Here is a 72,089-nt window from a genome sequence, read left to right as displayed (position 1 = left end):
TATAAAACCGACACAGGTAGATGTAATTAAGATACAGACTACCTAAGATTTAACTGAATGATAGAACAAGTTTAAAGGGGTGAATGGCTTACTCCTATTCCTGTGTTTTTAGCAAAATATTTTGCCTCAGTATACTAGGATTGAAGAATATCAATGAGTATGAATTAGGAAATATTTAGCTATATTAAATGTTAATGATAATTTCCAGAGGCATTACCTCATAAGACATCCTCCTCATGTGTCTAAACAGATTTGCATTTTTAAAATCAGCCTGTTCAGTCACATGAAGACCCCCAGCAGAAACTCAAGATTCTGAGTTATCACCCTTATTGAATCAAGGGACAGCCAACAATGATGAGAAGTATCAGCAAGGTATTCCTGAGCTGAAGGTTGATGCTTTCTTGCTCAAATATCAAATTGCTTGACATTTTGTTACCGAAAGGACAGGAAATTTTTTAACACTCCTGCCATCTATGGAGAAACAGCATAACCCCGAATTTCGCCCCCATTGCCTTATGCTTATTAATCTTACTGTCCTGTTATCATTACGCAGGGTCTAACAGAGATGCCCGAGGCAAAATAGAACAGGTTCAATGGTGATTAGGAGAGAATTGGGTGAGAGGTTAGAATTGGATATAAGTATCTGTCTACATATGTATCTTCTTTAAATTCACTTGTGGGATGTGGGCGTCACTGGCTGGCCAGCGTTTATTGCCCATCCCTAGTTGCCTTTGAGAAGATGGTGGTGAGCTGCCTTCTTGAACTGCTGCAGTCCAAATACTGTAGGTTGATCCACAATGCCGTTAGGGAGGGAAATTTAGGATTTTGACCCAGTGATACTGAAGGAGCAGTGATACATTTCCAAGTCAGGATGGTGAGTGGCTTGGAGGGGAACTTGCAGGTGGTGGTGATGTTCCCATGTATCTGCTGCTCTTGTCCTTCTACATGGAAGTGGTCATGGGTTTGGAAGGTGTTGTCTAAGAGTCTTCGTTGAATTTCTGCAGTGCATCTTGTAGACAGTACACGCTGCTGCTACTGAGCGTCAGAGGTAGAGGGAGTGGATGTTTGTGGATGTGGTGCCAATCAAGTGCGCTGCTTTGTCCTGGAAGGTATTAAGCTTCTTGATTTTATTGTAGCTATATCCATCCAGACAAGTGGGGAGTATTCCATCACACACTTGACTTGTGCCCTGTAGATTGTGGACAGACTTTGGGGAGTCAGGAGGTGAGTTACTCACTGCAGTATTCCTAGCCTTCATAAAGGAGGACTCAAATAACATACCATAAATAATGAGGAATACAATGTTCATTGAAATGGAGGAACTGAAGCAAATCTGTATTAGTACAGAAATGGTGTTGGAGAAATTGATGAGATTCAAATCTAACTGATCCACAAAGCCTGATAATCTACATCAGAGGGCACTTAAGGAAATGCCCCTATAATTAATGGTTGTATTGGTGGCCATGTTCCAATATTTTTTAGACTCTAAAACAGTTCCTACAGAATGGAGGGCATCTAATGTAGTGCCATGATTTAAAAAAGGAGGTTGAGTGAAAATGGGATTATAAATTAATAAGTCTGACTTTGGTAGTGGGGAAGACGCTAGAGTCCATTATGAAAGATTTTATAGCAGAGCACTTAGAAACAGTGGGAGAATCTGATACAGTCAACATGGATTTACAAAAGGGAAATTGTGCTTGACAGTTCTAATGGAATTCTTTGAGGATGTAACTAGTAGAGTTGATCATGGGAGTCAGTGGATGTGGTTTATTTGGACTTTCAGAAGGTTTTCAACAAAGTCCCACAAGAGATTAATGTGTAAAATTAAAGCACATGAGATTGGGGGTAATGTATTGCGATGGATAGAACAGGAATAAGTGGATCTTTTTCTGAACAGCAGGCAGTGACTGGGATGTACTGCAGGGATCAGTACTAAGATCCCTGCTATTCAGAACATTTGTTAATGATTTAAATAAAGGAGCTAAATGTAATATCTCAAAATTTGCACATAAGCCAGGTGGAAGAATGAGCTGTAAAGAGAATGCAGAGATGTTGCAGTGTGAATCAGACAAGCTGAGAGAATGGGCAAATGCGTGGCAGATGCAGTATAACGTGGATAAATGTGAGGTTATCCATTTTGGTAGCAAAAATAGGAAGGTAGCCTATTACTTGAATTGCTATAATTTGTGAGGGGGCAATGTTCAATGGGACCTGGGTGATATTGTGGCATCAGTTGCTGAAAGTAAATGGGCAGGTGCAGCAAGCATGGAAGAAGACCAACTGTATGTTGGCCTTCATAGTGAGATGATTTGAGTACAGGAACAAGGATGCCTTACTGCAATTATACACGGCTTGGTGAGGCCATAGCTGGAATATTGTGTGCAGTTTTGGTCTCCTTAAGTGAGAAAGGATGCTCTTGCTACAGAGGGAGTGCAGTAAAGTTTCAGGAATCAAAGGCAGGACTGACAAATGAGGAGAGACTGCATCAGATAGGATCATATTCACTGCAGCTTAGGAGAATGAGGGGTGTCTCGTAGAAACCTATATAATTCTCACAAGACTAGACAGATTAGATTTAGGAAGGTTGTTCCTGATAGTGGGGAGTCCAGTACTGGGGTCATGGTTTAAAGATAATGACTAAACCTTTTAGGACTGAGATGAGGAGACATTTCTTCACCCAGAAAATGGTGAGCTTGTGAAATTCACTACACCAGAAAGTGGTTGAGGCCAAATATTAATTTTTTCAAAATGGAGGTAGATAGAGATCTTGTGGCTAAAGAAATCAAGGAATGGGGGGCAGGATGGGATTAAAGTATTGAGCTCAATGATCAACCATGATCTTAATGAATATTGGATCAGGCTCAAGAGGTCAATTGGCCTACTCCTACTCCTATCTTCTCTGTTTCTAGCCTCTGACCTTCTCTTGTACCATTGTGTTTACGTGGTGAATCCAGTTTAGTTTTTGGTCAAGGATAACCCTCATGATGCAGATAGTGGGGCATTCAGTGATGTTAACACAATTGAACGTCAGGGGGTGGTGGTTAGATTGTCGCTTATTGGAGATGGTCCTTGCCTGGCATTTGTGTGGCATGAATGTTATTTGCCAGCATACAGCCCAAAGCTGGATATTGTCCATGTCTTCCTGCATTTGGACATGGACTGCTTCAGTGTCTGAGGAGCCACAAATAGTACTGAATATTGTACAATCATTGGCAAACAACCCCACTTATGACGGAGGGAAGGTCATTGAAGAAGCAAATGAAGATGCTTGGGCCTAGGAGACTACCCCGAAGAACTCCTGCAAAGATGTCCTGGAGCTGAGATGACTGACCTCCAACAACCTGAACCATCTTCCTATGTTCCAGGTATGATTCCAACCAGCAGAGGGCTTTCCCCTGATTCTCAGTGATTCTAATTTTGCTGGGGTTAATGCCACACTCTGTCAAATACTGCCTTGATGTCAAGGGCTGTTGCTCTCATTCCTCCTCTGGAATTCAACTCTTTTGTCCATGTTTGAACTAAGGCTGTAATGAAGTCAGGAGCTGAGTGGTTCTGGCAGAACCCAAACTGGGCGTCACTGAGCAGGTTATTGCTGAGCAGGTGCTGCTTGATAGCACTGTTGATGACAGCTTCTATCAATTTATTGAATATCTGTGTGTATATGGGACAGATAATCGATGTGTTGGATTTTTCTGATGTGCAATTTAATGAGAAAAATATATACCTGGATATTATTCACCTTATGTTTAACATACTTCACTCAATGAACACTCTTTGATTCACTAACTATTTCTTTCTGAAATTGCAGCTGCAGCCAAAATTTCTGTTATAGTTTTGGACTTTGATGTTTGTGACAATCCTATTGATGCACTCCCCTAAGAAGCTCTACCCATTAGTATTAGTTAACACAGAATTATAGGCAATCCGTTGTGTGGATTCTGAACTGTTGGGAATTGGGCTGGGAGACCGCCCAGATTCATTCAGAAAGTGGAGATTTTCATCTTATCAGTTTGGATTAGATTCAGAAGGTCCAACAAACACAGAAAAGAGTTTCAATTAATGGTTGCACCCAGTCCCCAGATTCTGATTCTCAGGATGTCACTGGAAATAGTTCATGATTCAATCAAACAAATATTTATACATTTCAAAGATTCAGACTGAAAGATGAAGAGACAAGAGTCCTCTTCACAAGAATAAGTCAGTGCACAAACCTGAATATCAAGCTAAATCACGAGCTGGGATTGTAAATAATGCTCAACAATGTAAGATGGTTAGATGGTTAGACGGTTAAATGGAATTGTCTAGATTTCAGGACTGCTTTTAAAATATTTAATCTCTATATTTTACTATATTTTCCACTTCTCCATGTTTCTCTGCTCCTTTCCTGAAAGTGCACATTCGATAACTGCAGTAGAGTTCCAAAAATGTCTGTAAACCTACTTCTAACCCAATCAAGTGGCCATACCTCATGTACAAACCAGAACCAAAACATCTCAAGCCTACTCTACTACATAACCAAGTGGAATAGGAATACTAATTTGTGAGTAAACTGCACTCTTGACCCTGTTGAAATATTCAGGGTAAGTGTGGGACGCCACGTGTAAATAAATCCAGGAGTTGCACAACTCTCAGTATCAATGCTGCTGAAGTAGGGTGAGGACAAAAGAATTTGGATAGATCCTGTCAGGGCAAGCAGCTGAATGGCCAGGCTTTCAATGGTGCTCATTCTTACACTAAGACCTCCCCACTTTGAGAGTATTCGAACCACTATTCTGGCCTTTTAAAACCCTGTGATCTGACTCGTGTCCATCCAATGAGCTGGTTATCAGCACCTTGACAGTGTCTTGGTGCAAGACAAACTCAATCGGTAAACGTCTGAGCAGGTGATATTCTATCAGACCTACCTTTTTCACATTTCAGGCTATCAGAGGTGAATATGGAATTTCCACACATTCCTGTTTGCAGCAGGGTTCCTTTAATGGAATGCCTCTAAGGATTTATATTTTCTTGACCTTGCTAACAGTCACATTTATTGCCTCTTATCTGATTACACTGCAAAGGCTGTGATGAGCTTTAAGATTGAACTGTTCCAGTCCTTCAGGGGATGGTGCAGCCACAATGGTACCTAATAGGGAATTCTCCAGTGAAGGAACTGCACACATGCAATTCAGGATCATGTGAGACTTGACTGTTCTGATCTTGCCCTTCTCAGTGGTAATGAGCTGGGAGTATTGAAAGATAACATTTACTGCAGTTACTGCAATCCTAGGATAATGCTAAATCCTGTGCTTTTAATAGTTATGCCTTGAACAGCACTCTATAGATCTGCACCAAGTAGTGCAACTAGAATCACACTATTTTCATATTTTTAACAAGATTTCGTGACAAGGCTGTGCACATGAGCACATTATTAGCACAGCTGCAGAGTGCCAAACAGTACATGTATCACATGAATTTGGGTCTTGGCATTTAAAATGAACAGAGGACTCAGAGAAAGAGGATTGAGTTATTAACAGGCAACTCACCTCTTTTCCAAAGGCCACAACAAAGACAAAAAATTTCAGATATAAGAACAAAAATGGAGCATCTCCTACCACTTTTCTGGTAAAGGAGTTTGGTGGCGCTGATATCACTAATGTACATCTGAAACAGTAAGTTAGCGTCCACCAGATGGTCAAATTTGAATTCAGCAAAAGTCTGGAAATGAAAACATGTGTAATGATCACTGCTGATTGTCGTAAAAACCAACCCGGTTCACTAGTGAGCCTTAGGGAGGGAAATGTGCCATCCTTACCTGTTCTGGCCTACGTGCAACCCCAGGCCCACTGCAATATGGTTGATTCTTAACTGCTCTCCAGGCAAATATGGATGGGCAATAAATGCTGGCCTAGTCAGTAAAGCCCGTATCCTATGAATGAAGAAAAAAGAATACTTCCTGGTTCCTGACACTTGGCTCACCGTTCCCCTCTGATACTCAGATCACTGTACCCCTCCAGCACTCGGTTCACTGTCTCACTCCAGCACTGAGTTCACCACTCTGCACCAGTATTTTAGTCACCGCCTGCTCTATCATTTGGCTGAAATCCTTACTTTTTGTGTCCCTACTTGAGTGCTGGCCTCACTGCCCAGCTGAATATCTCGGGCTTTTGACTCATTGCTACTTCGCTCACTCACAGCTCTGTTCTGGTTTTGGACTCAGTGCTCGACTTGGTTCTGTAAACATTGCAATGAGATTTGAAACTAGAGAATTGTTTAAAAACACAACCACACTTTATTGGTTCAGAGATAGTAGGAACTGCAGATGCTGGAGAATCCGAGACAACAAGGTGCAGGGCTGGATGAACACAGCAGGCCATGCAGCATCTCTGCTCCTATGATGCTGCTTGGCCTGCTGTGTTCATCCAGCCCTGTACCTTGTTGTCTCACACTTTATTGGTTCTGCATTTGTTAAAATAACCTTGAATTACTGAATGATCCTAAACTTTGAAGCAGCCAGCTAGCTGCAGCACCTCTGGCACTGGTATTACAGGCACTGTGACTGCCTGGGTGGTAAGGAACATACCTTCTGCTGTTGTGGGATAGGAAACACAACCATGCACAGACAAAATGCTAGGAAACCTCAGCAGGTCTGCCAGCAACTGTGGAGAGAAACATTAATATTTCAGGTCAATGACCTTTTATCAGGCCTTTTCTTCGGAAGGGAGATCAGTAGAGATGCTGTGGTAGATATTTATATAGCTATTTTTGAATACGCAGAATACATACATTCCTACCATAAATAAAAATTCTGAAGAGTGAACCCATTGTGCATGGTGAACTAAAGAACATTAAACTTCAAGAGGAAACATATAGTGCACAAAAGTGAGTGGCAGGTCAAAATACAAAGAATGGCAGAGAATAATTAAAAGGCTAATCAGGAGGAATAAATTAAAGCCTAAATAGGATTAGAAATTAATTAGAAATGTTAAAACAGATAGCAAGAGTTTCTGTAAGTGTCAATAAAAGAAGAAAGTAAAGTGACTGTTGGTCCTCCAGAGGGTGAGAATGGTAGAGGTAATAGTAGATAAGAAAGGAATGATGGTGGCAATGAATAAAATTTTGCTTCTGTCTTCACTGTACAGAATGTATTGCTGACACTTGGGAAACCTCAAAGTAATCTGGATGATTCAGCATGGTTTTTTGAAAGTGAAATCACTGTGACGACTTAATTAGTATCTTTGTATTGTAACAAATGGATAAAGAGGATCCAGTAACATACTGAATTTTGATATCTATGTTGTCGGTAAAATATTACCAAGCACAACTCTACAGTGAGTCAGACACAGTTTATTAACAAAAGCTTTTGGGAGAAGCAGGGACCTCAAAGGGGCCTCACCAAACTTCTCAGCTATTACAGACGATTTCAAAGGTTATATACATTTGCTGTCACGCGCCAACCCCCCCACCCCACCAAGTCATGTACACAGTTCTTTAATCTGTTCCCGGCGTCTTGCAAAGCGGGTGACGGTTAGCGCTTCTATTGTTGTCGGGACAAGGTTTGTTGTTTCAGCGGATGTTTCATCTTGATTGTGTAAAGTTCGATCTAAAGGTCCTTTGTGTTGTTGATCTCTTTACTTCCTCCTTCAGTAAGTTAATGTCTTTAAAAGTTAATGTCTTTACTTCTTCCTTCGGTAAATCACTTTACTTACTCCTTCAGTCCCCTCTTGTGGTCAGAATCACGAGTACTCATGGCCTCTAGAGAACTTACAGCCATTGTTCGAATGTCCCTGAGCCACCCATCAAAGGGCGCACAACAGTCTCGTCGGCATGCACACTTGCACCGGGCATAATTCTGGCAGTCAATGTTTTACAGCATGAATTAAAGACAGCCATAACAACACAGCAAGCAGCAATGATGACAATCAATATAATTAAGGCATGTAGAAGGTACACTCCCCAAGAGCCACCTAGGAACCACTCGAGCCAACCGTCCCCTTTCCCGGGGCCTTGCCTGAAGGCGTCAAGCTGTTTACGGATATCGTTAATGGCCTGGGTGATGTCATAGGACTCATCCGTAACATGTGTTATACACTTGTCTCCTACTATCGTGCACACCCTGGCCTGCTGGGCTAACTGGTAATCGACGGCATACTGGGTCTGCTGCGCATAGAGTCGTAACTCGGCAAGCTCTCGGTTTATAGCATCCAACCCCCTTGCTGTGCTACTTCCCAGGATGGTCAGCCCACAGACGAGGTAGTTCCTATTTTTGGCACTAATGACTCCCGCTGCGCGCCCCCCCCACCCCACGCCAGAGACAGGGCCCCGAGGAACCTGTAGCCAAGTGAGGACCCCAGTGTTCCCGAGTCCTCCCAGTCTGCACAGAATTTCTCGCTAATGGCTCGGGTCACTATCTTCCTACGGGTGTGTCCTCTCTGGGGGCACGGGATGGTAAGTGGTCCTATTGTCCCTACTGCAGAGAGGACTGGGAGGGTTGGTGTGGCTGTTGTGAAGGTCCCATTGAGGAGGAACACAAAGCCTTTCTTGGCTCGATGGCATTTGATCTCCTGATTATTTTCCTGCATGAACTGTTTGTACCACAAGTTCCCTGGCTGGCTGGAGTTTCCGCCTGACCCCCCCAGTTGGTAGGTATCAAATGGATACGTCCATGTGGCTGAACTAACATGGGTCCCGCTGCACTGTCCACAAATAAACTGTCTACCTGCAGTTACGTTTAGAGATCGTTGCTCATCACAAGTGCACGTAAACAGGCCTCTGTGCATTTGGCAATGCCGGCGGGAGCACTGCGTCTGCGCACAGGAGGCGTTCCTGGAGACTAGAGCGTACGTGCACCCCCATCCCTGTCCTGGGAAGCAAAGCGGGTAACTTAGCGGGTTTGAACATATTGTGCCATTCTTTCCCCAAGCTCCTGCACAATTGGGGGACTTTGAGTTTATCAGCTCTACACATCTCCCTTGTATACCTTGTCGATATGTACCGATTCGGCCCACACAGTGTGCGTCTAATGTATCTGCTGTGTATAGGTCAAAGGGGGTCCACCCAGGGGTGGCTACAAACAACACTTCAACTGACTGGGCAAGTGGGTAGCACACGGTCCGATTACCGTGTAGATATATGTGGGTCTTGTAAAACAAGTTATCCTCTAATCCCGACACCCCTGCAACCATGACAATACGGAACACCGCGACCATATACATCATCTTAAACATGTTTAAACTCTATGTTAACAATGTTCCAAAGGCTATATCGCCCGCGCGCAACTTCCCGCGCTCCTGATCAACTTGCTTGGAGGTCTAGTAGAGGGTCGTTCTGTGAATCAAACATATCATTCAGGGTCTTAATTGGTGTCCGCATATTCTTTAAGTTGGGACCAGTGTTTCCAGACGCCCTTCCCTCGCATATCTATGCAAGCGCAAGTGTCTCCACTGATGACAACTTCATAGGAGCCATTCCATTTGGGGGCGAACCCAGGTAGGGTCTTTACCATAACCTTGCTACCTGCCGATGGGACCTCGGGACAATCCTCTAATTCCCTCTGTTCACCTTGTCCTTCCTGTCTGTCTCTCACAGTTTTGCGCCACACCTTCAACTGGACGCTCAGTTCCAGCACATAGCGTCATATTCTATCTCGGAGTGGGCCGATGTCGGAACCCCCATTATGATAGACACGGGCAGTTGCATTGCTCTGCCGGTCATCACTTCGTATGGAGTTAATCTGGTTGTGCGGCTCGTGGTAGCCCTTAGTCTCATCAGTATCACAGGCAGGACCTCTGTCCATCGTTTACCAGAGTCTTGCATAGCTTTCGCCAGGGAAGTTTTAAGGGTTCTGTTCATACGCTCCACCATGCCCGAACTTTGGGGATGGTAGGGAATGTGGAACTTCTGTTTGATGCCCATCAGCTGGCTTATGGTTTTTAACCACTCTTCCAGTGAAATGGGTCCTCTGGTCAGAGTCAATCTGGAGCGGCACCCCCCACCTGGGGATGACTTCTTCAGCCAGGATCCTAGCTATTGTGCTAGCTGAGCAATTCCGAGTCGGATACGCCTCTATCCATCTGGTAAATTGGTCAATAATTACCAGGCAATATGTCTTCCCATGGGATTGGGGAAGTGGTCCCGTAAAATCTATCTGTATATGTTCCCAGGGCCCCTTCGGGCGTGGCTGGTGTCCCATTCTGATCTTGACGGGCCTGCCTGGGTTGTGCTGGGCACACGTCACACAACGGTGACAGTATCGCGCTATGTCCCTGCCCGTGCCTTTCCACCACCATTCTTTTCCGATACTGGTGATCATGGCGTCTCGCCCCACGTGGGACACCCCATGGTGTAATTGCATGAGGGTCTGTTGGACGCACTTGGGGGCCATGACCTTGTCGTTCAGTCTCCAGACACCCTTTTCGTCCGGTGTGGCCCCTTGTGCCTTCCACCTAGCGTGTTCTCCTTCAGGGGTGTCTGCGTGTAGCTGGGTAATACTAATGGTGGGGCCATCCTCAGCAAATGTGGCTGATAAGGGTTGGATATCCTCTGTCTCCTGGGCCGACTGAGCTGCTTTATCAGCCGCCTGGTTCCCTTTAAAAATGTGCCACTTGGGATTTTGTTTGTCTGGCTCCCTCTGGTGGGCCTTGACGCTTCAGCACCGCAGCCTCCGATGGAAGCTCACTGGCCTCTAGTAAGGTCTCTATAATTTGTCCATGTTTAATAGGGGTGCCTCCCGTGGTAACAAATCCCCTTCTTCCCCAAACAGTAATGTAATCATGTACAATTCCAAACGCATATCTACTGTCAGTGTAAATGTTAAGCCTTCTTCCCGCCGCCTCCGTGAAGGCCTGGGTCAGGGCAACTAGCTCTGCTACCTGGGCCGATAGGCCTCCTTCTATCCTCCCCGCTCGGACTACTCGTAGGTCCGCGTTAACTACCGCTCATCCTGTTCGTGGCGACCCATGTACATATTTCCGAGAGTCGTCCACAAACAGGATTTCGTCTGGTGCCTCCAGGGGCACATCTTTAATCCTACTTTCTTCTACCTCATCGTCTACATTCCCACATTCGTGTGGCTCTCCATCCCCTAATATGCCTTCTGCTGCGTTCTCCCAAGTGTCCTGCAAAATGGTTATGGATTTGGTAGGTGGCAGGAGGACCGCTTCCCACTTTGCCCTTCTCATGTTAGAGACAGACCGTAATCTCCCCGTATTCAACATTCCTACCAGGGTGTGTTTGGTATGTAAAATAATATTCCCTGTCATTACTATTGGCTCACTAACCCTCACGGCCCATGCGGCACAGTCCAAGGCGGCTATACACCTGGGTAGACTGTTCGCCACGGGTCCTTCTGTGGTAGAGTAGTACCCTATGGGTCGTTGTTTGTCTCCATGGGCCAGGGTCACCACCGCTGAGTAGAATCCTCCCTCATTATTACAATAAATGTGGAAGTCTTTACTAGCGTCAGGCAGTCCCAGTCCTGGGGCTGACATTAATTCCGCTTTTAGTTTTGTATAAGTTTCATCTTGTTCAGGCCCCCAGTCCATGGGGTCCATGGCTGGTTTCTCCCCTTTTACCAGTCGTTGTATTGGTTCTACCAATTTGGCAAACTCAGGGATAAAATTCCTGCAGTAATTAAACAAACTTCCTCACAATTTTCCTCACACCACGAACTGTTATGGGTCGTGGCATTTGTTGTATAGCAGTTTTCCTATCTACAGGCATTTCTTTTGTGCCTTGGGAGATCAGATGTCCCAGGTACAGGACATTAGTTTTCCCTATCTGGGCTTTCTTCAGACTTGCTTTAAGACCCTTGTCCTCAAATGTTTCAGGACTAGGTATAGGGTCTCTTGGTGGCCAGGTTCGGACTCCGAGGCCAGTAAGATGTCATCTACATATTGGAGTACCGTTTTGCCGTGGGGCAGTTCGATTTCCCTGAGTATATCACTCATTGCTGGTGAAAGATGGCCAGGCTGTTATGGAATCCCTGGGGGAGTCGGGTCCACGTATACTGCTTGTCCTCGACGGTAAATGCGAACTTATCTTGGGAGTCACGATGGAATGGGATAGACCAGAATCCATTGGCAATGTCCAGTACAGTAAAGATTTTGTGGGCCGGGGAGAGCCCGTTCAAGATTGTGGATGGGCTAGCCACGATGGGGTGCAACTTCGGTGTGACCTTATTCAGGGATGTGTAATCAATTGTGAGTCGATAGCTTCCATCAGGTTTACTCACTGGCCAGGTGGGGGATTTGGTGGTACTTGTGGTTTCTCGGAGAATTCCCCTTTCCACTAGCCCTTCAATGATTTCCACAACTGCCCTCCTAGCCTCTGGTTTGATGGGGTACTGTCGGTGTTGTTTATGTTCCAGACCTTCTACTGCTATGGGATCAATTTTAATTAGTCTGGTATCTAGTTTAGTTCCTGCCCATACCCCTGGGACGGAGGTGCAAATGGCGCCAAACCCATTGTCCTCCAATTGCCAATCACGTCCTGTCGCAGATGCAGCTTGGACAATTTCTAAATGGCTTGCATAGGCTCTCGTTTTCTCCTTTCTCCCATCGGGACGGGGCCAAATTAATTTGCCTTTCCCGCAATCTATTAGTACCTCATACTCTTTCATCAAATTGTTTCCCATGATAGTTCCTTCATTATTTTTACATACATAAAATCGCATTGGTATATACAAATTATTAATTTCCACCAAAATGGTTTCGCTCAAGTACGCCGGGGTTTTTTGCCCGCTAACGCCCTTTACATAGACCATTTTGTTAGTTGTGGGCAGGGGTAGGTCAGTGATGGATATGGAGGCTCCCGTGTCCACCAGCATCTCACATTGTCTGCCCCCTACTAGTAAATCCGTAAATCCTACCTTCCTTATTACCTATGCCTGTGGGGGCTGCCGGACATCAGTCTGTCTCCCTTTGAGAAGTTGCGGTTGTTGGTTTACCATGCTTTTCCCACCAGGTGCCCTCAGAGTGCTTCCAGATCTCCCTTTGTTCTGTTTTGGGGCTCTACATTCCCTGGCAAAGTGCCCCGTCTTGCCGCAGTTGTGGCAGGTGGATTTTGGTTTTATTTTTGTCACGGCACCTGAGTTTTCTTGCTTTATTCGAATGGGGGATCTTTCTCCCATCCCTTCCTTAATTCCAGATGCCCATTCTACCAACTCATCATAATCTCTGGTGGCAATTACCCCCATCTTCAGGATCACCTGGTGAGCGGGTGATAACCCATCTTCGAATGCCTGTGTAAATGCCCTATCAGTACGGTTTGTATCTGGCATCCCTGAACATTCTTGATATACCTTGAACAATTGTTCCCCGTATTCAGACGCCACTTCTCCCTTCTGTTGTTTTGTGTTTGTGATCTGGGACCAATTGGTGGGGGCATTTCCCAGGACCCGTTGGACTTCGGCTTTAAAGCGGTTAAAGGGTTCTTCTTGTGCCTCTTTCTTGGCTGTTAATTCTACAGCATGAGTCCACCGTCCACCTCGGTAATCATATTTAGCTTGGTTTGCGGCGTCAGCCTGACCAGAACCGTCCCTCATTAACCACCATTTGTCTTGTGGGCAAGCCGCTCGGACAAGTTGGTGTATATCTCGCAAGTGTAATTGGTGCCACACCCAAATAGTGTCTAATTTGGCCCAGAATTTAGCTTTGGCTCTTCTAGGTTGTAACTTTCCCAGGGACGCCAATATCTGTTGTCTTTCTCCTGGTGTGAAGGGCTGATATCTAGCAGTTGGGGCTGTCTTGGTCCTGCCCCGGGTTACCGGGGTGAGGTTAACTTCCTCACTCAGACTCTCCTCTGGGGCAGTGGGCCCTTCCCTGGGATGGTATGGGAGCAAGGGTCCCCACTGACCCTCTGCTAAGAACTGGTTCCTTTTTTCTAATTCCCTAATTCGTGATTCTAGGATCCTTATTTCCTCTGTCCACCTCCTTGTGGATTCTGATGTTTGCCCTATAAGGCAGGCCAATTGGTGTACTAAAAGGACTGCGGTTTTCTTAGTCCTATCTTTCTTCTGTCCTAAGAGCTAATCTCGCTGTCATTCTAGGGCCTGGGACGGATCCCATCCCCGCTTTTTCACCTGTTTAATAAGTGAATGTCTATCTGTCATATATTGGTTAATGAGAGACCCCGGGGGTCCCATTGATCTTCCTTCCCCGCCATGATAAATGATAGGTTTATACTCACGATCTCCCCCGATCTCTCGACTGCGTTTAACCCACCAGCCACGTCCTGTTCGTGTTTTCCCACCGGCCGCGTCTCACTCGGGGTCGTTCCTATCGGAGTCCGGCAATACCTATTGTGGGAGTGATCAAGTCCCCGTATTCCGCTTTACTACTTTCCCTGGCGGTTTCACACATCACATTCGCACTGTGCGTTTGAGTATCACATCCCAGGTACCTCTTCTCCAGTCTCTACGCCCACTTTAGGGTCCTGACCTTCGCATGGGGGAATCCCTTCTTAACAACTGGTTCAAGCTGCGCGTTAGAGACAGGTACCTCCTTGTCTGATTTTGCTCAACTCAAACGACAGACAGTCTCACATTCACACTCAACAGATCATTAAACTACGGTGGTCCAACTCACTTAACTTTGTGTTCAGTATCCTGTCCCGGTGTCCGGGCCGTGGCCACGCTGTCCAGACCGTAGACAGAATCCTGCCGACTACGCCAATTTGTTGTCGGTAAAATATTACCAAGTACGATTCTACAGTGAGTCAGATACAGTTTATTAACAAAAGCTTTTGGGAGAAGCAGGGACCTCAAAGGGGCCTCACCAAACTTCTCAACTATTACAGACGATTTCAAAGGTTATATACATGTGCTGTCACGCGCCAAACCCGCCCCCCGCCAAGTCATGTACACAGTTCTTTAATCTGTTCCCGGCATCTTGCAAAGCGGGTGACGGTTAGCGCTTCTATTGTTGTCGGGACAGGGTTTGTTGTTTCAGCAGATGTTTCTTCTTGATTGTGTAAAGTTCGATCTAAAGGTCCTTTGTGTTGTTGATCTCTTTACTTCCTCCTTCAGTAACTTTTAAAGACATTAACTTAATGTCTTTACTTCTCCCTTTGGTAAATCACTTTACTTACTCCTTCATCTAGAAGACGAGGTACCACATAAAATGTTATTGTGCAAAGTAGGAGCTTATGATATTGGCAATAGCATACTACCATGGTTAGAGCTTTAGGTAGCTGGCAGAAGAGACAGAGCATGTACAAATTATCTCTTTCATATTGGCAGGAATTGCCAAGTGAGGTCCTGTGCTGGGCTGTCAGTTATTTATAATATGTATCCATGACTTAGATAAGGAGATTGAAGACGTGGCGGCTAAATTTGCAGATAGACAGGAAGGTCTGTTATGAAAATGACATAACAAGAATGCAGGTTAATATGGATAGGTTAACTGAGTGGGCAAAAACCTGGTAGATGGAGTATAATGCTGGAAAGTTTGAAATTGTTCACCTAGGGAGCAACAATAATAAAAAAAGAATATTACTTAAACAGAGAATGACTGCAGAATTCTAAATTCTGGAGGAAACTGGGTGTTTTATTATAGGAGAAACAAAAGGTTAGTAACTAGGTAAGTGAATAAGAGAGCTAATGTAACGCTATCCTTTATTACAAGAGGAATTGAAGATACCAATAAGGATGTTATGCTTTAGTTCTACAGAACTTTGGTGAAATCATGTCTTGAATTCTGTGCAAGATAGCAAGAACTGCAGATGCCGGGATCAGAGAGAACAAAATGTGGAGCTGGAGAAACACAGCAGGCCAGGCAGCATCAGAGGAGCAGGAAAATTGATGTTTCAGGTTTGGACCCTTCTTCAGAAAGTAGGTGAATACTGTGTGCAGTTTTGATCTCCTCATTTAAGGAAAAATATAAATACATTAAAGGTGGTTCAGCAGAGATTTCCTAGATTGATACCTGAAATGAGTGTGTTATCTTATAAGGATAGGTGGATAGGCTGGACTTGTTTTCACAAAAATTCAGTAAAATGAGGAGTCTTTCGATTTAAGTGTATAAGTTCCTGAATGTGACAAGGTGAATATTGAAAGAGTGTTTATTATTGTGGTGCAGTACAGGACAAGGGGACTTTTTTAAAAATTAAAATCTCCCTTTTAGGACAGAGATTTGGGGAATTTTTTTTTCTTTTCAGAGGATTGTGCTACTTTGATCTCTCTGCCTCCAAAAGGTTGTGGAGGTGGGGTCATTGAATATTTTTGAGCGAATGGGAATCAAAAGTTATCAGGACAGATGGGAATGTGAAATTCAGGTTACAAACAGATGAACCATGATCTCACGGAATGGCAGAGCAGGCTTGGAGTGCCAAATGCCTACTTCTGCTCCTAATTCATACGTTCATATTGTAATTCAAAGTACTGGAATGCAAAACCTGAAACAATACTCTGTTTCTCTTTTCACAGATGTTGCCAGAACAGCTGACAAAACCAGCACTTTCTGTATTTTTATCTCCATGACCACACATATTTTTACATTAGTTTCACCATTTTGGGATATCTAATCATCTTTTTCTTCACAGAAGTGATCTGGAATGAGTTGCATTTAAACGAAAGGCAAGAGACAAGGAACTATGAAAAGAAAGAGGAGATGCTGGAAACATTAATCAATTTAGGGAACAAACTAATGTTGGGAATGAGCTGTAATCAGATGGACTTTACCTGAAATGTGTGGTCTAATTGTAGCACTGGAGGAGGCCCAGGATGGGCATGTCACCAAGGGAGTAGGAGGGAGGGGGAAGGGGAGGGGGTGGCGTTTGAAATGGTTAGCAACTGGAAGGTGTTCTTGATTATAGTGTATGGAGTGCAGGTGCTCTGCAAATCTGTGACTGAGTCTATGTTTGATCTCACTGATGTAGAGGAGGCCACATCAGGAGCAATGGATACAGCAGACCAGGTTGGAGGGTGTACGGGTGAACCACTGTCGGATGTGGAAAGTTTGTCTTGGGCCCCGAATGGAGCCGAGAGGGGAAACGTAGGTGCAGGCGTAACACCTCCTGCGGGTGCAGGGAAGGGTGCTGTGTGTGATGGGGTTGGTGGGGAGTATGGAGCAGATGAGGGAGTCGCAGATTGAGTGGTCCCTACGAAAGGCAGATAGAAGTGGGGAGGGAAATATTTCTTTGGTGGTGGGGTCGGATTGTAGGTGGTGCAAATGGCAGAGGATAGTGCGCTGGATGCAAAGGTTGGTGGGGAGTATGTGAGGACCGCGGGGGACTGTATTTATTTTTGTTGGGGGGAGGGAGTGTGAGGGCAGAAGTGCTGGAAATGCAGGTGATGCAGCTGAGGGCATTTTTGATCAACGGAGGGGGACGTTGCGGTCCTTGAAGTAGGAGGACATTTGAGATGTCTGGGAGTGAAACACTCCGTCTGGAAGCAGATGCGGTGGAGGTGGAGGAATTGGGAGTAAAGGATCACATTCTTGCAATAGGGGTGTGAAAGGAGGTGTAGTCAAGGTAGTTGTAAGAGTCAGTGGGTTTGAAATAGATGCTTCCTCCAGTGCCACAAATATGCCACACGCAAACTGGAGGAACAACACATTGTATTCTTCCTTGGAGACTGCAGCCTGATGGCCTAAACATAGAATTCACCAGTTTCAAAATCTCTCTACCCTCCCCCACTGGCCTCATCCCGTATCCAACCCTCCCTCTCATCCAAACCTCCTTGACCTGACACTAACTATCCACCCCACCTTTCCCACTGACTAATCCTCACTACCCCTTCTTGCATCCACCTATCGCCATCCCACCTACCTTCCCCCAACCCCACCCCTCTTCCCTCTATTTATTTCTAACCTCCCTTCTTCCTCCCCATTCCTGATGATGGGCCTAGGCCCGAAACATCAACTGTCCTGTTCTTCTGATGCTGCCTGACCTGCTGCATTCCTCCAGCTCCACACTGTATTGACTCGGACTCCAGCATCTGCAATTCTTGTTATCTCTGCTTTTCTCTTTGCAGATGCTGCCAAACCTAATGAGTTTCCCCTGCACTCTGTTTTTAACTGCAAATCTATTTACTACTTGAGATAAATATAGAGCAAAGTGATTTTAAAACAAAATTTTCTGTATTAATGTGATCTTGCATCGCCAATTAGTCTTTTAAAATTATGATCTTTGAATTTCAGAATTATGTTAGTCATATTTCTGCAATCAGTTTACTAATGAAGAAATTGAAGAGACCCTCACCCCCATTAATTAGAAACTGGTTTGCATTTCAGATTTAAGAGATCAAGTTTCAAATCTTCAGATCAAAACATTAACTTGGTTTTTCTCTCTACAGTTGCTGCCAGACCTGCTGAGTTTCTCCAGTACTTTGTTTTTGTTTCAGATTTCCAGCATCCACAGTTGTTTTACTTCAATGGCTTGCAATTCTGGTATCCTAATCTTCAATTAGCAGTACATTCTTGGTTCAATCACTAACTTTCCAGAAACTTACCCTAAGCAGTCTGAAAATCAGCTGAAAGTAAAATGCTGCATATGCTGGAAATCTGAAATAAACATATGAAATGTTTGAGAAACTCAGCAGGTCTGGCAGCATCCATAGAGCGAGAGACCAAGTTAATGTTTTGAGTCTGATATAACCATCCTTTGGTTATGAGACCCCATGAGCCTGCTTGGGTGGATGTAAAAAAATCCTACAATAGTATTTGAAAGAAGAGCAGAATGTTATCTCTGGTGTCCTGGCCAATGTTCATTCCTCAATTAACATCACAAAACAAGAGATTATCTGATTATTATTACACGGCCGCTTAAGAGGATCTGCAGTGTGCAAATCAGTTGCCATTTCCCACTCTTTAACAGTGACTATACATCAAAATTGGAAGTAATTAATTGCTAAAACTGCTTCAAGATGATCGTGGATCATGGAAAACCTTTTCTAATGGAACTCTTTAAATGTTTGTGCAATTGTTTTGTATAGACCTGGGTATTGGAGTACTGGCCAGCAATGTTTATTACTTTTGGGGACACAGACATAGCTGATGGTTCATTGATGCCTTACACAATAGTACTGCAGTTCCAGCAGCAGTGAACCTTCAGCATTCTGCAAGTTACCACTTGGATTTTGTTCGAAACCACAGATTGAGCATGGTTGTCTACCAAGCATATACTAGCTTGTCAGTTTGAGATTTGTGCACACAGTTTGTGGATTTCTCAATGATTCTCTTTAATGTTGGGATGTTCTATTAACGAGGCAGATTTCAGCCTAAGACAGCCACGATATATTGTGTAAGGAAGATATAAAAACATCCATTCTGATGGATCAGTATAGAGTCATACAGCATGGAAACAGAACTTTCGGTCTAACCAGTCCATGCCGACCGTAATCCCAAACTAAACTAATTCCACCTGCCAGCGCTTGGCTCATATCCCTCCAAACCTTTCTTATCGAGATGTGCTTATCCAAATGTCTTCTAAACACTGTAACAGTACCCACATCCACCACTTTCTGTGTAAATTTATTCCACACACTAACCACAGTGGTTAAAAAAAAAAATTCCCTCAAGTCTTGTTTAAAACGTTTTCTCCTCTTACTTTAAGATGAGTGGAGTTAATCCAAGTTTAAAAAATTAAGCATAATTTGCATTTCAGTGGTAGATATTCTTAATTAGCCTGTTCAGAGGTTATGACACACCTCTACAGCACATAGAACTTGAAGCCCAGAGGGCACTTGAAGGGTATACTTTCGAAATCTGGAAGTACATACAAGTATTCTTGCAGGATGAGATGGAATCCACTTTTTAACCAATTAATCAGCATATGTAGTGAGATCTTCCTGTATCATTACAATGGAGCTTTAGTCTCTTCTGCTCTGCAACTGCTATCTTAGCACTATTGTCAGTAGCAGCATTTGGGCTATTATCCATGAAACTGCTGATTCGTGTAGTATGTACGTACTGTTAATTCCAAAATAATTTCTATTGTTTCCCTCCCTACAACTACAGTCGGAGAAAGAAACTGTACAATAATGCCTGCCCACTCTAATCCCACATGATGCTAGTGTGGTTTCTTGTCCCTCAGCTCTGAAGCACATATCTGTAGTATAAATCTGTAGTATAAATCTGTAGTCTATGTAGTGCAAAATGCACTGAAAAAAATGAACACAAACAAAATATTCACCACAACACAGTTAAAACTACCATCTCTGCATTTCTATTGCTTTATTTTTCCAGAAAGCAAACACTTAAAAAATTATAAATAAAACAGGAAACATAAGTAGTGCTTAAGTAGTATAGATTCATTTTGGAAGGTCGAATTTTGAATGCAGAACACAGGGTTAATGGCAGGATTCTTGGCAGTGTGGAGGAACAGAGGAATCTTGGGGTCCATATTCACAGATCCCTCAAAGTTGCTACCCAAGTTGATGGGGCTGTAAAGAAGGTGAATGGTGTGTTGGCTTTCATTGGCAGGGGAAGAGAGTTTAAGAGCCGTGAGGTAATCCTGCAGTTCTATAAAACTCTGGTTAGACTACACTTGGAATATTGTATTCAGTTCTGGTCACCTCATTATAGGAAAGATGTGGCAGCTTTAGAGAGGGTGCAGAGGAGAGTTACTAGGATGCTGCCTGGACTGGAGGGCAGGTCTTATGAGGAAAGGTTGAGAGGGCAAGGGCTTTTTTCATTGGAGCGAAGAATGAGGTGACTTGATAGAGGTGTATAAGATGATGATGAGAGGCATAGATAGAGTGGATAGCCAGAGACATTTTCCCCAAGGCGGAAATGACTATCACGAGGGGGCATAATTTTAAGGTGATTGGAGGAAGGTAGGTTTTTTTTCCACACAGAAAGTAGTAGGCGTGTGGAATGCACTGCCGGCAGTGGTAGTGGAGTCAGATACTTTAGAGATTTTTAAGCAACTCTCAGATAGGCACATGGAAGATAGCAAAATGTAGGGTATGCAGGGTAGTTTGATCTTAGTAGGATAATAGGTTGGCACAATATCATGGGCTAAAGGGCCTGTACTGTTCTATGTTGGCAAATATAGGCTTCAACTACTTAGTCAATGCAGTCATTTTTGGCTAGAAAACTGTTGGCACTATGCTTGTAGTTTCATTCTTATAAAACTAGGTTTTCCAAAAAATTTGTGTTCTGTTTTTGGCATACTATGAATAGTTTTTCAGATACCAAAAGGCAGTTTTTGATGGAGTTAAAACCCAGTTACTCAAGAGTGGCACATGAAGTATTCTCCCTTTGTGTCCAGCTTCTGCACTGCCACGTGGCTTTTTCTCAATAGAAGAGGCCAGCAACCAGCATCTGAAAGGATTCCAAACTCCTCTGCAAACTAGACAACTGCTACAAACTTGTCTGTGTGTTGTGGCATTGGTTCAGGTGTTTGTTTTTCATAAGAGCAAAGTAGAAAACACAACAGGGGGTGGGAAGTAGTGTTGCTGCAATGTCACTGGACTAAAAATCCAGAACCCAACATTACCATTTTGGAGACATGAGTTCAAATCCCACCACAGCAGGTGGTATAATTTGAATTCAACAAAAGTCTGGAATAAAAACTTAACCCCACATCATCTGTGTAACCACTGCTGATGGTTGTAAAAACTCATCTGGCTTACTTCAGGGAAGGAAATCTACCATCATTTCTTGGTCTAGCATACATGTGACTCCAGCTCTACAGCAATGTAGTTCAGCCTTAACTGCTGTCTACGCAATAAGGATACACCATAAATGCTTACCTACCCAGTGACACTTACATTCCCATTAAATTTGTTTTTAATGACAGGCAGTATAATAGGATTTAAAACAAACTGCAAGTTAATACTGTATTTCAAAAAGAAATTCTGCAATGGTCCTCTGTGCATAATTTTAGCAAAAGCTACTTTACTCTCTTCATAGAATCCCTAGTGTCGAAACAGGCCCTTCGGCCCAACAAGTCCACACCAAACCTTATAGCATCCCACCCAGACCCATCCCCCATAAACCCACCTAATCTACACATCCCTGAACACTATGGGCAATTTAGCATGGCCAATCCACCTAGCCTGCACATCTTTGGACAGTGGGAGGAAACCGGAGCATCCGGAGGAAACCCACGCAGACACGGGGAGAACGTGCAAACTCCACACAGTCAGTCACCTGAGGGTGTAATTGAATCCAGGTCCCTGGCGCTGTGAGGCAGCAGTGCTAACCACTGTGCCACCATGCTGCCCACGGCCCTCTTGTTATCTGCACGTTGTAACACGACCACTGACACAGGTATTAGGGGAAATGTTTAAAAACCTGCTCACAACATAACTTGTATGACAATTTTTTAAAAAATGCTGTTTTGACTAGGTTGTCTTAACTTTTTTTTTGTTTGGTCATGGGACACTGGCATCACTGCTGGTCAGTTTTTATTGCCCATCGCTAACTGTACTTGAGGAGATTGTGATGAGCTACCTTCTCAAACTGTGTAGTTCATATGCTGTAGGTAGACCCACAATGCCCTCAGGGAGGGAATTCCAGGATATTGCCCAAGTGACAATGAAAGATGTGATATTTCCAGCTCAGGAAGTAAAAATGGGTAGATGTAAAATTACACTCACCAATTCTTTCCATCATTTGAATTCAACTGTCTTTGATCCAAAATTTAAAAATAAAATTGCCTACTGCATTAAATCACTTGCCTGGTGTCTGATTTTCCCATAGTTGAATCAAAAGTTCGAAACTTCCTGATCAATTTTATGCTAACTATACTGAAAAAATGCAGGGCTTTTCTACTGTTTGATTTGTAGAAATTTCAAAATTTGTAATCTATGTTTGAAAACAGACAAGTTTGACAAAAATATTTACAAATTATAAAAAAAAAAAATCACTGTATTGAACCCAAGTGCTGGAAATGCAGTCTAACATTTAAGTTACAGATGCTTTTTCAGATCAGTTTAAAGGATCGAGACTTAAAATAGTATCCTTCCTTTTCCATGACTAGGTGGACCTTGTAATAGAGTCACAGAGCATGGAAACAGACCCTTCGGTCCAACTAGTCCATGCCAACCATGCTCCCAAACCAGGAAGCCACCATTGAAGAGCACGGAGATTTTGGAGGACTGTAGAGCTGGCAGCGATTACAGAGGGATTTAAAAAACACAGACAAGAATTTAAAATCCAAGTTGCTGCTGAATTTACTGAATTCGGAAGCAATGGTATTCAGCAAACACAGGGGTGATTTGGAAACTGAACCTGCCAAAGAGAGGTTTGGATGACCTCCAGTTTATGGAAGTAAAACATGGGAGACCAACAGGGAGCATTTTTGTTATTCATTCGTGGGATGTGGGCATCATTGGCTAGGCCAGCATTAAAGAGGATGGGGATGGGCCTCAGTGCAGAACTAAAGTCTGAACATTTCTGTATTTGACAAAATTGCTGGAACACTTAGTGAAAAAATCCAGCCAGTTTCAGACAAGCCAGAATGTTTAATCACCCAAGGATGATGTTTTCTCAGGATCACGTTACCACTATGAGTCATGAATACACAGGCTGAATCACCAGCCACGGATTTTGGAGCATCTGGGTAGCAAGTCCCTAAGACAGTGGGATCTGGATTGCAGGAGTTGCTTCCTTTTCTTTCCTTCTCTGCCCCATATTTCCTTCTCTACAAATGCTGCCAGACCTGTAGAGTTCCACCAGCACTGGTTTTATTGTTTCTACAGGAGTTTTGCCTGAATGCTTGTGGAGTTAGTTCGAAGGACATTAGATTTTGTTTGACCATCCTCCCATTATCCTAAAGTGAAGGCATTGCTAATAGAATTCCTCTCTCACTCTTATGATTAAACATGAGGGGGGAGGAAATGGATGTTCTGGCTTCCTTCTTTATTTAACTTGTCCCTCGGTTGGGCACAACACAGTTAATTTAGAAAGGATCCCTCCCTCTGGTGGGCAACTTTTTCCAGCCAAAACATATCTATGTTTTCAAAAGGAGCTACATTAACAGGGTGTTCTGGAGTTAAAGAAAGAGTTAGTTGATTAGCTACTAAGACATGAGAAAGGGTAATAAAATGCGACATATACGCAGATTAGAAATCAGAGGGGAGTTCCAAAAGTCAAAGAGATTATCAATCAGTCTTTGCCTGTCCATAAGAGACTGTGAAATGCCGCAACTATTAAGGTAGGGGATTCCAATTGTGCCGACTGTGGCAGTTGATTAGAGATTCTTGGCTCTATAGTTAGTTGAAATAATATGTCCACTTTCCTTCGAGTAGTTTTGCTGACAACATGTTTATAACAACCTTTCTTATGTATTCCCAGAAGGGTAAAATGCAGAGTGTCTTTCAACCAGAATTACCTTTCTTCACCTCATATGGGCCAAACTAGGGCCTGTTCCCATGCTGTATGATTTTGTCTGCAGTCTGGGTCATAACCTATAGGAGATCAGAGTTTTTGAACAGCATCTCCCTTTGAAGTTCTCGTGACACTTTTCAGGTGCAACATTCCATACCCACAAAAGATTCCAGCCTGCCACTGATTTTACATATACAAGCCAAAAATGGAAGGCTGTCTTACTTTAATTAAAAAAAAACACATTTTCCTCTTAAATGTTCAATATGTCTGTTGATAATTGAGGGTTACAATACATTATCATGATACTGGTGGCCATGATTTTACTGCTAGTTTAAAAAAACTCCGTGCCTTTTTCTTTTTGTGTAAGATAAATATAGAGATTAAACACTGTTGAAGTTTTTCTTCACAAATGTCAAGGTGAAGATGACCTGAATGTCTGCTTGTTTGTTTCTCCTCATCTCCTAAATTCGCATCCATCACCACCTGGAAGTGCTACCTTGTGTTAGTGTTGCTTTGAGTGTCAACATCTCTGTTGTGTCTTCTGATCCACAGATCTAATCTTCTGTTCCTTCCTCAGGCCGATTAAAATAACTTTAGCATGATCACTGCTGCAACAAATCTATTCAGCATAAACAGGAAACTGAAGTTGAGACTTTCCGGTATGTATGATTTAAGTGGTACTTTGGGTAGTTCATTTATTCTATGCAGTTCTAGTTCATTAATTCTTTTGAGGGAAGATGGTGGCATGGTAGCAATGACGCTGGAATAATAACCTAGAGACCCAGGCTCATGCTCAGGAGATGGGTTCAAAATTCTACACTTAAATATAGAATTGAAATCTAATCTCAGTTATGGTGGCCATAAAACTATAAATCAATTGTTACAAAAACCCATCTTGTTCACCAATCTGCCTGACCTCAAAACCACACCAACATAGGAGACTCCTAGCTGCCTTCAACAACCAAACAAGCTCAACAGCAATTACAGTTGACCAAGTAAAACGTTGACCTTGCCAGAGATAAGTACATCCGACAAAGGAAAGAAGTGTTCCAGTTCTTTTGGCCCAAAAAATAGACGCCCACTAATTGTGAATGTCACAGAAATGGCTTGATTATCATCTTGGCAACAGCAGCACAGTCGGTCCATTTCTTTGTTACCAGGTAGGGAGGGTAGATGCAAATTAGTTGTTAATCTCATCACAATCGTCTTTTACCGAAAGTTGGTAACAAAGTATTCCAGCATTACTGACAGTGACAGTCCATCCTGGTAGGTGGTTTTTCATTCTCCATCTTATTCAGTATCAGCTGAAGTTACACACACTGCACCATTAGGATCCACAGAATTGTCAGCTCCTTCATCAGTATTCTTAGGTTCACCTGTAAACAAAAAGAGAAACAGTATTCTACATAAAATGCAGCAAATCCCAACTCTAGAAGGTTTCATACATTTAACTTTTCTGAAAATGGTGAGCACAATCAATAGATTGAATAGGGAGCACAAATGCAAATCGCCCTGAGCAGGATTACTTTTTGTTTTACATCTGTCAAATAACCTCCACTTTTGAAGGTACTAATTTTTCTTGATAGTTACATTAGTTACTTTCTGGTATTTGAACCAATTGAACTTTCTTCACATGCGAACCTACAGTTGCCTTTATACAGCACCTTTGATCTAATAAAATGTCCCAGACACTTCATGGGGGTATGATCAAATAAAATTGGACACTTTCACAAAAGATGTTAAGGGTGAATACGAGAAGCTTGGTCAAAGCGTTAGGTTTTAAGAAGAGTTTTAAAGTAGAATGGGAGATAAAGACAGACATTTAGAAAAGGAATATAGCATCTATTAGAGAAAAGGGTTTAGGGAAGGTGTGGTTCTTGACTGCTAAAAGCATAGTCACAAACAGAATGAGAAAATGACATTCCTGGGCACAAAACTCGAAGAAAACAGATATCTCAGAAGGCTAGAGGCTGCAGGACATTACCAGATGTAGGGATGGGTGAGGTCAAGGGGTGACATAGGTGAAAACAAGAATCAGAATTTAAAGTTGATGGATTAATTAACAGTGAGCAAAGAGTGGTGGGTGAATGGGACTTGCTGCAAATCCGGCTGGAAATCTTTGGACAGCCTCATCTTTACGAAGTTAGAATCTGGAATTCTGGCCAGATAAACTCAGACATTCACATCCAGAAACAATGAAAGGATGGATAAGAGTTTCAGTATGGGCAGAGTTGCATTGTTACAGAGATAGATACAAGTATTACTGGTGATGACACAGATATGGTGAGTAGCTCATCTCAGAATCAACATAACACCAAGGTTACAAACTATCAGCCTCAGACAGATACCAGACAGAAGGGTGGAGTTGGTGGCCAGGGAATGATAACTGCAGGGGCCGGACTGAAGACTTTAGTTTTCTGAATATTTATATGGAGCAAACTTCTGCTCTTACACGACTAGATATTGAACAAGCAGTTTGATAGTGTAGCAACAACGTAGGAACTGACAGATGTTGGTGATATCAAGTTGGGTGTCATCACTGTACTTGTGAAACAGGACGCTACATTTTCAGACAACACTGCTAAGTAAGGACCAGTACGTAGATAAGACAATGGAATGCCATGGAATATAACTATAGGAAAACTTTTTTTTTTTTTTTTTTAAAAATAAACAGCTCCACCTGGCCTTGGCAACCTACTTATACGGAGAAAGACTGCAGAATGCTACAGAAATGAAGTATTTGCAAGTTTTTGTCCACAAATCACAAAATGATAGTAATCAAGATCAATGGGTAATGGTGAAGGCAAATGGAATATTGATCTTTATCTCAAAAAGGATTGGATTAGAAAAGTAGGGAGGTTTTGCTAAACTATACAAGGCACTAGTTAGACTAAGTTGAGCTACTGTGAACAGTTTGGGCCCCTTATCTAAGGAAATATGTATTTGTATTGGAGGCAGCCCAGAGAAGATTCACTAGATGATACTAAGTATTGAAGGTCTACCTTGGGAGGACAGGTTGAGTAGATTATGCCTGTACTTGTTTGCAATATAGAAGAATGAGAGGTGACCTTACTGAAAACATACAAGATTCTTGGGGTACTTGACAGGGTGAACGTGGAAAGATTGGGAGAATCTGGGCCAAGAGGGCATAATGTCAGAATAAGGAATTGCATATTTATGACTGGGACATCAAATATATTGAAGGCTGCGAACAGACAGATTTTTAAATCAGGAAGGAAATCAATGGTTATGGGAAAAAGGCAGGAAAGTGGAGTTCAGGTTTATCAGATCAGTCATGATTTAACTGAATGGCAGAGCAGACAACTGCCCGAACGCCATACTTCTGCTTCTACATCTTATGGTTTTAATAAAGCCAGAGAAAAATAAAGCCTAAGAAGCCCTAGTCAGACAGATCTTGGAGAGCAGTACCCAGGCTCAAGTTGGCACCCCCAAAATTCTTAGGTCCCAAAACAAGTAGTAGCAATCATTTGCCTTCTTAGAAAATTTTACGTTCAAGCTCCACCTAAATCATGTGCAGACTACTCGGGTACTGTATTGCACTGACGTGCAAGCCCTACTCTGTTAGAGCCGATGCCTTTACACTGCGATGTTACATGATTCAAAGAATTCTATAGTACTATTTCAAGAGTCAGGAGCTCTTTTGAAACACTAACCAACCTTTTTCTTTAAACAAACAAAGAAGAAAAAAAAAAGTTATTTTATTACTCTTTGTGGGACTTTTGTGATGTAGAAATAAAAAAAAATGTAGGGAACATAATTTCAAAGTCAGGACTGGTATAAAATTTGACAACATGGTAATTAATGAGCAGGTGCCTCATGGCAGCAATTTGTATGATAAACAAGATGAATTGAAGGAACCTGCCAAAGCTCCTCTACAGCACATCCAAATCTGCTACCACTTAAAGAATTAAGTTGATGATGTTTCCACTCAAGTTTCCCTCCAAATTTCTCATTGTTCCTTCACAGTCACTAGGTCATATCCTGTAATTTGTTGGCAAATGGCATCTTGAATGCAGCTATATCAAACAGATTGCAGAGCTTCACGAGGCAGATCACAGTCATCTATTCAAGGGAAATTTAGCCTTGGCACAGACATCTATATTTCATGGATAGATTAAAACGAGGATAGAAGCAGAATTCTTGACAACAGATAGATCAGAAAGGTGGATGCATGGGGATGCCAGTGAATACAGTCAAGTGTGATAGGATGTGTTCTGGGAGAACAACGGAGAGCTATTATCATTTATTTCAAGCAGTTCAAAGGTAGAGTATTTTGAGTGGGGTTAGGATTTGGTGGAAATAGTCACGAAATATTGGAAGACACAGGGCAATTGATAACTGGTTAAGAAAATGCATGGGATATCTGTCTTTGTAAATAAGAGTTTTGAATATCAAAACAAGAAAGTGGTGCTAAACTGTACAAACTGGTTTGGTTTCGGGTGAAATACTGAGTAGAATTCTCAGAATCACAATTCCAGAAGGTTGGCCAGGACTGAGAGAGGTTACAGAGAACATTTGCCAAGATACCAGGGATGAGGTCAAGAATGAATGAATTGATGCTGTTCCTGATAAGATCAGGGAAAGAGGGACCTACTAGAGGCATTAAATGTTCTCCTTACAGTGGATAAGGAGAAACTTTCCATTTTTTGAAAAGAGCTAGATAGGAAACGAGGACAATCTCCTCTCACAATGAGTTATGTTGCTGGCATATACTACATGAAGTAGTGATGGGATCAGATCCTGTGGGAACTTTCTAAAGACAGCTGAACATATATTTGAAGTTAACTAATTTTCAGTGGTAAAAGAGCTGTGTTTTGCATCTAAATTGGACAGCTCTTTCAAAGTGCCAGCACAGGTTGAATGGGCCAAATGCCTTCTGTCCTGCAACATTCCCTGTATTCTCAGTTGACACCACACAAACACATCTTTGAAAAGAAATGCAGAAGATTTTTTTCAGAAATGCCTGGAATCTTACCCTACCCGCCTTTACAAATAGATCTGGGTATGGTCCAGTATTTTCAGAAGATAATTGAGAAAATGAACAACAAACAATTACTCAGTAAGGACTGTAACGCACTCACTTTGTGTGGGGGGATTTTCATCTCTCAACTCTTCTGGATTTTCTAAGCAAACAGAATCAAAAATACATCACAAACTGAAGATAGGATGATGATTTAAGATTACTGAGGATAGCTTTAGGTTGTTACCTGGTGGCACTGGATTATACGTTGTCTGATGCGAGGCTGTGTCTTGTGTCTCACTGTTAACTAAAGAACAAAAACAAGATTTGGAACAAACTGTGTCGTGTCCATTACAAAGAAACAACAGAAACTTGGAAGAATCAGAAAGCTAACTTTGCATGTAATCTGAAGAAGTCATTATAAAATCCCAAAATTGTACATGTACACGTAATCTTGGGTCACGTAGTGTAATAATTTATCATGAATGACTGATGACAATGAAACACTTCACTTCTGAAATGGAGCAAAACTGATACAGAATCCACCCCTTCCTCCCTATTACATTCTAATTTGTATCCGTTAATCACCAAATACCATTGCTGGTAGTCATGGAACTTAGGAATATACAAGAACAGGCTGAGGCTCTGGGAGGAAAAAAACCAGCCCTCTTTCACAGTATGCATTTTTCCAATCTTCCGGTTCTTACAAGGCTGCTAAATAGATCGTGGAATAAAATACAATTTCATATTCGACTGGAATCTTACAAAATATTTGGATCTGTAACATAAATATTGTTTCAAAGGTTTTTGCTTTCAGTTATAATATTTGGACTTATAGATATGTATTGTAGTCAGAAAAAAATGACATCATTTCTAGGATTCATCAAGGTTTGACCGTCAGCTCCACAATACCCACTAGCCCCACCACCCCGGCACCAATCCCTGCAACCGCAGGAAGTACTACCCCTGCCTCTACACCTCCCCCTCGCCTCCATCCAAGGAACCAAAAAAACCTTCCACATCAGAGGTTCACTTGCACATCCGCTAATGTGGTCTACTGCATCCACTGCTCCCAATGTGGCCTCCTCTACATCGCTGAGGGCAAGCGGAGGCTTGGAGACCATTTTGTAGAGCGCCTGTGCTCTATTCATGACAAACAACAAAACCTTCCAATCGTGAACCACTTCAACTCCCCCTCCCTGGATGACATGTCCATCCTGGGCCTCCTCCAGTGTCACAATGACGCTACCCACAAACTGGAGGAGCAGCACCTCATATTCTGCCTTGGGAGCCTACAGCCAAATGGTCTCAATGTGGACTTTACCAGTTTCAAAATCTCCCCACCTCCGGCATCATCCCATGCCCAACCTTCCCTCTCATCCCCGCCTCCTTGACCTGACACAACCTGTCTATCTTCTCTCCCACCTATCCGCTCCTTCCATCTCACTGACCAATCCCCACCACTGCCTACCTGCACTCACCTATCACCATCCCACCCACCCTCACCAGCCCCCCCCCTCTTTATTTACTTCAGAGCTCCCTTCACCCTCCCCCATTTCTGAAGAAGGGTCCTGACCCGAAACATCAACTTTCCTGCTCTTCTGGTGCTGTCTGACTTGCTGTGTTCCTCCAGCTCCACACAGTGTTATCTCTGACACCAGCATCTGCAGTTCTTACTACCTCTTCCACAGCATGTGTTTTCCAATCTTTCAGCTTTTATAAAGCTGAATAGATCATGGAACAAATATAATTTCATATTCAATAGGAGTCTTATCCAATGTCTGTAACATAAGTAGAGTTTCATACCTTAAAGGATTTTGCTTTGTTATAAATTTGGATTTATGGATGTGAATTGCACTGAGAAATAATGATTTAGTTGTTTATTTCTATGAATGATGCATCCATGTGTATCACTTACTTGACTGTACTGTTTAACTCCAGCATGTCAGATCTCTGCCCGTTTGCTAAAAGATGTGTGAGATAACCCCTATGAGGCCTATGCGGAATCACTAATTATTTTCCTTATGGAGCTCATCAAGTAGGAGTTCCCTTGGTAACAAGCAATGGCTGCCTAGCTGGAACTCCCTTCCCCTGGACTGGAGGCCTGGGTTCAAGTCCTACCTGCTCCAGAGGCATGTAATAATGTCTCTGAAGAGGCTGAGTAGAAAGATAGGTCAAATAAAAAAAGTTGTTTTTTTTTTTTTTTTTTTAAAAATTAGGGGAAAAAAGCACACTGAGGGCCCTTGTGGCTCAATGGTGGTATCCCTACCTCTGAACTAGAAAGTCCGGTTTTAAAGTCCTACCTTTTCCAGAGGTGCGTGATAACATCTCTGGACAGGTTAATTAGGCAGTGAATAAAAAATAAAGCAGACCCACCATCCCTCCACCTTGATGGTTTGCATTGCCCTTAACAGGCTTTACACAAATTATTCGATTGGAAACATGGGTGATTTACTGGTGGTGGTTAATAACAGGGAAAATATACCATGGTGATTTAGTGATGGGAAAAAAAAATTCACTTGTGTGTAATAACACCCTTGGATAAACAAAAGAAGAAAGATAAAGCAGATCCAGGGATGGGTCTGCAGAACTGTTGGTCCTGAGCTGGGACTAGCCTTTGTATGCCACGAGTAGTGTTCAATTTTGGTGTTCAGCAATAAATGATGTTCTTTTCCAGTCAGGCTTCCTGAGTTATTACAGTTGGTTAATTCATTTTGAAACAATGGCTTGATAAATTATTATTCTATAAATGTTTGTAACAATACACAAGTTTTCAGGGTCTTTCAGCATCATAATAGCCTGTGATAAAAATCATTTTTTGTGTCCTTTTGACTATTCCAAAAATATTAGTTAGCCCCAACACTACCTAGGAACATGGATGGGCTTTGTTGCAAGGTTTTCAATCATTTACTCAAAACAGTTCGAAGGTCAGACAGTCAGAAAGTGAGACAGTGAGATGGACAGCTAGAATCAGACTCCATGTTAAGCAGTGCTACTGAGAAGGCCACTACTTCAGTGTAGTTGGGGTTCAGGAAGAAGTCCCAAGAGCAGTTGGATAAAACTGTGAAGATAAGTTGCGAAAGTAGTTCTAAGAGTCAGTAGGTTCAGCTAAATGCTGGAGTTATTGGATTCTATTACAGAGCACCTTGATGATTAGATGATTCAGACAAACATTCTTCAGCAATTTGTAAATGAGAATCATTGCTAGCCAAAACTGATATAAATACTTATCTCCAAAAGGATCTCTTTAAATATTTATGCCATGGTTAATTAGTTTAACATTAAATGTTCTTCCTAGGTGTTTCTATTCTCAACAATAGCTTAATGATAGTTCAGGTTCAGATTGCTAGTCCAGTAACAAAGGATTCAGAGACGTGGGTTTAACTCCTACCATGCCCATTAGAGAGTTTAAATTTAATTAATTAAATAAATCTAGAGCATAAATGGTACCAAATGGTTTTGAAAAGAATTGCATACATTAGAGAAGGAAACTTGCCGTCTTCATCTAATCTGAACGACATCATGCTACTCTAGATTGAAAGCTGTACAGTTCATTCTCAGCCACCTCTCAAATGGTCAAGAAAGGCATTCAGTTGTTGATCACTTCCACCTTCTCAAAGTATTAGGAATGGGCACTAAGTGCTGACTTTGGCTGTAAAGCAATAACTGGACATTGCCTGGATGGGTGGGTTTTTGGTAGTACTCAGAGTTGAGGCTCAGTGTGTGAGCAAGTGAGGACGACGAATGGGCCAGCACTACTTAAAAGTAACTTCAATGTTACGTTAAGAGGAGCATTCCTGTTCCATGATTTCACATTCAAATAAGTATCTTTACCAAATTTTGATTTTGAGGATTTTTCCAGCTGCATATAGACCAACTATTTCTCCTGAATGAAGCCGAGGCTGACTGTCTTGAGGAGAATCAATATTGCAGAGGAGGCTCGAATAGACCCAACTTGCTTTATTCACCCCAGTTAAAAAGAATGTGAACAACACCTATACTAGGGCCTGGATCTTGTTTTGTGAATAAGACAGGAACTGCACCTCTGTGTTGTCTTAACTAAGAACCTACTTAAATCGATTTCATAGTAATATACAAAGACAGGAAGGGGAGCTTGTCTGGTACCCTAGCTATCACTTAATTCTCAATCTGTGGTATTTTGCTGTATGCAAGCTAATGCCACGTTTCTCTAAATTACAAGAATAACTAAGGTGCAACAGATTATTTTGAAGAATGCGAGGTTTCAGTTGACTCCTAAACATGTAATTGAGAAGCACCACAATTCTTTCATAAATATTTTGTACCTGAACTCTAACTCCACACTTACTGTTTCAGAGTATCAGATTCAAGCTTTTGTACAAGATAATTTCAAAAGAAAAGGCAGCTACAGCAATTAGCAAGAGAAAGCTATAATCCATTCTGGACTGTTCTGGGATGCAAACATTTTTTTAAGCAAAGCTGTAAAAATGAACATATTTCGAGAGAACAGGGAGAGTTTCTATGAATACTGATAACAATTGAAGGGATTATGTATCATGATGCATTCGTGTTTTCGAAGCTTTCATATGCCTTAATTTGTATGGTGTCCACGACGGCCAGCAGGTTGGTAATGCGAAGGGTGCGTGTGCGCGTGCGCATGCGCATGTGTGGGGTTAGAACAACAAAAATCAACAGAAAGGATGAAATGTGGCACCAAGTGATGACCAGCATGAGCTTTTTGAAAGTTCCAGCCACTTCACACTGATTATTTAGAATAAGACAAACAAAGGGGCACACTGAGAAATGTATATGATATTTTGTATAACTATCAATACTAAAAAGGTCATGTTCATGCATTTCCTGTCAACTTTAGCCACTTGAAATTCCCAGTGTGCCTTCTTTAAAATGAAAACCGCCCAAGTCTGTCATAACGCGATGCATCAGTACTTTCACTAGAGGTGCAGATTTTTAACAGTTCAACAAGACAGTTTCCATTATAAATTCTGTTATTCAGTTTGTAATGTAATGCAAAGAAACAGAATGGATGACTTCAGGATGGGCATGGAAATAATATCCAAATCCCAGCATTGTTTCACCCCACTTCATCTGAAGTGTCCACTCAGTCTCAATTGCCAGTATGCTCATGGCATTTCCGTGGGTGACTGATGTCCCATGCCACTGTACTTTAACATCCAAGACAAAGTGTGAAATCCAAGGTGAAGCTGGACAAGAACAAAAACAAAACTCAGATTCCCATTTTAAACCCTGCATCTAATGTACATACCTTTATGTAATCACCATAAAAGAAGAAATGTAGGTAAGCAATACATTTTATCAGAAGCATATTTTCTCTAAAGCAGTGGCTCTGGAACTGGGAGTTGAAACTAAGTATCACCACTGGTGGAAGGTGCAATTACAAGGTGATGAGGTTAAATAGGTGGTTTTCCCCAAAGTAACACAGGATTATAGTACTGACTTACTTACAAGAGTGTGTCTAGATACAAAAAAAAACTCATATGAATAGATATAAAGCCAAGTCAAAGGCAAAACATTTAAAGAGGATCAGTTTAGTCAGTAATTGCCATTTGCTTAAGGCAGAGGAGAGATGGATACCTACCCTTCTTTATGATGACCAGCCAGCCCAAGACAACGACCACAAGACAAAGAATTACAGGCAATATCAGATAAGCATAGTTACGACCATTTCCTAAAAAAAAGAAAAAACAAACTAAAGATCAGATTTTCAGGGCAAGATTAACACATTCTGTAGTATTGTTGGTCTGAATCTTCCGATGGCATTAGCGGTGAGCATTTGGACACTCATGGCATTATACATTGAAGAAAGTCCCAATCATGCATAGGAATAGTATTAGAATTTCCAATGGATACAAAATTTGACTCTTTAGCCATTCCGAAAAGCAGTCTGATGAATTAGCAACAAAGAAGAATTTGAGATAGGTGGTGGAAAAGTAAAGCTGTAAGTCGTTAACAATAATGTCGGATCTGATACCTGTGCGAACAGGTAGTGTAGCTCAGGTAGATAAGAATTAGGAGGGGCCACACAAGAACAAAAAACAACTAACTCAGATTCCCATTTTAAACCCTGCATCTAATGTGCATATCTTTATGTAATCACCATAAAAAGACAAGAAATGTAGGTAAGCAATTAATTTTATCAGAAGCATATTTTCTCTAAAGCAGTGGCTCTGGAACTGGGAGTTGAAACTAAGTATCATCACTGGTGGGAAGGTGCAATTACAAGGTGATGAGGTTAAATGGGTGATTTTCCTAAAGTAACACAGGATTATAGTATTGAACCACTTACAGTGGGCAGCATAGTGGTAATATCATTGGTCTTGTAGTCCAGAACCCTTAGAGGTCTGGGGAAAGGAGTCGATTCTCACCATGGCAGAAAGTGAATTTTGAATTCGATAAAAATCTTGAATTCAAGAAAGCTGACTTAATGATGATGATGCAATCATTGATGTCTGTTGCAAAACCCATCTAGTTCATTAATGTTCTTTAAAGGAAAAGCGTTGTCCTTATTGGTCTGGCTTACACATGACTCCTGATGGCAATGACTCTTAACTGCGTTCTGAAATGTCCCTACCAAGCCACTCAGATCCAGGGACAATTAGGGATGGGCAATTAATTATGAGTCCCAAATGCAAAGTACACATTAAATAAAGAGCTAACTGTATAAGATAGGGAACAGAAGCCATTGCAGGTGATATCTTGGTTAATGATTATTTTATTTCGTCATAGCAGTTATTAGTTAGGATTTACAGCAAAGAAACATGATAACTTATCTAATTAACTGCTCTATACTAGTTTTATGGACCACACAACTTTCCTCATCTTTTAATCACAGCTTTGGATGAACCATAGCATAAGACCATAAGATATAGGAGCAGAAATTAGGCCATTCAGCCCAGAGTCTGCTCCGCCATTCAATCATGGCTGATTGGTTCTGAGAAACTTTTCTCCCACTTTCTCCCCATAACCCTTGACAATCTATCTCCTTCTTAAACATACTCAGTGACCTGGCTTCCACAGCCTTCTGTGACAGTGAATTACATAGATTCACCACTCTCTGGGTGAAGAAGTTTCTCCTTATCTCTGTTCTAAAAGGTCTTCCCTTTACTCTAAAGGCTGTGCCCCCTCGGGTCTTAGTCTCTCCTACCAATGGAAGCATCTTCCCAACATCCACTCTGTCCAGGTCATTCAGTATTCTGTAAGTTTCAATTAGATTCCCCCCTCATCCTTCTAAACTCCAGAGTCCTCAAACATTCCTCATGTGTTAAGCTTTTCATTCCTGGGACCATTCTTGTGAACCGCCTCTGTACCCACTCCAGGGCCAGTACCTCTTTCCTGAGATATGGGGCCTAAAACTGTGCACAATACTCCAAATGTGGCCTGACTAGAGTCTTATAGAGCTTCAGAATTACATCCCTGCTTTTGTATTCAAGTCCGCTCAAAATAAATACCAAAGTTGCATTTGCCTTCCTAACTGCTGACTCAACCTGCAAGTTTACCTTGAGAGAATCCTGGACTAGAACTCCCAAGTCTCATTGCACTTCAGACTTCTGAATTTTCTCCCCATATAGAAAATAGTCTATGCTTCTCTTTTTACCAGAGTGCATGACCTCACACTTTCCCATGTTGTACTCCATCTGCCACTTCTTTGCCCACTCTCCTATCTTGTCCAAATCCTTCTGTAGCCTCCCTACCTCCTCAATACTACCTGTTCCTCCACTTCTTTGTATCATCTGCAACCGTATCCAGAATGCCCTCAGGTCCTTCACGTAGATCATTAATGTATAAAGTGAAAAGTTGTAGTCTCAACACCGACCCTTGTGGAACACCACTTGTCACTGACTGCCATCCTGAGAAGGACCCTTCTAACCCCACTCTCTGGCTGTCTGCAAGACAGTCAGTCAATCTTCTATCCAAGCTACCACCTTGCCTCCAACACCATGGGTCCTTATTTTACTCAGCAGCCCCCTGTGCGGTCTCTTGTCAAAAGCCTTCTGGAAGTCCAAGTAGATAATATCCATTGGCTCTCCTTGGTCTAACCTGCTCGTTACTTCCTCAAAAGAATTCTAACAGATTTGGAAGGCATGCCCTCCCCTTGATGAAGCCATGCTGACTTTGCCCTATTTTACCATATACTTCCAAGTATTCAGAAATCTCATCCTTCAAAACGGACTCCAAAATCTTACCCACGACTGAGGTCAGGCTAATCAGCCTGTAATTTTCAGTCTTTTGCCTTACTCCCTTGTTAAACAGGAGTGCCACATTAACGGTTTTCCAGTCCTCTGGGACCCTCCCTGACTCTAGCAATTCCTCAAAGATCACCACTATCGCCTCCGCTATCTCTTCAGCTTTTTGTTTCTATTCATTTGTGGGATGTGGGAGTTGCTGGCTGGCCAGCATTTCTTGCCTATCCCTGGTTGCCCTTGAGAAGGTGGTGGGGAGCTGCCTTCTTGAACTGCTGCAGTCGTCCTGCTGTGGGTTGACCCACAATGCTATTAGGGAGGGAATACAGGATTTTGACCTAGCGACAGTGAATGAATGGCGATATATTTCCAAGTCAGGATGGTGAGTGGCTTAGAGGTGGTGGTGTTCCCATATGTCTGATGCTCTTGTCCTTCTAGATGGATGTGATTGTAGGTTTGGAAGGTGCCGTCGGAGGATCTTTGGTGAATTTCTGCAGTGCATCTTGTAGATAGTACACCCTGCAGCTACTGAGCGTCGGTGGTGGAGGGAGTGGATGCAGTGCCAATCAAGTGGGCTGTTTTGTCCTGGATGGTGTCAAGCTTGAGTGTTGTTGGGGCTGCACTCCTCCAGGCAAGTGGGGAGTATTCCATAAAACTCCTGACTTGTTCATTGTAGATAGTGGACAGGCTTTAAGGAGTCAGGAGGCGAGTTACTCGCCGCAGTATTCCTAACTTCTGGCCTGCTCTTGTAGCCACTGTGTTAATGTGGTGAGTCCAGTCGAGTTTCTAGTCAACGGTAACCCCAAGGGTGTTGATAGTGGGGGAATTCAGTGATGGTAACTGAATGGCAAGGGATGGTGGTTAGATTGTCTTTTATTGGTGATAGGTCATAGCCTGGCATTTGTGTGGCGCTATGTCACTTGTCACTTGTCAGCCCAAGCCGGATATTGTCCAGATCTTCTTGCACGCGAAGATGGACTGCTTCAGTATCTGAGGAGTCATGAATGGTGCTGAACATTGTGCAATCATCTGTGAACGTCCCTACTTCTGACCTTATGATGGAGGGAAGGTCATTGATGAGGCAGCTGAAGATGGTTGGGCCTAGGACACTACCCTGAGAAACTCCTGCAGAGGTATCCTGGAGGCGAGATGATGGACCTCCCACAACCACGACCATCTTCCTGTGTGTCAGATATGACTCCAACTACCAGAGTGTTTGCCCCCTGATACCCATTGATTCCAGTTTTGCCAGGGCTCCTTGATGCCACACTCAGTTGAATGCAGCCTTGATATCAAGGACTGTCACTCTCACCTCTGGCATTCAGCTCTTTTGTCCATGTTTGAACCAAGGCTGTAATGAGGTCAGGAGCTGAGTGGCCCTGGTGGAACCCAAACTGGGCGTCACTGAGCAGGTGCTGCTTGATGGCACTGTTAATGACACCTTCCATCACTTTACTGATGATCGAGAGGAGGCTGATGGGGCAGTAATTGGCCAGGTTGGATTTGTTCTGCTTTTTGTGTACAGGATATACTTGGGCAATTTTCCACATTGTCAGGTAGATGCCAGTGTTGTAACTGTACTGGAACAGTTTGGCTAGGGGTGCAGCAAGTTCTGGAGCACAAGTCTTCAGTACTATTGCCGGAATGTTGTCAAGGCCCTTTGCACTAATCAGTAGCCCCAACCGTTTCTTGATATCACAGAGTGAATCAAATTGGCTGAAGACTGATATCTGTGAAGCTGGAGACCACTGGAGGAGGCCGAGATGGATCATCCGCTCGGCACTTCTGGCTGAAGATTGCTGCAAATGCTTCAGCCTTATCCTTTGCACTAATGTGCTGGGCTGTTCCATCATTGAGAATGAGGATATTTGTGGAGCCGCCTCCTCCAGGGAGTTGTCTAATTGTCCACCACCATTCATGACTGGATGTGGCAGGACTGCAGAGCTTAGATCTGATCCGTTGGTTGTGGGATTGCATAGCTCTGTCTATTACTTGCTGATTTCATTGTTTGGTGTGCAAGTAGTCCTGTTTGGTAGCTTCACCAGGTTGATACCTCATCTTCAGGTATGCCTGGTGCTGCTCATGGCATGTCCCCCTGCACTCTTCATTGAACTAGGGTTGATCCCCTGGTTTGATGGTAATGGTTGAGTGGGGGATATGCCGGGCTATGAGGCTACAGATTGTGCTGGAGTACAATTCTGCTGCTGTTAGTGGCCCACAGCGCCTCATGGATGCCCAGTGTTGAGTTGCTAGATCTGTGTGAACTCTGTCCCATTTAGCACGGTGATAGTGCCACACAACACGACGGAGGTTGTTCTCAATGTGAAGGCAGGACTTCATCTCCACAAGGACTGTACAATGGTCACTCTTACCGATACTGTCATGGACAGGTGTAACTGCAGCTGGCAGATTACTAAGGATGAGGTCTAGTATGTTTTTCCCTCACAACCTGTTGCGGACCCAGTCTAGCAGCTATGTCCTTTAGGACCCAACCAGTTCAAATCAGTGGTACTGCTGCTCAGCCACCCTTGGTGGTGGACATTGAAATTCCCCCACCCAGAGTACATTTTGTGATCTTGCCATCCTCATTGGGGAATACTGATTCATCAGCTGAGGGAGGACAGTATGTGGTAATCAGCAGGAGGTTTCCTTGCCCATGTTTAACCAGAAGCCACGAGACTTCATGGGGTCCGGAGTCAATGCTGAGGGCTCCCAAAGCAACTCCCTCCCGACTGTATATCACTGTGCCACCCCTTCTGCTGGATCGGTCCTGCTGGTGGGTCAGGCCATGTCCAGGGATGGTGACGGTGGTGTCTGGGATATTGTTTGTAAGGTATGATTCTATGAGTATGACAGGCTGTTGCTTAACTAGTCTGTGAGACAGCTCTCCCAATTTTGGCACTAACCCCCAGATGTTAGTGAGGAGGACTGTGCATGGTTGACAGGGCTGTTTCTGCCATGGTCTTTTCTGGTGCCTAGGTCGATGCCAAGTGATCCGCCCAGTTTCTGAGTGGCTTGCTAGGCCATTTCAGAGGAAAGTTGAGAGTCAACTACATTGCTGTGGGTCTGGAGTCACATGTACGCCAGACAAGATGAGGGTGGCAGATTTCCTCCTCTGAAGGGCATTAGTGAACCAAATGGATTTTTCCAACAATTGGCAATGATTTCACAGTGATCAGTAGATTCTTAATTCCAGACTTTTTTTTTTGAATTCCAATTCCACCATCTGCCATGGCAGGATTCGAACCTGGGTCCTCAGAACATCAGCTGGGTTTCTGGTTTAATCGTCTAGCGATAATGCCACTAGGCCATCGCCTAGTGCTATCTCCTTAAGAGCTCTAGGGTGTAGTCCATCTGGTCCTTCATACATTTCAGTTTTTCTAGCACTTTCTCATTGGTGATGGCCACCATACTCACCTCTGTCCCCTGACTCTCGAATTTTTGGGATATTACTCGTGTCTTCCACTGTGAAGACTGACGCAAAGTAATTATTCAGTTCCTCAGCCATTTCCTTGTTCCCAACTACAATCTCTCCAGTGTCATTTTCCAGCAGTCCAATATCCACTTTTGCCCTTGAGATCCAGAGAAACTCTTACAGTCCTCCTTTATATTACTGGCTAGCTTACCCTCATATTTAATCTTCTTCCTTCATATTTCTTTTTTTGTTGCCCGTTGTAAACTTTCCAATCCTCTGGTTTCCCACATTATATGCTTTCTCTTTTGCTTTTATGCCAGCCCTGACTTCCCTAGTCACCCATAGTTGCCTCATCGTCCCTGTACCATCCTCCTTTTCCCTAGGACAAAATTTTGCTGTGTCTCATGAATTACTCTTAGAAACTCTTTCCATTGCTGTTTCATGGTCTTTCCTGCTAGGCTCTTCTCCCAGTCAATTCTGCCCAGCTCCTCCCTCATGCCTCTCTAGTTGTCTTTATTCAGCTGTAATACCGTTACGTCTGAGTCTAGCTCCTCCCTTTCAAATTGCAGAGTAAATTCAATCATATTATGATCACTGCCTCCTAAGGGTTCCTTCACCTTAAGCTCGCTTATCAAGTCTGCCTCATTGCACATCACAAAATCCAATATTGCTTGTGCCCTCATGGGCTCCACCACAAGCTACTCCAAAAAGCCATCTCATAGAAATTCCACAAATTCTTTTCCTTGCAATCCACTACCAACCTGATTTTCCCAGTCCACCTGCATATTGAAATCCCCCATGATCAATGTAACTTTGCCTTTCTGACACACCTTTTCTATCTCCTAGTGTATCTTGCGTTCCAGCTCCAGACTACTGTTTGGAAGCCTGTATATAATTCCAACTATGGTTGTTTTACCTCTGCAGTTCCTCAACTCTACCCACACAAATTCTACACCATCTGACCCTACTTCGTTTCTTACTATTTATTTCTTACTAACAAGACAACACCACCCCTTCTGCCCATCCTTTTCAACAAGATGATGTAGATCCTTGGATATTCAGCTCCCAATCCTGATCCTCTTGCAGCCATGTCTCCGTGATGCCTTCCACATCATATGTGCCAATTTCAATCTGCGCCACAAGCTCATTTACCTTCTTTCTTATACCTTCTATTCCTTTTGTCCTCAAGTATTAATCTAGCTTCTTCTTAAATTCATCAATTTGCTCCAATTACTCCACACGGAAAGGGAATCAAAAGGTAATGGGGGAAAAAGACCTCGAAAAGGGGTAGTCCAGGGTTATCAGTTCAGCCATGATCTCTAGGAATGATGGTGCACACTCGATGGGGCTGAATGGTCTGCCTCTTCTCTTACATCTTAAGATCTCTTATGGTCCTATGTGCCGGCAGTTTCACATTTTAACCACTCTGTAGTAAAGAACTTCTCCTGAACAGATACACTTTTCCACAATTTTTCACTGAAGATATCTAAAATACTTCTCTCTCCGAATTATGCAATCAGTAATGAGCTCTATAGGGACGAAAGGCAAATCTCAAATATATCCTTATTTCAACAAAGTTCAGTAAACTGACAGCAACAGAAATGAACAGATTGTCTTGAGGAAAGACTGGATCAACCCACTTGATTTTATTAGACTTTAGAAAAGCAAGGGGTGGCTTGATTAAAATGTATAAAGATCCTGAATGATCTCGACGAGGTGGAAGAAGAAAGGATGGTTACTGTTGTGGGTATGTCTAGAACCAGGGGTCACTGTTTCAAATTAGGGGTAGCCCTTTCGAAACTAGGATGAAGAGATTTTTTCCCTCTGTGGATCATGAGACTTTGGAATCTCCTCAGAGGCAGTGAAGTCGAGGTCATTAAATAGTTTTAAGGCAAAGTAGATAGACTCCTGTTAGGTAGGAAATCAACGATTAACACAGTGGTGGATGGGAACGTGGAATTTGAAACACAAAGATGAGCCATAATCATATTGAATGTTGAAGTGGGCTCAAGGGTTTGAATGGTCAATTCTTATTTCCAATGTTCTTAGATAGGGTACATGCAATTATAATTGCAATAACATACTGACTACATGAAATGACACCATACAAAAGTAGAGGAAATTGAATTGAGTTAATCAATTTTAATATAGTCCAAGGGAACAAAACAAAGACTTCTCCTGGTGATGGATATTAACATACTTTTGTAGTAAAGTCACAAACATTTCTGTGGATGCCACCATATTAAAAGGAAACTATTTGTGAATTGTTGCAAACAAAAAAAAAAAAAAAATCACAGATTTTGGAATTCTACAAATAATAAAATGTTTTATTAATAAAAATCTCACCTGTTTCAAAGCATTTCAGCAGAAGAACAGGAACACTCTGGCTGCTGTTTTTTGGTTGTTTTGCAATACAGGTATATTCTTCAGGAAAAGAGCGAGGGTTGTTTATCATCAAAGACCTGTTTTTATCAGTTAAGACAAAGTCGTCACTGGGGATCACAGGACTATCAAGATAATTCCATTCAATGGTGATATCAGCATCATCGTTATTTATACCACAAGTGAGAGTAACAACAGAGTCATTTCCAATGCAGCTAGTTTCTGGAATTGCAAGCGGTTCTACAATTTAAAAGAAATGAAAATCAGTTAAATATTCAGTTAAGTATAATAACTTCTGTAAAATCATTGGTAAACTTCCAAATAATATTTACACTCCAGCAACCACACATTGTCATGACAACTCCAAGAAGTGCCCTTCTCACAATAATACTTTTTTTAAAAAACACGAATTCATGTTATGTGGGTACTGCTAGCTGATTGCCCATCCTAGTTGTTCAAGGTGGCGGTGGGGAGCTGCCTTCCTGAAAATGGTGGGGAAGGAAATGAATGTTTACAGCTATGGTGTCAAACAAGCGAGCTGCTTAATCCTGAATGGTGTCAAGCTTCGAGTGCTGCTGGAGCTACACTCAACCAGGCAAATGGGGAGTATTCTATCACACTTCTGATGTGTTCTGTGCAAAAAAAAAAAAAATAGACAGGCTTTGGGAGAGTCAGGAGCTAAGTTAGTCATTGTAGAATTCCTAATATCTGACCTGCTCATGTATTTATATGGATAATCAACTTCTGTGTTTGGTCATTGGTAGCCCCCAGATGTTGGTAGTGGGGGATTCAGCAGCAGTAATGTCATTGAATATCAAGAGGTGATGATTAGATTCTCTTTTTTGGGAAATAGTTACAGTTGGCATTTGTGTGGCACAAACTGTACTTGCCACTTGTCAGCCAAAGCTGGACATTGTCCAGGTCATGCTGCATATGGAATGGATTTCTTCAGTATCTAGTGTCAGAATGCTGTCAGGGTCTATGGCCCTTGTAGTACCTAGTATCTTCAACTATTTCCTAATATCGCCTAAAGTGAACTGAACTAGCTGAATAATGGCATCTGAGGCTGCAGACCTGCTGAGGGGGCCAAGATGGTCTACCTTGATTTCCTACAGAAAAGGATTGAGGGATGACATTCCGACAATTCACTTTCTAGAGGTTTCATCTCTTCAGCTGGATGAGCTGAACTTAGTGAGCAGAATATTGATTGTTGAGGACAACATTAGTAGGAGATCTGTTAAACAATCAAGGTGACTAAAGATTCTGGAAAAGTAGAAGACAGACAACAAGATGACAATACAGGGATTATGAGGAAAACATTTTGGAAGAAAGAGACAATGAATGGAAGCAGATCCCAAAAAGATGCTCGAAAGAGTGAATAGCATGAAGACAGGTTGATGTACTAGATGCCGCATTTTCATAGGGACGGTTAATTCAGAAACGGTGTTCCTGGAGGTTGCCTCGGAATCTGGACACTTGTGGGAAAGAGAAACACAGTAACTGGCGGGTAACAGCCCATTAAGGTTTTTCAGGAGTTTGAGCACAGCTGTTGTGTTCACTACTGTGCTAAACTAAGTTCCTACTGTAAGGACTACATATGATTTTTTTTGTAGTGATAACTGGAAAATGGATGTTTGAACTGCTTTATTGCACAGAATTAACTGTATTTTCATTGCACCTTGAAGGAAAAAAACTGGACCCATGTGGTCACAAATTGGTTACACGAGCATTTTTTTCAAGAAACTGGAACTAACACTTTTGAGACACAAGCTGACATCAGGTATCTTTTGGGTGAAAAGAAGTGACATAGCAACAGCTTCTGAATTGATTTTAATGATCAGTTTATCACAGAATGGAGAGGAGAGAGGGTAGTCGGGCTCCCAGATTCTTCCGGGTGGTACTACTTTTCCACTCTCAAAATCTCTTCAAAAGGAAGAAAACTATCTAAAGGCAAAGTCAAAAGTCACACGACACCAGATTTTGGTTCAACAGGTTTATTTGAAATCACAAACTTTCTCAGCACTGCTCCTCCGTCAGGCGAAGTGATAAAGGAGCAGCACTCTGAAAACTTGTAATTTCAAATAAACGTGTTGGATTAAAACCTGTTGTCGTATGACTTCCGACTTTGTCCACCCATCATATCTCAAGTCAAGACCGAGGTCCAGCTGAGTGGCTATTAAAAATTGAGTATTGCTGTGGTCGACAGCAGGATATCACCACCAATACCAAATTCAAACTGAGAAAAATCACCTCATTTTGCTTTATGGTTTGGCCTCTGGATCCATTGACTTTTGTTTGGAGATTATAGGAGAAAAAACACCAATAAACTGATCCAAGGCAATGATTAGGCCATAGTTGATATAACATGTTCAGTTTCAGGTGCCCTATTAGAAAAACGATAAAAATTATATAGCACAGAACATGAGGATAGAGCATGTGATGGGAAATTATTATAAAGGAGACACTTCAGATTCTGGGACTATTTTTACTGGAGAAGGATCAGTCAGAATTTCAAAGAAGCTTTTAGTGCATGAAGGATTTTGACAGAGTCAACAGGAAAAGTGCATTTTCTCTCACTGGGAGGAGGGACATGCCAAGTAATAAAAGGCTTACAATTTCCCAATCACTAAAAGAATTCCGGGAGCCACGGTGACTGATTGGCACAACCACTGCCCAAAATAAAAAGTTACTTGTTGATTCAACTGAATTTAAGGAAGAAGTGGGCATTTACCTGGCGTAAGAAACATAGGGACCTGCCTCAGTTATTCTCAGATACAGCAGCAATAGTTAGTTACCCAGGTGTCTGAAAATCTTATTTTTAGGGGTGCAACAAGTTTCCCCAAATAATCTTAATTGGGTGTTTGTACTGGATGTAGCAAGCAATAGACCATCATAATACTTACCAAGCACTTTTAGGAAGAATTCTTTTTTTGTAATTGTTCCATTAGAAAATATGAAATCTAGTGTGTAACTTCCAGTATCATTCTTCTGTAATCTCTGTATCAAAACACTCTTGCCTGTAAAATTAATGTTCTGCGAAAATGCGCCAAAATAAGTTGTACCGCCGTCTTCCCATTCAAATACTTTGCGGTTATTGAGCTTGAACACAATTTCAGATACATCAGTGGGTTTTGACAAAGGGACAGATACAAAATCGTTCAAGAATCCATAGATGGTTTCAATGTCTCTTGTGCTACATTTAGAAACTGGAAGAAAAGAAAATGTGAACAATTATATTAAAAATGCATTTATAAAAATAAGTTGTCACTAAACCTTGGATAACAGGGGAAATTATCAGCTTAGTCAAAAAAAAAGGGAAGCATACCCAACGTCTAGGTAACTAAAAACAGATGAAAATCCTTGAAGAATACAGAGAAAGTAGGAAGCAGCTCAATCAGGAAGTCAGGAGGGCTAAAAGGGGCTATGAAATGTCCTTGGCTAGCAGTGTTCAGGAGAATACCAAGCTATTTTATACATACAATAGAAACAAAGGGGTAGCTAGGGAAAGAATAGGCCCACTCAACAATAGAAGAGAGAGGTTATGTGTGGAGCCAGAGGACATGGGTGAGATCCTTAATGAATACTTTGCCTTGGTATTCAAAGATGGTTGCGTAGGTCATCATAATGAGGAGGAAGTGTTGGGTCTGTTGAAATTAAGGTAGACAAATTCTCAAGGCCAGACAGGATCTATCCCAGGGTATTGTGGGGGGCAAGGGAGGAAATAGCTGGGGCCTTTACAGATATCTTTGCAACCTCTTTAGCCTCAGGTGAGGTTCTAGAGGACTGGAGAATGGCCAATGTTGTTCCTTTATTTAAGGAATAGAAACCGAGGTAATCCAGATAATTACAGGCCCGTGAGACTGTAGTGGTGGGGAAGCTGTTGGAGAAGATACTGACAGACAGGATTTATTTACATTTGAAAGTGACTGAACTTGTTAGTGATGGGTGGCATGGATGTGTGGGGAAGGTCATGTCTCACCAATTCATTTGAGTTTTGCGAGATGGTGACAAGAATGAATTGATGAGGCAAGGGCAGTGGATGTTGTCTACATGGACTTTAATGAGGCATTTGACAAGGTACTTCGTGGCAGGCTGGTACAGAAGGTAGATCCAGGGTGAGCTGGCTAGATGGATAAAACTGGCTTAAGTCATAGAAGGCAGGAGGTAGCAGTGGAGGGGTGCTTTCCAGAATGGAGATCAGTAACTAGTGGTGTTCCGCAGGGATCAGTGCTGGGACCTTTGTTGTTTGTAATACGTATATATTGTATAAAAATGATGTGGACGAAAATGCATATGGTCTAATTAGTAAGTTTGTGGATGAGAACTGTCAAAGGATATAGGGAGATATAGATAGACTGCAGATTTGGGCAGAGAAATGGCAGATGGAAGTTTAATCCTGACAAATGCGAGGCAATGCATTTTGCAAATTCAAATTCAGCTGTAAATTTTACAATAAATGGCAGAGTGCCTTGATTGAGCGTTGCATACAGCCTTTTGCTGAGTCTATCAGGAACAATGCAAGCCAGGGAGTTGTGATGAGCCTAGGCAGTAGAAACTTGCAGGTCAAGGCTTCTCTGTACATGATGATTTTGACTTTTTCTGTTTGGACCCACTATCAGCATGCAGACTCATAAGCATCTGTGATCAGTTCAAGCTGATATTTGTCGGGGGTGGGAACATTAGAGAATACATCCAGTCTCATTCTAATGGTGATCTTTGTATACATCGGCATCAAGCTGTGCATAGGCCCTCTCTACTCAAACACCAATTTTCACTACATACTGAGGTTCTAACAGTCCCCAGTTTTGCAACGGATGTGTCTGGTGAAGTGGTGAAGAGACCATTGCACATCTCCTTGTGGAACATGAGATAAAGTGTGGAGCTGGAGGAACAGAGCAGGCCAGGCAAAGGAGCAGGAAAGCTGATGTTTTGGGTCAGGACCCTTCTTTAGAAAATTGTGGAACATGCTTTTGCAATGAAGGTGTGAATGAGATGCAGTCATTTTGTCATGGTTCATCCTGGCAGCTCCATGACGCTACAGGCGTGTTCTAGTGACACACACCAAGACAAATATTAACTGTGCTTGGTGGACCATCAACTTGGTGAAAGATACTCTTTGGCCTGCCTGAATCTTGTTGGTCTTCCAGTGCAGAGACCTAACATCCATCAAGTTTACACACTGGCACATTCTAAGGTCCAGCACTAAAAGGTAACGGTAAAGTCACCATAGTCTTACCAGACCATTGGCTGCTCTCTCATTAGAAAGATAGAGCTGGTGAGGGTTAAACCAGAGAGTCATCATGCTTCCGTCAAGGAGGGAGTTTGTGGAGAGTCCTTCATGGTAACCTCAGCCTGTGCAGGAATTGATCCCATACTGTTAGTTGGCTGGATGGCTGGGTTGTGATGCAAAATGACACCGAGCTCACTGATCCCCTGGTCCATTGAGAGTGGGACAGTTGCCACTAAGGTCTAGTTGGGAAAGGCCACATTCTAAGATCTTTCTACCATCATACACAGGGGATCTCGTTAGTGCACTCCTTGAAGCTTCTATGGAAATGTAAATAGTTTCTTGCCATATTTAATAAATGTTACATATTACATTACATTTGGATTGAGCCACCTAGCATTGCAAACACTCAAATGAGGAACACCATAGTTTTACAGTATTTTCGACCATGTCTAAAGTGAAAGTAATGTACTTTAGATAATTTATGAAAAATGTATATTTTTGCAAAAAAATTTATGCCTATATTCTCAGGAATTTAGAAGAATGAGACGTGATCTCAGAGACATACAAGATACACGGAGAATGCTTCTGCTGGTCTGGGAACCCAAAACACAGGGGGTACAACTCAGGATAAGGAACTGATCAATGAGAACCATGATGAGGAGAAACTGTTTCAGTCAAAGCACTGTGAATCTTTGGAATTCTCTACGCGAGAAGGATGTGGATACTGCATGGCTGAATGCATTTAAAGCTGGGTCAGATCTGCAATCCAGGATCAGCCATGAATGTCCTGAATGGTGAAGTTGACTCAACAGGCCATGTAGTCCAAGCCTACTCCTATTTAGTGTGTTCTGGAAGAACATTTTGTTCCATTGTTCAACACTTACAAACCAAAGAACTGAAAATCTGCTCCAGATCTCAAATATATCAAGGTGGGGTAAGTTCCCCCAAAACACAAGCTATAACAATTTGGTTACTCCCCGCTCCGTAAACAATACGCTCATTTGTGCATTTAAAAAAAACATTGGTCCACCCCTTAAAAGCAGTGGAAAAACCCATTTTATTCAAAAAGCATTGCTTTGCACATCACCAAATTGACTTAGTATATGAGCAACAGTCTTTGCTCCTTCACATTTGTGTTATGAAATTTCCCCAAAATTTCCCCGAGGACTCTGTAGCCCAACGTACATGCACTCAGAAGAGCAACTGTACAGCTGCCGGGTGGGTGGAAGAGAAGCAGAAATACTCAAGATAGAATCAGAGCTCGTGCTGATCCCAGCCATGTGTATGCTGGATAGTAACCCAAAAAAAATCGAGAATGCTCCAAAGCAAATGGAGGCCGAGATCATTTGCAATAGCTAAATTTATCAAGGACATGCTCTGTGTTAAAGGCTCACTATCATAGCAGCTGACATGCTGCTGAGACAACAAGGTGCAGGGCTGGATGAACACAGCAGGCCAAGCAGCATCATAGGAGCAGAGAGGCTGACGTTTCGGGCCTAGACCCTTCATCAGAAAAGGGGGAGGGGAAGGGGGTTCTGAAATAAATAGGGAGAGAGAGTGGGAGGCGGATAGAAGATGGATAGAGGAGAAGATAGGTGGAGAGGAAACAAACAGGTCGAAGAGGCGGGGATGGGGCCAGTAAAGGTGAGTGTAGGTGGGGAGTTAGGGAGGGGATAGGTCAGTCCAGGGGGCGGGATGAGGTTAGTCGGTAGGAGATGGAGGTGCGGCTTGAGGTGGGAGGAGGGGATAGGTGGGAGGAAGAACAGGTTAGGGAGGCAGGGACGAGCTGGACTGGTTTTGGGATGCGGTAGGGGGAGGGGAGATTTTGAAGCTTGTGAAATCCACATTGATACCATTGGGCTGCAGGGTTCCCAAGCGGAATATGAGTTGCTGTTCCTGCAACCTTCGGGTGGCATCGTTGTGGCACTGCAGGAGGCCCAGGATGGACATGTCGTCTGAGGAATGGGAGGGGGAGTTGAAATGGTTCGCGACTGGGAGGTGCAGTTGTTTATTGCGAACCGAGCGTAGGTGTTCTGCAAAGCCTGGTTTAACTTAAGCTAGTAAAGAAATTGTATTATCAATTTCTTGTAAATGTGACCAATGGTGCTGGTAGCAGCCACACTTACAGAATATTCAAGTAAACAGTGCTCACAATAATAATTTCATTGCCCAATTTAGCTTCAGAGACCATATCCTCTCCCTCAGAATGACCATCCATTTTCATCTTTGTAACACTGTCCATCTCAGAACTGGTCTCTAATATGGTCATATATAGCTTTGTCACCAGTCTCAACTACTCCAGGCATTCTCTTTTCTGCAAGTTCACCCGTCAAGAACCCCAATTTGTACAAATTCTGTAACATGCCAAGACTCATTCAGTTAAAACTCTTTTCTTTACTAATTGATATCAGCTCTTCACTCCTCCCCATACACATTAAATTTAAATTCCTTATTTTTATTTTTATTGATACAAGCATGAAACAACACTGGGTCGGAAACACTGACTTCACCCCATCCCATCTATACAACTGACTATAATCCTTTATCCCACCTACTGAACAATCTAAATCCTTTGTTATACACTTGCCATGCATCTTGCTTCCCAAAACCTCCGTGAAACTTCATCCAATCAGCTATTTGTAACATTCTTTCTGGAATCCTTCAGAAAGAAAGAACAGTCGATCATTAAACTCCTCAAGCCCACTCAGCCATTCAATGAAATCATAGCTGATCTTTTATCTCAACACATTTTCCTGCACCATCTCCATATGCCTTGATATTTTAATATCTAGAAATCTGTTGATCTCTATCTTGAACTTACTCAACAACTAAATTTCCAAAGCGCTCCGGACTGAAGAAATTCATCCTCATCTCAGTCTTAAAAATGGCCTAAACTTTATTCTGAAACTCTGTCCTGTGGATCTAAAGCCTTCAGCCAGGAAAAACATCCTTCCTGCATCTACCCTGTCAACCCTCAGAAAAGCTTTCGTTGTATAAAGGTAATCACTTATTTTTGATTTAAACTACAAGCGAACATAGAACATAGGGCCTGTACTGTGCTGTACTGTTCTTCGGCCCACGATGTTGTGCCGAACTTTTACCCGAAACCTAAGGTCTATCTAACCTCCACCGCTACCTTAGATAGGCATATGGATGATAGTATAATAGCCGCTTAAATGCCCCTAATGAGGCTGAATCCACTACCCTCTCCGGCAATGCATTCCATGCCTCTACCACTCTCCGAGTAAAGAATCTACCTCTGACGGCTCCCTGATATCTACCTCCTTTCACTTTAAAACTATGTCCCCTCGTAAAAGCTACCTCAACCCGAGGAAAAAGTCTCTGGCTGTCTACTCTATCTATATCTCTGATCATCTTGTACACCTCTATCAAGTCACCTCTCATCCTTCGTCATTCTAAAGAGAAAAGCCTTAGCTCTCTCAACTTTTCCTTGTAAGACTTCCCTCCATTCCAGGCAACATCCTGGTAAATCTCCTCTGCACTTTTTCCAACGCTTCCACATATTTCCTGTAATGAGGTGACCAGAACTGGACACAATACTCCAGATGTGGCCTAACCAGGCTTTTGTATAGCTGAAGCATAACTTCACAGCTCTTGAAGTCAATCCCTCTATTAATGAAAGCTAACACACCATACGCCTTCGTAACAACTCTATCCACCTGGGTGGCAGCTTTCAGGGAGCTGTGAACATGAACCCCAAGATTCCTCTGCTCCTCCACACTGCCAAGAATCTTTCCGTTAACCCTGTATTCTGCTTTCAAGTTTGTCCTTCCAAAATGAATCACCTCATACTTTTCAGGGTTAAACTGCATCTGCCACTTCTCAGCCCAGCTCTGCATTCTGTCAATGTGCCTTTGTAACCTAGAACAGCCCTCCGCACTGTCCACAACGTGACCCACCTTCGTATCGTCCGCGAACTTGCTAATCCACCCTTCCACCCCTTCAGCCAAATCATTTACAAAAAATCACAAATAGAAGAGGACCCAGAACAGATCCTTGTGGTACACCACTCGTAACTGAGCACCATGTTGAATACTTAAGGCCCAGTCTATCTAATATTTCTTCACAGAACAATCCCTCCATCCCAGGAATTAGTTTGGTGAGGTTTAAATGTACTCCCTCTATGGCCAGTCTATTTTCCTTGCGAGGAGGCAAGATCAATTTAAAAAAAAAAAAAAACTCATTCATTGGATGTGGGCCATCCCTAGTTGCCCAAGGGCAGTTCAGAGTCAACATTGCTGTGGGTCTGGAGTCACATGTAGGCCAGACCTGGTAAGGGCAGATTTCCTTCCCTAAAGGAGATTAGTAAACCATTAGACCATAAGAAATAGGAGCAGAAATTAAGCCATTCTGCCCATACAGTCTGCTCCGCCATTCAATCATGGCTGATAACTTTCTCAACCCCATGCTCCCGCTTTCCCCCTGTAACCTTTGAACTCTTGACAATCAAGGACCTATCTATCTCGGTGTTAAATATACTCAATGACCTGGCCTCTACAGCCTTCTGTGGTAACAAATTCCCCAGATTCACCACTCTCTGGCTGAAAAAGTTTCTCCTCATCTCTGTTCTAAAGCATCTTCTTTTCACTCCAAGGCTGTGCCTTTGGATCCTAGTCTCTCCTGCTCTTCCCGATGTCCACTCTGTCCAGGAGATTCAGTATTCTATAAGTTTCAATTAGATCCCCCTTCATTCTACTAAACTCCATCGGGTATAGACCCAGAGTCCTCAAATGTTCTTTGTATGTTAAGCCTTTTGTTCCTGGGGTCTTTCTCGTGAATCTCCTCTGTACCCGCTCCAGGGCCAGTATATCCTTCCTGAGGTACGGAGCCCAAAATTGCTCACAATATTCTAAATGTGGTCTGACCAGAGCCTTATAAAGCCTCAGAAGTACATCCCTGCTTTTATAATTCTAGTCCCCTCAAAATAAATGCCAACATTGTATTTGCCTTCCTAATGACCAACTCGACCTGCAGGTTTGCCTTAAGAGAATCCTGGACGAGGACTCCCAAATCTCTTTATACTTCAGATTTTTGAATTTTATCTCCTTTACAAAACAGTCTATGCCTTTGTTCTTTCAGCCATAGTGCATGACCTCACACTATCCCACGTTGTACTCCATCTGCTACTTCATTGTCGACTCTCCCAACCTGTCTAAATCCTTCTGCAGCCTCCCTGCCTCCTCAATACCTGCGGGCGGCACGGTGGCACAGTGGTTAGCACTGCTGCCTCACAGCACCAGGGACCCAGGTTCGATTCTAGCCTCGGGTGTCTGTCTGTGGAGTTTGCACATTCTCCCAGTGTCTGCGTGGGTTTCCTCCGGGTGCTCCGGTTTCCTCCCACAGTCCAAAGATGTGCAGGTTAGGTGGATTGCCCATAGTGTTCAGGGATGTGTAGCTTAGGTGGGTTATAGGGGGATGGGTCTGGGTGGGATGCACTGAGGTTTGGTGTGGACTTGTTGGGCCGAAGGGCCCGTTTCCACACTGTAGGGATTCTATGGTTCTAACAATACCACCTGTCCTTCCACCTTTGTATCATCTGAAAACTTAGCCAGAATGCCCTCCGTTCCTTCATGTAGATCATTAATGTATAAAATGAAAAATTGTGGTCCAACACTGATCCTTGCAGAACACCATGAGTCACTGGCTGCCATCCTGAGAAGGACCCTTTTATCCCTTCTCTCTGCTTTCTATCAGATAGCCAATTTTCTATCCGTGCTAATGATTTGCTTCTAACATCCTGGGCTCTTATCTTACCTAGCAGGCCCCTATGCAGCAACTTGTCAAAGGCCTTCTGAAAGTCCAAGTAGATAACATCCATTGGCTCTCCTTGGTCTAACCTGCTCATTACTTCCTCAAAAGAATTCTAACAGATTTGGCAGGCAAATGATGGAACCATGCTAACTTTGTCCTATTTTACTATGCACTTCCAAGTATTCAGAAATCTCATCCTTCACAATGACTCCAAAATTCTACCAATGACCGAGGTCAGGCAAATCAGCCTATAATTTCCCGTTGTTTGCCTTACTCCCTTTTTAAACAGGGGTGTCACGTTAGCGATTTTCCAGTCATCTGGGATCCTCCTTGACTCCAGTGATTCCTGAAAGATCACCACTAATGCCTCCACTATCTCTTCAGCTATTTCCTTCAGAACTCTGGGGTGCAGACCACCTGGACATGATGACTTACCCACCTTCATATCTTTCAGTTTTTCTAGCACCCTCTCCATGGTGATGACCACCATACTCACCTCTGTACCCAAACTTCCTGGAATTTTTGGGATGTTCCTCATTGCATCAGCCTTCACAGTGGAAGGCTGATGCAAAGTACTTATCCTGTTCCTCAACCATTTCTTTGTTCCTTATTACTTCTCCAGAGTCATTTTCCAGTGGATCAAAGTCCACTTAGCCTCTCTTTTGCCCTTTATATATCTAAAGAAACTCTTGCAATCTTCTTTTATATTACCGGCTAGTTTACCCTCATTTATAACCTCCCTCCTTATTTCTTTCTCGTTGTCCTCTATTGGTCTTTGTAGGCTTCCCATTGCCCTTTGCTGCATTATGTGCTTTGACTTTTGCTTTTATGATGTCCCTGACTTCTACTGTCAGCAATGGTTGCCTCCGCCTCCCTTTACTATGTTTCCTTTTCCTAGGAATGAATTTTTGCTGTGTCTCCAGAATTACTTCCAGAAACTCCTGCCATCGCTGTTCCACTGTCTTTCCTGCTAGACTCCTCTCCCAGTCAATTCCACCCAGCTCCTCTCTCATGCCTCTGTAGTTGCCTTTATTCAACTGTAATACCATTACATCTGATTCTAGCTTCTCCCTCTCAAATTGCAGAGTAAATTCAACCATTACGGTCACTGCCTCCTAAGGGTTCCTTCACCTTCAGCTCCCTTATCAAGTTTGCCTCATTGCACATCACTAAATCCAGAATTACCTTTTCCCTTTGTGTGGCTCCACCACACGCTGCTCCAAAAAGCAATCTCATCAGACATTCCACAAAATCCTTTTCTTGCAATCTACTACCAACCTGATTTCCCCAGCCTACCTGCATATTGAAATTCCCCATGATCACTGAAACTTGCCTTTCTTACACGCTTTTTCTATCTCCTGGTATATCTTGTGCCCCACATCCTGACTGCTGTTTGGAGTCCTGTACATAACTCCCATTATGGTTTTCTTCACCTTTGCAATTCCTGAATTCTACCAACACAGACTCTACACCATCTGGCCCTACGTCATTTCTTACTATTGGTTTAATTTCATTTCATACTAATAAAGGCAACACTAAACCCTCTGCCCACCTACACGTCTTTTCAATAAGATGTTTATCCTTTGATATTTACCTCCCCATCCTGATCCCCTTGCAGCTACGTCTCCGTGATGCCCACATCACAGCTGCCAATTTCAATCTGTGCCACAAGCTCAGATGGGTTTTTCCTGACAAATGGCAATTAGATCATAAATCAGGATCCCTAGAGCGTGGAAACAGACCCTTCAGCCTAACAAGTCCACACCGACCCTCAGCATCCCACCCAGACCCATTCCCCTAATCTACACATCCCTGAACACTATGGGCAATTTAGCATGTCCAATCCACCTAACGTGCAGATCTTTGGACAGTGGGAGGAAACCCACGCAGACATGGGGAGAACGTGCAAACTCCACACAGACAGTCGCCCAAGGGTGGAATCGAACCTGGGGTTGTTTCATGCTTATCGTTAGACTCTTAATTCCAGATAATTATCTGCCACAGCGAGATTTGAATCTAGGTACCCAGAACACTACCTGGGTCTCTAGATTAATAGTCTAGCAATAATACCACTAGGCCACCGTTTACCTCCAACTGCACACAATACTCTAACCACAGTCTCACCAGGGCTTTATAAAACTGCAGTAAGACAAATTTACTGTTGTACTAAAATCCTCTCGCAATGATGGCCAACACACAGTTTGCCTTTCTAATTACTTGCTGTACCTACACGTTAATTTTGCTTATTTTGAGCTTGTCAACTCACGACCAAGGGTACAAGTTCCTTTCAAGGTTAACACTTAGCAGCCTCTCACCATTTGAAAAATACTCTATTTCTAATTTTCCCCACCAAAATGGATGACCTCACAATTTTCCTCACTATATTCCATCTTTCAAATTTGTGCCCACTCACTTAGCTTCTCCAAATCCCCTTGAAGCATCATTGCACCCTCCTCACAATTCAATGTTCTTCTCAACTTCTCAATCCCCAGGTTCCTTAAATACTTGCTCAGAAACCACCACTTTTGGTCACCTCTCTTTCCCTGGCTTGGTATCCATTCTCCATATTCATAACCAAAGGACATTAGTACATTCTTTAAAAGGGGCTATAATGCAAGTTCTTTACATTGTGTGCTGGTGCATATTGATGTCATAGTAATGGAACACAATGGAGATCAAAGGCCTTATCTTAATAGATTTACTTGCTAAGTATTATTTTCTCTATTTTAATCATCAGCAAGGATTTCATGACATATACAAATCATTGTAATAACTAACAAGCAATTTGAAATATTGAAGCCTCAAACTTATTAATGTAGAATAATGTCAGTGCAACTGAAAACAAAAGCAGTTTCAATGTTCTAGTTAATGAACAATGCTGACAATCAGAAAGAAGCCTTCACTAGCAGCAACAGGAAATTCAAATTAATATGCAGGAAATATGCGAGTAGACCATAGAGCTGTTGATCCTGTTCTACCATTTAGTATGATCAGGGCTTATCTTGGGCTAGAACTCTACTTTCCAGCCCACTCCCCACATCCCATAACAAAAATATGCTTTAAATGTATTCAAAAGGAGCACCCAAAACCAGTTGTGGTAAAGAAATTCAAAAAAATTCACACCCTTTAAATGAAGTAATTTTTCCTTGTCTAAATCCTCATTGAGCGGTGTCCGATCCTGAGACTATACCTTTATGTTTTAGTTTTTGCTGGCCAGGCATCTATCTCTCAACGTCCACTCCATCAACCCCCTTCTGAAACTCATACACTTTGATGAGATTGCATCTCATTCTTCTAAACTCCAGAGAATACAGACCCAATTTCCTCAAATCTCTCATCACGAGACCGTCGCTTCACTCCACAGAACAATTTAGTAAACCTTTATCGCACAGCAAATACAAAGGCAAATATGTCCGAGTAGGAACTATGCAATAATCTTTATTCAAGACTTTTTTTGTGGTGTAATAGATAACAGTGTGGAGCTGGAGGAACACAGCAGGCCAGGCAGCAGATAAGCAGGAAAGTTGATGTTTCGGGTCAGGACCCTTCTTCAGAAATGAGGGGGGCGGTGGGGAAGGGAGCTCAGAAATAAATATAGAGGGGAGGGGTGGGGCTGGGGAGAAAGTAGGTGGGATGGTGATAGCTCAGTGCAGGCAGGGAGTAGTGGGGATTGGTCAGTGAGGTAGGATGAGCAGATAAGTGGTAGAGAGGATGGACAGGTTGTGTCAGGTCAAGGAGAGGGAAGGTTGGTTGTGGGATGAGGCCAGGGTGGGGAGATTTTGAAACTGGTAAATCCCACATTTAGGTTATTGGGCTGTAGGCTCCCAAGGCAGAACATGAGGGATTGCTCCTCCTGTTTGTGGGGGGCGTCATTGTGTCACTGGAGGAAGCCCAGGATGGACAGGTCATCCAGGGAGTGGGAGTTGAAGTGGTTCGCGACTGGAAGGTGTTGTCATTTATTGCGAACAGAGCACAGGTGCTCTACAAAGCAAAGCAGTCTCCGAGCCTCTGCATGGTCTTGCCAATGTAGAGGAGGCCACATTGGGAGCAGTGGATGCAATAGACCACATTAACTCCACCCTTAGTCTGTCACAAGTGGGAGGAGTTAAAGGAGAAGTTGTTCAGGATAAGGACGAGTTCCGTTAAGTAGTTGAGGGTGTTGGTGGAGGGGGACTGGTTGGGCCTGTGGGAGAGGAAGAAGTGGAGGGCTTTTAGGCCATCGTGTGGGGAATACAAGTGTACAGGGATTGGATGTCCCGAGTGAAGATGAGACCTCCGTGCCAGACACCACCCACACCCTCCACGACTTCCAATTCCCTGGCACCCAACACCTCATCTTCACTATGGACGTCCAACCCCTGTACACTTGCATTCCCCATGCAAATGGCCTAAAAGCCCTGTGCTTCTTCCTCTCCCACAGGCCCAACTAGTCCCCCTCCACCGACACCCTCATCCGCTTAACCAAACTTGCCCTTACCCTGAACAACTTCTCCTTTAACTCCTCCCACTTCCTACAGATTAAGGGGGTGGCCACGGGAACCCGCATGGGCCCAAGCTATGCCTGCCTCTTCGTAGGATACGTGGAACAGTCCATCTTCCGCAGCTACACTGGCACTATCCCCCACCGCATTGATGACTGTATTGGCACTGCCTCGTGCTCCTACGAGGAGCGTGAACAGTTCATCAATTTTACTAACACCTGTCACCCAACCTCAAATTCACCTGGACTATCTCCGATACCCCTCTCTCCTTCCTGGACCTCTCTGTCTCCACCTCTGGTGACCACCTCAAAACAGATATCTATTTCAAGCCCACCGACTCCCACAGCTACCTACAACATACCTCCCCTCCTTCCTGCAAGAATGCGATCCTCTACTCCCAATTCCTCCACCTACGCTGCATCTGCTCCCAAGATGGAGCGTTCCACTCCCGAACATCCCAGATGTCCTCTTATTTCAAGGACCACAGCTTCCCCCCTTCCGTGGTCGAAAATGCTCTTGACTGCATCTCTTGCGTTTCCTGCACTTCTGCCCTCACATCCCCTCCCCCAACAAAAACAGAGACAGAATCCCCCCTGTCCTCACATATCACCCCACTAACTTCTGTATCCAACATATCATCCTCCACCACCTACAATCTAACCCCACAACCAAAGATATATTTATCTCCCCACCCTTACCCGCCTTTCGTAGGGACCGCTCTCTCCATGACTCCCTTGTCAGCTCCACACTCCCCACTAGCCCCACGATCCCCGGCACCTTTCCCTGCAACCATAGGAAGTGCTACATCTGCCCCTGCACCTCCCCAGTCACCTCCATTCAAGGCACCAAACGAACCTTCCACATCAGACAGAGGTTCACCTGCACATGCATCAATGTGATCTACTGCATCTGCTGCTCCTAATGTGGCCTCTTCTACATCCGGGAGACCAAGCGGAGGCTCGGAGACTGCGAACAGAGCACAAGTGCTCTACAAAGCAACAAACAACAACACCTTGCACTACAGCAAGTGCAACAAAGGTTCACTGGATTGGTTTGTGAGTTGAAGAGATTGTCCTAAGAGTAGACCAGGTCCATATTCCCAAGAATTTAGAAGAATGAGAGACAGACAGACAATCTAAGTGCAATGGATATATGGAAATATACAAAGATATCCAATCAAGGTGTTCAAAAGACTAGATGCTTCCTGAGTTGAGGATGAGATGAGGGTAAATGACTTCCCTCAAAGAGTTATGAATTTTGGATTTGTCACCCGAGGATACTGTAGATGTTCAGACATGGAGTACATTTGGATACTAAGGGAATAATGTCATAGTGTGAGAACAGAGTTGATTTAGAAAAATCAGCTACAAACTTAATATCAGAGCAGGTTTCCGCTCTTATTTCTTACCAGTTGTTATTTATGAGAGACAAGCTGCAGTGTGATTAACGGTTAGGCTAGGATAAGGGAAAAGCTGAGGGAATTGGTATGACCGATATACTGGTAGTTGGCTTCAATCATACATGCTTTTCATGCCTTTTGTGGGAAGGGTGGAAGGATCATGACAAGACAGAACAATAGAATTTTGGTAATGTTAATGCATTGATGATCCAGAGACCTCGATTAATATGTTCTGCAGCTAGGAGCTCAAATCCCACCAGAATTCAAAATGAGTAAATATGAATGCAATGCATTCAGTGACAAATGTTGTTACACCACTGATTGGAAAACCACGTTGATTTTGATGACAATGTCCTTAAAGGAAATCTGCCTTGCTTACCCCATATCTTATACTAGACCTTCAGCAACACAGCTAACACCTAACTGCCCTTGGATTTTGCCTTGCAAGCCTCGTAGTTGTATTGAATCACTGCAGAAAAGTTGAAAAATAAAACTGGGAGGCCACTTGACATCAACATAGCACCCAAGCACATTTAGCCAGTTATGCCATTGGATACGATAAAGGCATACCCTTCCCAGTCAACATTTCAAAGTTCTCTGCATAACATCTGGGGAATCATGCCAAAAATTGACAGCGCTGTCCCATAGCTTGGTCAACCAACAGCCTGACATAGTCATACTCACTAAATCAGACCTTACTCCCAAACATCTTGAACACTATCCCTGCTCAGTCCCATGCCATTGGTAAAATAGGCTGACAAGAGGTGGTAGTTCAAAAGGTATACAGTTTAAAGTTGCCTGACAATACTCAACAACAACTCTGGATTCCATGAATTCTCATTGAATCACAACAAATATGAACAAGGAAACATGCAGCTGATCACCTCCCTCAACTCCACAAATTAATACTCTTCCAAACTGAAGATTAACTGTAAGAACAACTGAGGGTAGCAAAGTCACAGAGGACTTCTGGATAGTTGGCTTCAAAGCACATACCAAGCACAGCTACTGACCAATTTTTTAAGAACATATCTAAATCTGGACTGAAAGCAGGTGGTGACAATACCTAAAAAATCCACTTGACCACATCCTCACCAATCCACCTGTTGTAGGTGGATCTATCCATGACTGTATAGTCTAGCACTAGATGTACCTAAAAACTGGTTGCCAAACTGGTGAAGTTATAAAAGGATATTATATATGCTAAATAGAGTTGCATATGCTAAATAAAGCTGCACATGACTTACTTCCCCACCCATCTTTATCAAGAAATTTAGCAACCACACATTTGGTCCTCTTATCTAAGAAGCTTCCAAACTATGACCAAAATCACCTAGAAGAATAAGGTTTAGGTGCACAAGATCACCATCACCTGCAAGTTGCCTTTCAAGTCACTTGCAAATATCCAGGTCTCTTCATTGTCACTATGCTAAAATCACTTTTTGAAACCATGTGGATTGCAACAGTGCATGATAGTACCCCACAACCGCCTCCCAGGGTAATAAGAATAGGCAACAAATACCTATTCCCACAATTCAGCAATTCCCACAAAGCCTGAACAAAAAGGAAAAATAAGCATATAACCTAGTTTGAACAGAGTTAAAAGTTGCTATCTTTCGTTTGATGTATTAAACAAAGACTCATCTGCCCTCTCAGGTGGAAAAATTCAACCTGTTTCACCTTCCAAAGAGTAGAGGAGCTGATCTACTGTTCAAGTCGATCTTTATTCCTGAAGCAATAGTGCCAACCTTTAAACTGTCCAAGTATTGTTCTCTAAGTCTCAACTTAGACAGTCTTCAGATACCCACTTATAGCTGTTCTCCAAATTTAAGTATTTCCCTTTCTGTGGCTCACTGGACTGACTGTTAAGGTAGCCCCATAAGACCAAAAGTTATAAAGCAGAAGTAAGCCATTCAGCCCATGATGTCTGCTCTGCCATTCAACATTGATAATCCTCAATTCAATTTTGTTGCCTGTACCCCATTACCCTTGATTCTCTTACTAATTAAAAATCTGTCAATCTCAGCCTTACATATTCTTACCAACCCAACCTTGACAGCACTCTTTTTACTAAAGAACTTCACAGAATGACTAATCATTTCTGTCTCAAATGAGCAACCCCTTATTAGGAGATTATGCTCTCTGGTCCTAAACTCTCCCCGGGGGGAAACAACCTTTCCACATCTATCCTGTCAAGTCCTTTAAGAATGTTGTATGTTTCAATAAGACTACCTTTCAGTCTTCTGAATTACAGATACAGGCCCAGAGTCATCCTCCACTTAGTCAATCACACCATACCCAGTATCAGCTGATTGAACCATTTCTGGACTGCATGCAATGCTAGAACAGGTTTCCTTTGACAAGGGGCCCAAAACTGTTCAGAATTCCAGCTGTTGTCTGATTACTGATGACTTAGACTTCGACTCAGACTCCCGACAGTGTGGAAACAGGCCCGTCGGCCCAACAAGTCCACACTGACCAGATCCATCCCCCTATAACCCACTTAATCTACACATCCCTGAACACTATGGGCAATTTAGCATGGCCAATCCACCCAGCCTGCACATCTTTGGACAGTGGGAGGAGACCTGAGCACCCAGAGGAAACCCACGCAGACACGGGGAGAATGTGCAAACTCCACACAGTCAGTCGCCCGAGAGTGGAATTGAACCCATTCCCTGGTGCTGAGGCAGTAGTGTCAACCACTGAGCCACCAGGTGCGAGGTACTTGCTCCCTGTGTGGATGAGGGAAAGGACTATAGGTCTGAAACATGGTACAGGATAGCATTCAAGCAAGGGGAGCAAAAAGAGAAAAGTGGTAGTGGTGGGGGATTCTATGATTAGCAGTACGGATACTATATTTCGTAAGCAGAATGGAGAGTCCCACATGTTGTGTTGCCTGCCTGGTGCTACAGTAAGGGACATCCGAAACTGGCTTGAAAAGGATATTGGAGTGATAGGGGAAGGATCCAGATGTCGTGGTCTATGTTGGAATCAACAACATTGGCAAAAGTAGGCAACAGGTTCTGTTTGAGGAATATCAGGAATCAGGAACAAAAATCAAAGAACAGGAACTCAGGGGTTATAATATCTGGATTATTACCCAAGCCACATGCAAATTGGCATAAAGATAAGGAAGTTTGGGAAGTAGATGTGTGGCTGAAAGAGTGGTGCAAGAAAGACAGATTCCATTTTGAGGGACACTGGAATCAACATTTGGTCAGGAAGGAATGTATTGTTGGGACAGGCTCCACCTGAACTGATCTCTGACCAGTACCCTAGCAGAAAGAATAAAAAAGTGTGACACGTTACTATGACTTGAAGAGGTGTGTTTTGTCCTTTTTTTTTTAAAAACCCAAATGAGGAAAGTTTAGATAGATTTGAGCAGACTGCTCAGAACCTCTAATAGAGTAAACAGGTTGAGGGGCCTTGGGACTTTTTTTTTAAAAAAGTTGGAACAATAGAAGCAGACTGAATGTTGGGGGGGGGGGGGGCTCCCACCGAAGCAAGATTTTTAGTTTTAGCTTTCTGCAGTTGCTGGGGTCTTAAAACTGGACATGGAAGCTCTTATTACTCTCTCTGTTACAGCTAAAAGCTGGGGTTCTCTTCCTGCTGCTAATATGGCACGAGAGACAATGTTTTACTGAATTTGCCTTTGCCAAGAACGTGTTTACAGGTTGTTACTACATTAGAATGGTTAATTAGTAGTAGTTAATACATCTTTCATTTTGTCAAGCATTTTGATAGAGTTACAGTTAAACCAATTCTTTTATTTTTATTTTGTCTGTATTTTAACTGTAGTATAAAAATAAATTGTGTTTTGCTTAACATCAAGTAGTTTGACCAATCAAAATGCATCTGGAACGCAACCCCTTACACTTACCTTTAAAATAAGAAAAAGTCAGGGTCTAGACTATCTTCTTAATATATTTTGAGGGGTTTGGAATGGTCCATTACAGGTGGTCACAGCACTTTGAGCTAGTAAATGGTGGGGTGGGCAAGGAAATTGTGTTCAGGGGAAGTCTATACAGTCTCAAAATCAATTAACATAACAAAGAGTAAGGTGGGATGGCATGGTGGCTCAGTGGTTAGCACTGCTGCCTCTCAGCGCCAGGGACCCGGGTTCGACTCCACCCTTGGGCAACTGTCCGTGTGGAGTTTGCACATTCTCCCAGTGTCTGCGTGGGTTTCCTCAGGGAGCTCCGGTTTCCTCCCACAGTCCAAAGATGTGCAGGTTAGGTGGACTGGCCATGCTAAATTGCCCATAGTATTCAGGGATGTGTAGCTTAGGTGGGTTATAGAGGGATGGGTCTGGGTGGGATGCTCCAAGGGTCGGTGTGGACTTTTTGGGCCGAAGGGCCTGTTTTCACATGGTAGGGATTCTATGATGATTCCTCTATGAAACAGTCAAGAATCCTGCTTCAGGTACGACAAGTAATGATAAAACTATAAGAAATGTATTGATTAAACCGGAAGAGAAAAATCATAAAAGGGTGAATGAAGCATCAGTGCTGAGGGACAAGTTAGTGTATAGCCCATAAGCTCTTTACAAATGCAGAGAATGTAAAGAATAAATTAAATGAGCTGCAGATACAAATTCAATTTGGATTATGATGGCAGCCATTACTGAAATGTGACTGCAGGACGGTTGAGATTGGGAACTAAATATACAGATAAGGTTTATAGGACAGATGGTGAAAATGGCAGAGGAGGTGGAGCAGGCTTACTGATTAGAAACAAAATTACATCAAGGTGAGGGAGGATATAATGAGGGCAAATCATTCAGTGGAAGCCATCTGGATGGAACTGAGGAACAGTAAAGCATTTAAAATTGTAATAGGTGTTGTGAACAGAGCCCCCAGTAGCAGCTCTGAAGTGCTAGACTGTAAACAAGCAGAAATTAGGTAAGTGTGTAGCAAAGCCAGAGTGTTTTTAAAGGGGGATTCTAACTTTAAAATAGGTTGGAAGAAGAAACATGCAACTGTCAGAAAGTAGTGAATTTCTGGAGTGTGAAGCTACTACAACGTGTCCTGGATGCAACATGGGGGCAAGTAATATTGGATTTAGTAATGAGCCAGATTTAATTTGTAACCTAAATTGTTTATCAAATTATGATCATAACATGATGAGTTCAATATAACATTTGTAAGTGAAAAGCTTGACTCAGCTATGAGAGTTTTAGTTGTAGGTAAGGCCAACTTTAATGAGATGAGACAGAGACTGTCCACAATGAACTGGGAAAATCTGCTCATGTGTAGACCAACTGAAGAAAGTGGAGGATATTTAAAGGCACATTTAACACAATACAAAAAGTTTACATCCTGACGGAAAAAGCTCCACTTCACAGAAAAAAAAACACAGCCATGGTCAGTTAAAGATAGAGACAGCATTAAACTAAAAAAAGCTTACAAAAATGAAGTTAAAAAAAAGCAGATTCTGCTGACCTTTGTATTTTTCCCATTCAACAAAGGGTCACAAAGCAGCTCATAAGAACTACTAAAGAGATTAAGAAAGGAAACTTGCCAAGAACATCAAAATCAGGAAAAATAAATAGTTAATAATAGTTACATATAGGGAAATCAGGTGGTCAGGAGCATTGTTGGTCCTCTAAAGACTGAAAATTGAGATATTGTCAATGACCGTGGAGAAATGGCAGATGTGTTGAATAATTACTTTCTCTCAGTACTTACAGTAAAAAAACAAGGATACAGTAATGGAAATTCTGAAGTTGACTGGGGACAGGGGCTGAAGAAAGTAAGTAAAACATCAGTACAAGGAAACTAATGGAATTAAAGAATGACAAATCTCCAGGATCTAACATCCTCCAATGGAAGCTGTCAAAGAAAGTAGGGAAACACATTGTAGACACCCTAAATATAATCTTTCTGATTTTCCTAAATACAAAGGTCATCCCGCTGGACTGGAAAATTGTGCACGTCACTCCACCTTTTATGAAGGGCGAAAAAAAGGAAAACCAGGGAATTACAGACTAGTCAGCCTAACATATGTGGTGGGGACATTGATGCAGTCTTTTAATCAAGGATCAAAAATTTTAAATGGCTGATCGGGGGAGACAGGATGGTTTCATGATAGGTAGGTCAATTGATAGGTCAATTCAATTCAATGAATTTTTTAAAATTCTCTTCTACAAATGAAAACGGATGCTGGATCAGTTTTAATTTTAAATGTGAGGTAGATTTTTTTTTGGTTAAACAAAGGTATTTAAAGGGATGTGTACCAAAGACAAAGTATATGGAATTACAGCATGATCTTACTGAAAAGTCGAAAGGACCTCGTGGGGCAGAATAGCCCAATTCTGTTCCTGTGGTAAATTCCACCCAGTGTTTGACAGAGAGAAAGCATCGGAATAATGGCACCTCAAAGAGATTTAATTTCAAATTTGAGTGACTGAAATATCAAGTGAAATTACTGTGCTTTGAGAAAGAGGTGCAGGCACACACGAAGCCGGATAAAAGCAGCTCAGGGAACGTTAGTGACGCCGGGTAAGGCCCTGGCCGGTTCACATCGGCTTCAGCCTCGCCCTCCTCCCCCAAACCCGAGCCGGGGCCCCGCGCTCAGAAAGCGGACTCCCTGCCCCTAGGGACAGGCACTTACCGACAGCCAAGAGCAGCACGAAGGAGGCGGCGGCGGCGGCGGCACGGACCGAAGCCATGCTCCAGTCCAGGGACACGCGGAGGGGAGAGGATGGCGCAGCCAGGAGCGAGCGGGCGGGCAGTCACCAGGGAAACCGGCCGAGACGGCTCACTCTAAATAACGGCGATCATTATCGTTCAAAAAGACAGGGGCCGGCTGCGGTATCTCAGGACCCTCGCTCTCTCCGCATAGCTCTGACTCGATAAGGAATAAAACTTGACCATTTCGCGGTGAGTAGACACCACCCTCAACTTCTTCCTGTAGCCACAAAGCTTCCGGTCCCTGATCTAAACACACACACCCCTTTTACTGGAGCAAAATTTACTTTCAAGCTTGTCGCAGACCTGCTTAATCCAGGGAAAAAAAATCCAATAGGGTGTGTCTCTCGCAAGGCTCGTGATCGTCTTTCCTTTTCAAACTAACTTTTTTTTAAAAAAACACCTTTTTGAAGAAATATCCAATTAAAACCTGAAGGTTCACGCGAGTAATAATTGATATACAGTCCCAGATAGTTATTAGTGATTTAGATGGGGCGGGGGGAACTAAATAATACCTCCAAATTTGCAGGTGATAGATACATGAAGCATTCCCCCAGTTCCTAGGCACAAGGCCTGTGGGATCTCACCTTCCTGGAGACGGAGAGAACTATGTTAGAAGGGAAGCCGATTTATGGCAACGCGAGACGTCAGACCAGATCAATGTTGTTGATCCCTAACGGAAGTCTGAAATATTCCGGAGACAATCAATTCAAAGGGCAACAAATGTTAATATTTAGCTGCTGCACCCTTCCACCACCCCACCACGCACAATTCTTGATGACCCTATGATTCATTGTAGCCCAGAAGTTTATTTTTCTATAGATGCTACTACACCTATTGAACGATGTATAATAACTTTTTGTTTTAGTTTTGCATTTCCAACATCCACAATATTTTATAATTGCCTTTCTGAATCAAATCCTGGTACATTGTAATTCATCCAGATGCAGTTAAGTGGTGAAACAATTAGAACGAGTCCATTTAATTTTCCTGAAATAACAAGGTGTAGAGCTGGATGAACACAGCATCAAGCAGCATCAGAGGAGCAGGAAGGCTGACGTTTCGGGCCTAGACCCTTCTTCAGAAATTTTCCTGAAAGTCTGGAATAAAACGGATTTCTTCCTGAAAGCTAGTCACTGCAGCATCATTGACACTGAACTTAGCTTATGTGGACAGATCTTGACCTGTCACCTAGAGATAGTAGGAACTGCTGATACTGGAGTCTGAGATAACAAGGTGTGGATTTGGAGGAACACAGCAGGCCATGCCACATCAGAGGAGCAGGAAAGCTGACACTTCAGGTCAGGACCCTTATTCAGAAATAGGGGAGGAGAAGGGGGCTCTGAAATGAATAGAGAGGGGGGAGGCGGTGATAGCAGGTAGATAGTGGAGCGGATAGGTGGGAGAGAAGACGGACAGATCAAGGAGGCGGGGATGAGTGGGGGGTGCGTCTGGTCTTGGGATGAGATCGGGGTGGGGAGATTTTGAAGCTAGTAAAGTCCACATTGAGACATTGGGTTGTAGGCTTCCAAGGTGGAATAGGTGCTGTTCCTCCAGTTTACACATGGCATGGTTGTGACACTGGAAGAGGCCCAGGATGGACATGTCATCCAGGGAGTGGGAGGGGGAGTTGAAGTGGTTCGTGACTGGGAGGTGTTGTCGTTTGTCATGTGTCGTGAACCGAGCGTAGGTGCTCCACAAAGCAGTCTTCGAGCCTCTGCTTTGTCTCCCTGATGTAGAAGAAGCCACATTGGGAACAGCGGATACAATAGACCACATTAGCGGATGTGCGGGTGAACATCTGTTTAATGTGGAAGGTCTTTTTGGGGTCTGGGATGGAGGTGAGGGTGGAGGTGTAGGGGCAGGTGTAGCACCTCCTGCGGTTGCAGGGAAAGGTGGTGGGGCTAGTGCAGAGTGTGGAGCGGACGAGGGAGTCACGGAGAGAGCGGTCCCTCCGGAAGGCAGATAAGGGTGGGGAGGGAAATATATCCTTCGTAGTGGGGTCAGATTGCAGGTGGCAGAAGTGGCGGAGAATGATGCGTTGAATCCGGAGGTTAATGGGGTGATACGTGAGGACAAGAGGAATTCTATCTTTGTTTTTATTGCAGGGTGGGGGTGTGAGGGATGAGGTGCGGGGAATGCAAGAGATGCGGTTGAGGCCCCACCTCTTCCTCCGCTACATCGATGCCTGTATCGGCGCCGCCTCATGTTCCCACGAGGAGCTCGAACAGTTCATCAACTTTACTACCACCTTCCACCCCAACCTCAAGTTCACCTGGACCATCTCTGATACCTCTTTCCTTCCTGGGCCTCACTGTCTCCATCTCTGGTGACCACCTTGAAACTGATATCTATTTCAAGCCCACAGACTCCCACAGATACCTAGACTACACCTCCTCTCACCCATCTTCCTGCAAGAATGCAAACTCCTATTCCCAATTCCTCCGCCTCCGCCGCATCTGCTCCCAAGATGAGGCGTTCCACTCCCGGACATCCCAGATGTCCTCATTTTTCAAGGACCACAATTCCCCCCCCTCAGTGGTGGAAAATGTCTTCGACCGCATCTCGTGCATTCCCCGCACCTCACCCCTCACACCCCCTCTCCGCAATTGGAACAAAGACAGAATTCCCCTTGTCCTCAAATATCACCCCATTAACCTCTGGATTCAAATCATCATTCTCCGCCACTTTCGCCACCTGCAATCTGACCTCACTACGAAGGATATATTTCCCTCACCACCCTTATCTGCCTTCCGGAGGGTCCACTCTCTCTGCGACTCCCTCGTCTGCTCCACACTCCCCACTAGCCCCACCATCCCCGGCACCTTTCCCTGCAACTGCAGGAAGTGCTTCACCTCCCCCCTCACCTCCATCGCAGGCCCCAAAAACGCCTTCCACATTAAACAGGTGTTCACTTGCACATCGGCTGATGTGGTCTATTGTATCCACCGTTCCCGATGTGGCCTCCGCTACATCGGGGAAACCAAGCGGAGACTCTGAGACCGCTTTGTGGAGCACCTACGCTCGGTTTGCAACAAATGACAACACCTCCCAGTCGCGAACCACTTCAACACCCCCTCCCACTCCCTGGACAACATGTGCATCCTGGGCCTTCTCCAGTGTCACAACCATGCCACCTGTAAACTGGAGGAACAGCACCTCATATTCCACCTTGGAAGCCTACAACCCAGTGGTCTCATGTCGACTTTACTGGCTTCAAAATCTCCCCACTCCAGACCTCATCCCAAGACCAGCACCGCGCCCCCCTCCATCCCCGCCTCTTTGACCTGTCTGTCTTCTCTCCCACCTATCTGCTCCTCCCACTGCACTGACCAATCCCCACCCCACTTCCTACCTGCGCTCACCTTTACTAGCTTCATCCGCGCCTCCTTGACCTGTCCTCCTTCTCTCCCACCTATCTTCTCCACTATCGACCTGCTATCACCGGTCTTCCCCCCACTATCTATTTATTTCAGAGCCCCCTTCCCCTCCCCCATTTCTGAAGAAGGGTCCCGACCTGAAATGCCAACTTTCCTGCTCCTCTGCTGCTGCCCGGCCTGCTCCACACCTTGACCTGTCACCTACTGTGCGGGACCAAAGCCCTGTGATATGCCCCAGTATGCCACAGCGAGAGCAGATATGAAAGCTAACTTCCTGCTTTCTCCACCCATTCCTGACATCACTGTTTCTATTTGCACTGCTGTGTCTGTGTCACATGATAATGAATGATAAGGTTGCAATGAAAGCCTACCAGAGAAGAAGCAAGACATGCAGAATTGTGCATTTCAAATTTGCCTGGAAAATTCCTTAGATTTGGGCCCTGCACAGAGGTCATAAATTAAGCTCAATGTTAGTTCAATGTCAGTTAATCCATGAGAGTTAGCATGTCTACAATGCATGAATTGGTGAATTTGGTGTCATACCTATTGCAAAAAGAGGAAAAAAAGATGGGAGGAAAGATTGGATTGCGAAAATGACACAAGGTAACTTCTTTAAATTGCATTTTAATAATGTCCAATTAAAACCTGAAAGAATGGACATCACATTAGTAATAATTGATTTACAGTCTAATAGAGTTTGATTATTATTAGTGATTTGGATTAGGGACCTAAATGTAGGTGACACAAAGCTGGGTGGGTGCATGAGCTGTGAGGAGGATGCTGAGATGTTTCAATATGATTTGGACAAGCTGAGTAAGTGGAAAAATGCACAGCAGATGCTGTGTAATGTGCATAAATGTAAGGTTATTATCTGAATGGCTATAAATTCAGTGAAGAGAATGTGCAACAAGACCTGGGTGTCCTCGTACACCAATCACTGAAAGTAAGGATACAGGTGCAGCAGTTGGGAAAGAAGGCTTATGGCCTGTTGGCCTCAATAATGACAGAATTCAAATACAGGAGCAGTGACGTCTTTATTGCCCGTCTGTGAGAGACAACAGTACATACATAGACGAAGATACAATGGAGGCACTTGGAGGTCTATAAAACTACAATTAATTTATTAAGTACTTGAACAAATAACACACGCTTTTAACTACCAGAGATATCTCAATCACTGCTTTTCACTTACCTGATTTCTGTAACTAAAACCAAACACTATTACCCGGAGGGTTCGCAGCTGGTCAGGCTGAAACTCTGTTTGAGATCTTCACCATGCCTCCTGATGTAGAGTACTTCTTGCACAACATTAATCTTTGAAGTGTTGTTAAACAAAGGGATCTCTTTAGGCTCTTTGCACACATGTCTCTGTGCCAAGTGTGTGCCTTATTTGAATTATGCATGCGCATGACCAATTCTGAACGTTTTGGCCAAATGCATGCATTATTTGGACTTATCCATGCACATGAGAAATCCCAAATGTTTTGTCCAAATGTATGCTTCATCTGGTAGAGACAGCAGTTCCTGATTTCCTGCAGTTTTAAATCTTAACAGACCTGACTGTCTCAGCATAATTCCATTCACACAACAGCGCGTTGTTAACCTCTTCTCAGATCCTGTCAGTTCTTGCTATCTTTATCCTTATCCAACATCTTGCCGTGATTATACAGGGCCTTGGTGAGACCACACTTAGAATATTATGTGCAGTTTTGGTCTACTTGATTGATTTATTGTCACGTGTACCGAAATACAGTGAAAAGCTTTGTTTACAAGTGGTACAGACAGATCACAGCAAGCAAAGGATGTACAGATCAAAAAGACTTAGAGGCATACAGGTTACATTGCAGGTTACATTATTTGAGGCTAGAGTCCATTTAACAGCCTGATAACGGCCAGAAAGTACCT

At 43.1% G+C, this 72,089-nt stretch overlaps 1 protein-coding gene across 3 annotated transcripts; it reads right to left on the bottom strand.

The window, feature by feature from the left end:
• Positions 1-20,135: 20,135 nt before the first annotated feature.
• LOC109936276 lies at positions 20,136-67,413 on the bottom strand. Of its 3 annotated transcripts, none has more exons than XM_048603118.1 (7): positions 67,320-67,413; positions 46,134-46,436; positions 43,195-43,470; positions 34,832-34,921; positions 29,483-29,542; positions 29,357-29,398; positions 20,136-25,630 (listed from the first exon to the last, which is right to left on the bottom strand). In XM_048603118.1, the coding sequence occupies exons 1-7, from the start codon at positions 67,351-67,353 to the stop codon at positions 25,545-25,547; spliced, it is 891 nt and encodes a 296-aa protein (XP_048459075.1). In that variant the 5' UTR covers positions 67,354-67,413; the 3' UTR covers positions 20,136-25,544. The 3 variants fall into 3 exon arrangements, with proteins under 3 accessions (XP_048459075.1, XP_048459074.1, XP_048459076.1); XM_048603117.1 differs by lacking the exon at positions 67,320-67,413 and adding an exon at positions 66,728-67,299; XM_048603119.1 differs by lacking the exons at positions 29,357-29,398; positions 67,320-67,413 and adding an exon at positions 66,728-67,302.
• Between the last annotated feature and the right edge of the window lie 4,676 nt (positions 67,414-72,089).

Source organism: Rhincodon typus, chromosome 11 (genome assembly GCF_021869965.1).
Source record: "Rhincodon typus isolate 14 chromosome 11, sRhiTyp1.1, whole genome shotgun sequence".
In the NCBI taxonomy this organism is placed as follows: domain Eukaryota; kingdom Metazoa; phylum Chordata; class Chondrichthyes; order Orectolobiformes; family Rhincodontidae; genus Rhincodon; species Rhincodon typus.
This window is presented reverse-complemented; position numbering and strand designations above follow the sequence as displayed.

Bases quoted from the DNA above. Each gene is read 5' to 3' on its own strand.
- LOC109936276 (XM_048603117.1), bottom strand. From the start codon at position 66,785: ATGGCTTCGGTCCGTGCCGCCGCCGCCGCCGCCTCCTTCGTGCTGCTC. The intron at 46,437-66,727 runs GTAAGTGCCTGT...CTTTTCTTCCAG, and splicing joins CGTGCTGCTCTTGGCTGTCG to TTTCTAAATGTAGCACAAGA. The intron at 29,543-34,831 runs GTAGGTATCCAT...TTTGTTCTTTAG, and splicing joins GCTGGTCATCATAAAGAAGG to TTAACAGTGAGACACAAGAC.